This window comes from Musca autumnalis, unplaced genomic scaffold, assembly GCF_047663935.1.
Source record: "Musca autumnalis isolate F117 unplaced genomic scaffold, ASM4766393v1 scaffold_5, whole genome shotgun sequence".
In the NCBI taxonomy this organism is placed as follows: Eukaryota; Metazoa; Arthropoda; class Insecta; order Diptera; family Muscidae; genus Musca; species Musca autumnalis.
Window position 1 is genome coordinate 141442796 of NW_027412088.1, and position 72089 is coordinate 141514884.

Consider the following 72089-nt stretch of genomic DNA (forward strand, 5'->3'; position numbering starts at 1 on the left):
TCGCCGCCAATTCCTAGGGTTAAGTTTAGAATTAAGGGCGTGAGACTGTAATTAATGCAGTCGCTTCACTCGGACACGAAAGGTCCCCAGTGTTCATCCTGTATGTAGAAAAGAGAAGATAACATGGAAGAGTGCACACATACACACATTTGCCTTAATCTCACCAACAGGTTCTGGATCTTACATATTAGTGTCCCGTGATAACCGCTACAACAATTTGTATCTCGGCCTTTTGGAGTAGATGTAATGAAGAAGTTCTACGACTCGAAAAATCGGGAAGATAAGCCTCGAGACCCTACAACCGGATTCATTGTGTCATTCACGAATAGTTAGATCTGTATACAAGTTGTAGAGTTTGTTATTTAGACATAGGGGTATACAGATTCCTCAATTTTAATATTTACAGAGAAGATAACATGGAAGAGTGCACACATACATACATACATATGTAGCTGATCGATGGTCTTTGCCTTAATCTCACCAACAGGTTCTGGATCATACATATCAGTGTCCCGTGATAACCGCTACAACAATTTGTATTTCGGCCTTTTGGAGTAGATGTAATGAAGAAGTTCTACGACTCGAAAAATCGGGAAGATAAGCCTCGAGGCCCTACAACCGGATTCATTGTGTCATTCACGAATAGTTAGATGTGTATACAAGTTATCGAGTTTGTTATTTACACATAGGGGTATACAGATTCCTCAATTTTAATATTTAGAGACTGTGATCCCTCACGTGCTAGCTAAACGGTAACCTCGACCCAGAACACAACAGAAAGTGATTTTATTCTGTAACCTTCCTCGCAGATATCTACACATACTAACAAAATTGAGTTTGATAAAGTAGGATTTAAGTGCCAATAGCGCCGCCTGACTGCGACAAACACCAGAACCACTTATCATCAGTTCTAGGACCATTAAAAATAGCATTTCTGCTAGGAATACGGTACAGGTCTGATTAACTTTTTGCAAAACATCGAGCTTTTTGTAAAACAAAAACCATTGCCCTCTTCCATTTTGGATCCATCTCTATAGATGATGTGGATGTGGTCTGCCATGGATCCAGTCACGCCTAGTTGTAATTTAGACCTCCGCACAGTGGTCCCACTTGTATGGAAAAGAGTGCCAAAAATAGTTTTAATCTAGCTACCGCCTCCAAATTTTAAACGTAGGTTTATAACAAGCCAAAAAGATAGAAAAACCATTTTTAGTGGATATTTGGGTATAGCTCCCATAGAAAGGTACCGCCCGATTTGTGGTATTTTGACGATTTTGGCCAAATTAACCAACCGATTTGGATGTTATTTTGCATTTTGAGTTCTGAGTGAATAAACTACCTCCTTGCAAAATATATTCAATATAGGTCCACGTTTAGGTATAGCCGCCATATAAATGTAACCTTTAGATTTTCGGTATTTTGACCATTTTAGCGAAATTTTCCAACTGATTTGGCTGTAATTTGGCATTTTGAGTTCTGAGTGAACCAAATACCTCCATGCAAAAAATGGTCAATATCGGTCTACGTTTAGGTATAGCCCCCATATAAACGTACCTCTCGATTTTCGAAATTTTGACGATTTTACCCACATTTTCCAACCGATTTGGCTGTACTTTTGCATTTTGAGTTCTGAGTGAGCAAAATACTTCCTTGCCAAAAATGTTCAGTATAGGTCCAAGTTTAGGTATAGCTCCCATATAAACGTACCTCCCGATTTTCGGAATTTTGACGATTTTACTGGCGTGGTGTAAGAGGAATAAATCAGCGGGTGGCAGATGGGGGCAGCTGGACTTTTTTTAATCGTAAACTAGAGACTTTCCCCAGTATTCTAAAAAAAATTTCGAGACTCACAAGTGCTCACAACATTAGTAAAACTCAACATAAATTAATAGTAATTATATTAAAAATAGCAGAAAAAGTCATTTATTAAGAATTTATTTTTAGTGAAGTTACAATACGAATTATGAATTTGTTTTTTCGTAAAAACATTGCCAATGCCATCACCTATAAGTTTCATTTTGAAAATTGCACATTTACCTCTCCAATTTTTTATAATTTTACTCATAACCTACGAATGCTTTGCAGATGTATTTTTCGTTTTTAAAGCCTCACATACAAATCACAACTTCTTCGACTTAACTTGGCGTATAACCGCTGTAAATTTACAAAAATAAGGCTGGATGTTAAAAATTTTATATGTTTAGAGAATATTTATTTCAATCGCAATAAAATTTGTCGCCATCAATTTTTCGATTTTTGTCCACGGGCGGAACCACTGTGCTCCGGGGGGACCAGGCAGCCTTCTTTATGGAGAATAGAAGCGTATCCAAAATGCGACACGACCCACATATTGTTCTCCCTGACCCTAAAAGTGCTTCTGGCTGAAATATTTTCAACAAGAATATTCACAGGTTTGATATATATAGAATAGCGTTTATCCAGAGTGCTTTTTACAGCTCCGATGATACAATATCCTGTTTTGCCTGGTTTGACTTGACCACTGTCTAATAATAGGGTGACCCGAAAAAAAAACAAATTTCTTTCTCTTGGATTTCCTAATCCGTTGAGTTTGTTCCATAAAACAAATTTTGGTTGATTACGTCGTCAGCATAGGCAACAATCTTCGTTCCAAAGTGTCAAAGCAGTGGCCTGGATCCGATTTCTGGCATTAATGTCCTCAAGTAGGATAGTGTGGCTGACCGTATCGAATGCCTTCAACAGATTTAGTGCCACAAGAACCGTCCTATCACATGGATTGTTCGGGTTGAGTCCTCGGCTTACATGTGTGATTATGCCGAAAAGGGCTAGCCCTGTGCTTGTGCTACGCTGCTTCCAGAAACTATTTTGGTAATTGGCAATTTGCTAAGTTTTCCTAAGGCTTTCTCCCTTACTAAAATCTCTCCCTAGTTTCAGTAGTGGAACCACCATGCACATTTTCCTGGCTTCGGTGACTAATGACAAATTGATCATCATTGTTAAATACTCTATTTCATGTTAACGTAACTGCTTAAAAATGGATCTCCATGGTATCCTGGCCGATTGATTTGGATGATTTTTTTTTTCTTTCCTAATAGCTTTTGCAACTTCAACACTAGAGAAATCTGGCGGTTCGTCTTCGGCTAGAAGAGTCTAAATCGACGCGAAACTCCTCTCATCGCACTATCACTTTCTGCTCCAGGATTGGAAAGCGATATAATAGTTGAACATAGTGTCTCAGTATTCGTGCTTAAGTTGCAGCTCTTCTGGTATTTTAGACTGTTGGCTTAGCTCCTAGGCTTTGTATTCTACCAGCAGTAATTGACCTGACAGCTGTAGAATTGATTATGTCCTTGAAACATTTCTTAACGGTATCTGATGGGATAGACAGTTCCATGAAGCGATAGCCACTAGGCACTGTGTGTGTACAAAAATGCTTTGTTTGGAGGCTATAAAGTCGGCTGCTCAACGTCAAAATTACTCTGGTAAACAGTTCCGGAGATATCAGCATACTTGGGGAACTCCCTGTTTCACTCTACGGGGCTTGGACTGCTTGTTCACGAATACCACGTATTGCCGTCTAGACACATAATTGATTATCCAACGTTTCAAAATTGGCCGGAGGGTTGTCTGCTCGATGACCTCAAACAGCTAGAAGTACTTAACAGTACCAAAGACTTTAGAAATTATTGATTTAATCAAGCTCGAGGTCAATTTCATGTTTTCATTTTTGTTTTATTTTATTCAATATTTCGCAATTTTCCTGATGAAGCAATTCATGAAAATTGCGAAACATTGAATCAAATAAAACAAAAATGAAAACATGAAATTGACCTCGAACTTGATTAAATCAATAATTTCTAAAATAAGTATAAAGGTCGAATAAAACCAAAAAATCATAATACCAAAGACTTTTAATAAGTCAAGCGACACCATCGCTGTTCTATCACACGGCTTGCTCTGGTTGAGTCCTCGGCTAATAAGTGCGGAGATGGTGTGCAGCAATCTTGTGCTGTGTTGCTTACGGAACCCATGCTGATGATCGACAACTGGATAGCTATTTCTGACGACGGGCGACAAAACCGAAATCGGCCTGTACGATTCACCATTGCTGGCATCTTTGCCTGGCTTCAAAAGCGGGACCACCCGGTCCATTTTCCAGACTTCGGGAACGTGTGGTTGCTACCGACAGGTTGAGAACGTTATTGAGATGTTTGACTCACGGCACATCCAGCTGTTTCAGCATTACCATGGATATTTCATCAGGGCCGAACGCTTTGGATGGTTTAGCGTTCCTGATGACATTCGCAGCAGCATCCATTGCAAATTGTTGTGATTCATTATCGGCAGGAAGAGATCTAATGCGACGTAGTATTTTTATCTTCGCCCTGTTACTCCCGGGGTGCTCGACAAACAGTCAATTGAAATAATTTGCGCACCTCAGTGTGCACATGTTTGTCGGCTGCTCAATGGGAGATATTGTCATGATATGTGCTTTGGTTTTGACACATTGTCTTGAGATACGGGACACGATGTCTGCCGAGCGGAAGCAGTCGCCCATAATTCATATATGGGCTTCTACGTTGCAGGTTAGCTGCGATGTTGGATTTCCCTTACATAGGAATATCTGGTTACTACATAATATTACATACAAATATTACCTTAGTCCTTATTAAAGATGTTTTCCTCCTCTGCAGTGTATTGTTTCCATAATTAAAAGAAAATGCACTTCACAAAATCAGAATAACAAATTAATGACAATGTGTAAGTTAAAGCAAAAACGACCTGAAGGCAACAGAAGAATGTTGAAATTAAATATTTCAATACCCGTACATCATTTTGCGGCACTTCAATTGTAAATTGTAGAACCAAACGTAGTAATTGATTCACGAATTGTTGTTGAACATTCCTTCTCCCTCTTTCCAAATTGAATTGAAAATGAAGACTCTGATCGTATTGAAAAAAAAAAAACATTAGGAATCGATTTCAGATCATATCACAACAACACAGCCAAGCCTTTCTTGTTTAACTTGACTTTTGATCAACAATGAAACAAACAGCACAAAAAAGAAGCTCAAAATAGAATTGTTAATGGGTTGAACCACTTCCAACTTCATCCATATTAAGTGGATTGTTTACATCTTTGAAAGGTGTAACGAAAACAAAGCAGCCTGTGTCTGTGCGTCCCACCAACTGCTATGCCGAAGGAAGGACTAGTGTTCAATGCAGCAACAGTCTTTAGATGAGCTAAGAAATTGCGCCGCAATTTGTAATCGAATAGTAAAACAAGGTTTAAACGGTTAATGGAGATGGGCGTTTTAAATGGATAATTGTCATGCGCCACTCTGGAAATTTGTTTTGTTTTCGTTCACAAGGAAAGCGGTATAGAAATTTGTTGTCTGATTTTTTTTTTTTTGTAATTTAAATTTTTTAATGTTTACATTGTTATTAATATACCGTTACTTTGTTTTTTTCGGTTGTATATAAGATTGAATGTCTATTGAATAGTGGTGGGTATTGAATGTTCTCTTCCAAATCGAATATACCTTCGGACTAAAAAACTATTATGAAAAAGCGGATTTAGAATCCTTGTATTTAAAAATCTGAGCAAGTAAATTAGCCAATTGAACTCACTTTAGAAATTACGTACCTCGGAGAGGTGTATCAAGGAGTGTCTTTAAATATTGGGAAAATTCCAGGCCCATATATCAGGAAGTATTGGCTTCCCGTAGTAAAATATTATAATGTTGGAGACGTGATCACAATGACTTTACCCTATTAAAAAACCAAAGCTATCCGAGAAGTGGTGTTAAACATAATCAAATGCAAAAAGTTGAACTGTTGCGGATGAGGTGTCTGAATGAATGGACCAACACAGTCTTTCTTGAAACTGGATATCATTTTAAGAGTTATTCCGTTCGATAGTTATCGTGCAAACCAGTTGCAGAATCGCAACTATGTTCGTTCGTATATCCTTCAGTTATCGGGTTCTAATTCCTCTGTGTCCAGATTATAACGAATGGTTTTGTGTAGGACTGAGGTAAGCTCAGTCGCTGGCAGGGTTGCCCTAAGGACCCACAAACCTTAAGTAAAAAAACACGGGTGTTTACAATTTCAATGTTTATTACAAAACCCTTGGTGTTTGATATACGAACAATATGTTTGAGGAATATGGATGACAGCCAAAATTACACTTGAACCGTGTTTGACCTTTTAGAGGTCAAACAAATTTCAAAGGTCAACATTTTTCAAAAAAAAAAAATATTTTAAATACTTGTACTCGTCGTACGATGCTGGTATTGGTGTCATATTAAAGAGGAGAGTATAGGCTTTATATAATAATTATAAATGATTGCATTCCAGGATAAAAAGGACATTAAAAATATCCATAAAAAATTAAATCAAAAGTGAGCATTTTGGCAGGCGCATATCTTCTGAACCGCGAATAATTTTAATTTGCTCATGGAGGCAAAGTTGTAGCTCTTGTCATAAACAATATAAATTCTGGACGCATGAAATCCACCGACTATGCAGTCGTAGTTGTTGTTACAAAATTCAAAAATGCTGCAAACTGGACTGGCTGCGTCCATAAGGAATCAGGAGAAATGTGGGTGGGGTTATCTGGGCAGCTATCGTACCATCAATAGGCCCCAATATCAATTGGGGCGGCTGCTTCATCTGGATCTTAACTGGGCTAAAACCACTCGCTTTTGCCTTGTCAGCTGAAGCTCTCCTGCTGCGATGGATGGGGACTGGTCTCCGAGTACGGCATTCAAACTGTATCTTTGTACTGTATTCGCTACGGCATCAGTGAATGCTATTCAGGCCTGTCTGATAGGATCGTTGATGAAGAGGTTCACACTTATACCTTTGAACCTCTCTCTCTCTCTCTCTCTTCAGATCATGAAGATCTCTCCTAACGTCTCTGGGTGGAGGAAGCCTATTTACTATATCGTGGCAGTAATACTGCATCGACAACATCTTGTGTTGATGTACCGGTAAAATCTTCGTCGTCTCATGAAGATGGTTCACAGTTCACAAGGTTCACCTTGTTGCAGTCCTCAGGGCTGCATTCTGGTAGGTTTAAATATTCTTCCACTGCGTAGCGCTAACATTTCCAGACCACACTGGCGCCGCCTAGCTTACCAAAGGCTGGCCAATTCCATTATAATAGATCAACAAGGTTTCTTTGCCAGCACACCAAGTGCTGCCGGCCAGCGACTTAAGAATCGTATTCCTACTTCTGATCTTGTCGCAACTAGCTATGACTTGCGCGGACGACTTAAACAAGTTGGCGAACGTTACACCCAATATCCTAGGGTACTTAGTGGTCGGAATCAAGACCCCACCGACCAATATGTTCATGGGAATATATGTTTTAGCTGTCCAGGTGTGAACAATGTGGCAGTGGATTTAACGGCGGATATTTTTATATTCCTCAGATGAAAGAACTGCACTAAGTCAGCTGTAGATATTTAATCTATCACATAGAACCCAACGCCAAGATAGTGCAATCATCCGCATACAATCCGATTTCTATGCCGTATAGAAGGTGTGGGATTTCAGAAAAATAGAGGTTAAACATATCCAGAGATATCACCCCGCCTTGGGCATCTTCCTGTTTCACTCTACGGGCCTTGGAATAATTATTTCTGAACTCTTCAAACGACTGGCGTCCACACATATAGTTGATTATCCAAAAGCGGCTGTAGGGGAAGTTATCTCTATATCCTCGAACAACTTCGCATCGTTGACGGTATCAAAGGCCTTCGAAGGGTCCAGGTCACCATAACTATTCGGCCGCACTAGCTGTTCTGGTTCAGTCCTCGACTGATTGGCTTGGCTTGTTATGGCATGTTAGGCTACTGGGAGCCACCGTGGTTCGGTGGTAAGCACGTCCGCTTTGCAACGTCTTAGCCGATAGCAAATCCTCTCAGCGTAATATTGGCTTACTTTCCCTGAACATTTCAGACATGAAGAACTTCTCTACAAGTGTTGTCGTAATACACACCGTTCGGACTCGACGAAAAAATAGCCAATATTAAGTCGTGGGGTCTGTTTGTGGAGACGATGATAGGAAGATGGTCTGAGCCAAGAGAAATGACGCGTTGCCAGGACACGTCATTTATCAGACCGGGTGCCACAATGGTGATGTCTGACAAGCTGTGGCAATGTCCTCTTATCCACGTAAGAGCGTCTTTATTCACCGTGCAAAACATGGTGCTATCAATTTGCTGGAGCTATCAATGCCAACGCTGAACTATGTCGCGAGTTCATATAAACGGGGGCCAAAAATAGCAGGCCCCCGGGTGAATGAATTTTGGTACAAGTACTTATTGTTGGCTGACAATGTCGAGGGCAAAAATTGGGTCGGTCTACGTTTTAGCATAGCCCCATGTAACGGTACTTCCCTATTTTTGATATTTTTAATATTTTACCTAAATGTATCAACCAAACCGGCTGAGATGCAGGGTTCCCGGTTACCAAACAAAACTTTCCCGATAAAAACTATGGACAAAGGTCCACGTTCTGATATAAACCCCATATAACGGTACCTCCCGATTTTCGGTATTTTGAAGATTTTGCCTAAGTTTCTCGTTCAAATTGGCTGAATTTTTGTATTGAGTGCTCCCATTAGACAAAAGACTTTTCTCATAAAAATATGGACATAAGACTTTTCTCATAAAAATATGGACATAAGTCCACGTTTTGATATAGCTCCCATAGAACGGTATCGCCCGATTTTTGGTAGTTTGAAGAGTTTAGCCACATTATTCAACCAAAGTAGCTGATATATGGTATTTAGTTTTCGGATGGGCTATAGTTTTATGACATATTAATGGTCAAAAATGGTACATTTTTGTTAAACCCCGAAATTTCGACTTTGACTGTTCATCATTTTTTAAAAAATTTACATTTTTAAAATTTTCTCGCTTAAAAACAGGATTATCAAGTACTTAATTAGCCTTAGTCAACTGCGCAAAACGCTTTGTTAAAAAGGGGTAACACCTTAATGAGGTGGTCATTGAAAAAGACGCATGCGGATCTGGCAAACTGAATAGATCCATACTGGCCAAAAGAGTTCGGAGCAGGCATTCCGGAATAAACTGCCGCTTCCTTGTTAAAAAAAATACACGAACACAAACATATAATTGTTGAGGTGACGACCCGTGATCGAAGATTCCTCCGAGCCAATCCGGTGCATAGCATTGCCAATAAATGACAAACTGATTGAGTTGCTAATCTGAATGGATTATTACAACAAAAGTTCAATGAATTACAGACTATGGACCTCTGCTTAATAAAAAAGAAGCTATTTCAATTAACCACCGAATCAAACAACCACAACCAAACTCTCAGAAACTTTTTAGCAAGGAATGTAACCTATGACCTATCTACCTCCCAGTAAGACATGATAAACAGTTAGAGCCGCTTCAGCAGTTGTCGTTGTCAAAAGTAAAAAATAAAAACGTAATAAAAACATGTTGTCTATCTACGTAATCTCTTAAGCCACGACGTAATCTTTATTACGCACAAGCATAATTTCATTTTTTTAATTTGCCGTTATGTCTCGGCTATAACATTAAAAACAAGAAAATCAAAAAAAAAACATTCTTGTTTAAAAATTAAGTATTCTCCTGAACGGATCATCGCCGGTCAACGTTGTCCATCATTGAATTCATCATTGCGATCGTTCATTGTTCTACATTTCAGGTCAAACGATTGACTTTTTCCAAAAACATTTTTGCTGTGTCTTGGAGTTCGTTGTTTGCCGCTGCTGCCGTTCATTGCTACCTCAGTTGTTTAGCCGCATACGGAACCGGACACCACCACAAAACATTTCCATTTCCCTGTAATTGAGAATGGTATTTTTGTTGTTATTGTCTTCGAGGCAATCTTGGTCGGTTATTGGTCTTTAACTGTGTTCCAAAGAACGAGTTTTCAATTTTATTTTTGCCGGTCTTAATACCTGTCCGTCCGTCGCTGTCGGCAACTGTTTTAGCCATTATTATATGGTGGTCTTTATGATTCTTGTTCTTAGGTTTACATGATTTTCAGTGGAAGTTTTCTCAGTGCAATTACTTACCTACATTCATTCATACAACACATACATACATGTGTACTTCTGATGTATTCTTTTTCGGCAAGCCTCTCCGTGTGAGTTCTTTTGTTTATCGTGATATCTGTTATGATTTGTGGAATTTCTCACAACACCTTCAACGGGAATATATTGTTCTATGCTTCTATTCTAAGAAGTTCGAAGTTGGTTGTGGGGCTGACTGGTATGTTGTTGTCCATGTCGATCGTTGTCGCCAAAAGTGTGAGAACAATTATGAGAAAATAAAACGTAAAATGCTTCTTGGTAATAGAAGTTTAATGACTGCATAATTTGTTGATTGTTGTTTTTTATTAGAAAAACAACAGGGTAAACAGGAATTAAATTACATTTACAGGTATTTGTAATACAAATTTTTAATATAAAAATTATATCAGGCATTATGTCATTAGATTATGGAGTTCTCAGCATGAAATGTATTTTTATAGAACTGGAAAAGCTTCGTTTTCATATGCATTGTAGTAAGTGCATCTTTATTCATTCTCATTACATGACCAAGCCAAACTTATTACGTTTAGCTACTCGATGTTCTTATCTATACTTATAAAAGAGTTGAGTAATGATGACTCACTGACTGATAATGAACGCCCAGACTAAACGGCTAAAGCTAGAATCTTGAAATTTTGGGTGAGAGTCACTCTTGGTCCGAAGGTGTCAGATAAGGCTGGATTTTCGGAAATTCGAACTAGAACGGTACGAAAAGTACTAAATATGGTACCCTTTGTATTAGGCAAACGCGAAGAACTAGAATTCTGAAATTTACAATGAGGGTCACTGGTGGAGAGCTAGAAAGGTGTACCAAAGGGTTTTTGGAAATTCGAACTTAAAGTTTACGAAAAGTACTGAAAGTTACTAAATTTAGTACCATTTGGTATTATGTGAACGGATAGAGCTAAAATCTTGAAATTTGGAATGAAAATCAAGGTTTAGAAGATGGGTTGATATAAGGAGGTGGTTTGAAAATGTGTACTCATGTGTACGAATAGTACTAAATGGTACTAAATATAAAGTTGGAATTCTGAAATTTGGAATTACTATTACTGTTGGAGTGTAGGTTTGAGATATGGAGGTAGTTTTCGAAATTCGTACATATGGGTACGAAACGTACTAAATAGTACCAAATAAAGTACAATTTGGATATTTTGTAAATTCGTACTTTTGGGTACGAAAAGTACTAAATGGTACCAAATTTGGTACAATATGAATTTAAGTGATCGGATAGAGCTAGAATAGTGAAATTTGGAATTAAGATTACTATTGGAGTGTGGGATTGGGATACTTTTGGAAATTCGTACTTATGGCAACGAAAAGTACTAAATTCGTACTTGTGGGTACGAAAAGTACTGAGTGGTACTAAATTTTGTACAATTTGGATTTGGGCGAACGGACATAGCAGGAATTCTGAAATTTGGAATTAAGATTACTGTTGGAGTGTAGGATTGAGGTAGTTTTGGAAATTTTTGGTTATGGGTACGAAAAGTACTAAATGGTGCAATCCCGCGACGGCCGGTTCTATGCACCGGATTGACTCGGAGGAATCTTCGACCAGGGGCCGTCACCTCAACAATTATGTGTTTGTATTCGTGTATTTTTTTCACCATGGGAGCGGCAATTTATCCCGGAATGCCTGCTCCGAGCTCTTCTGGTCCGTGCCGGGATAGAAATGAACCCCGGGCCAGTATGGATCTGTTCCGTTTGCCAGATCCGCATCCACCACATGTCAACAATGGTGAGATGTAATGGATGTATGTAATGGGTGCATTTTCGTGGGTGCTCTGGCCTTAGTAGCACCCGGGATTACAGCGACAGGTATGTTGCTGCTTGCTGCGTCAGCGCATCACCCAGTGCGTCTTCTACGTCGTCGTCTGACTCTTCGTCGTCGTCGGAATACGAGACGCCCCGCAGTCTCCCCAACAACAACAACAAATGCAGCATCTAACACCACATGTTGTTGTTCAACGGCCCGAAAATGCATCATTCCTGCAATTCAATTGCAACGGTCTCCGCAATAAGTTGTGGACTTGATGAGTCGGAAAAACATCATGGTCGCCGCGATCCAGGAAACAAAGCTCACCGCCACCTGTAGCTTACGTTGTGATGGTTACAACGTTTTGCGGAAGGATCGCACAAGAAGCGGAGGAGGAGGACTTGCCTTACTAATACACCAGTCTGTCCAGTACAGACCTATCTCGATTGAGCTTGGCTCTAGTGACCCATACATGGAGTGTATGGGGGTAGCAGTAAAGTGTGGTACTGCCGAGGTAGAGCTGCTTAATGTGTAAATACTGCCGATGAATAGCTGTGCCCGACGTTATATGCCCAACATTAGTTCGCTGTTAGAGGGCGATAACCGTCTAGTGCTAGGGGACTTCAATGCTCATCATGAGCTTTGGCACTCCGTCCTAGGTAATGACCAGCGGGGTACAGCGCTGGCAGAGCAAATCGATAGCTCCACGTTTTGCACGGTGAATGAAGACGCTCCTACGAGGATTAGATATCACCATTGTGGCACCAGGTCTGATAAATGACGTAACCTGGCAATCCGTCATTTCCCTTAGTTCGGACCACCTCCCTATCATCGTCTCCGTAAACAGACCACCCGACTTCATAACCTCTGAACGCCGTACTTTCCTGAACCATGGGAAAGCTGATTGGAAAGGTTTCAGAGAATTTACCAATCACCGCTTCAGTCAATTGCCCACCCCCTCAGATCCTCGGGTAGCTGAGAGAACTTTCCGAGACATCATCACTAAAGCAGCCGCTCGCTACATACCTGCTGGTCGAATACCCGAAATAAGACCAAATTTCCCAGCAGAGGCGACGGGACTAGCAAATGAACGTGATGAGCTTCGTCGCACGAACCCCGAAGACCCAAGAGTTAGAGAACTTACTCTTGAAGTCAACAGGCTAGTGGGCGAACATAAGCGGAAAAAGTGGCTAGACCATCTGAAGCAGTGCAACATTGGTGCTGGAATAAGTAAATTGTGGGCAACGGTTAAATCACTCTCGAGTCCGGAAAAGAAGGATGACAGAACGGCTGTTACTTTCAACGGCGTGACAGTAACTGACCCAAAGAGGTGCGCGTGTTATTTTAACCGGCAGTTCATAGAGCACCCCGAGAGTGATAGGGCGAAGAGAAGTGTGCTACGCCGTATAAGAAGAACTCTTCCAGCCGAGGAGGTACCACCACAATTTACGATGAGCGATGTTGCAGATGCCATCCGAAACGCTAAATCATCCAAAGCGTTGGGCCCGCACCGAATATCGATGGTAATGCTTAAGTAGCTGCATGAACCTGGAGTTGAGTATTTAACAAGTGTTCTTAACCTATCGTTAGCCACCCATGTTGTACCGGATGCCTGGAAAGTTGGCAGGGTGGTCCCGCTACTGAAGCCTGGCAAGGATGCCAGCAGAGGTGAATCGTACAGGCCGATTTCACTCCTGTCGCCAGTAGCAAAGATCCTAGAGGCGCTACTCCTCCCCACGATAAGAAGGTGTTTTCCAGTTGCCCAACATCAACATGGATTTCGGAAAATGCATAGTACTACAACAGCATTAGACGCCATATCCACACATATCAGTAGAGGACTGAACCAGAAAAGGCCGTGCGACCGAACAGTCATGGTGGCTCTTGACCTATCGAAGGCCTTCGATACCGTCAACCATGCCAAGCTGTTCGAGGATATAGAGAAAACTAATCTCCAGCCATGTTTGAAACGTTGGTTAATCAACTATATGTGTGGACGCCAGTCGTTTGTAGAATTCAGAAACAAGAAGTCCAAAACCCGTAGAGTGAAACAGGGAGTTCCCCAAGGAGGGGTGATATCTCCGGAACTGTTTAACCTCTACCTTTCTGAAATTCCACACCCTCCAGACGGCATAGAAATCGTGATGTATGCGGATGATTGTACGATCTTGGCGTCGGGTCCTATCGTCGATGACATATGTGATAGGTTAAATGTCTACATAGCTGAACTAGTGCAGTTCTTCCATCTGAGGAATATGAAAATATCCGCCGCTAAATCCACAGCCACGCTGTTCACCACATGGACGGCTGAGATGAGGCTCCCACTGAACATATTGGTCGATGGTGCACTGATTCCGACCACCAACTACCCTAAAATACTGGGTGTAACGTTCGATAGCATGTTCAAGTCGTCCGCGCATGCCACAGCTATTTGCAATAAGATCAGAAGTAGGAACAAGGTTCTCAAGTCGCTGGCCGGCAGCACTTGGGGTGCTGATAAAGAAACCTTGTTGACCACCTACAATGCAATAGGCCGGTCTGTGGTAAGCTATGCGGCGCCAGCGTGGTCCGCAAAGGTTAGCGCATCGCAGTGGAAGAAGATTCAAACCTGCCAGAATGCCGCCCTGAGGACTGCAACAGGGTGCCTCCTCATGACACCAGTGGACCATCTTCATGAGGAGGCGAAGGTTTTACCGGTGCGTCAGCACAATAAGATGTTGTCGATGCAGTACCTGCTTGGGTGTTACCGCAGTGAGCATCCCTGTCACGATTTAATGGACAGGCGGCCCCCACCCAGGCACGTCAGGAGAGACCTTCATGATCTAGAGAGAGAGGTCCAAAGGTATAAAAGAGAACCGCTAGATCAACGAGCCTATCAGGCAGGCTTGAATCGCATTCACACCAACATGGTTGCGCAAGCACTACGAAGATACAGTGTGAATGCCGTACTTGGAAACCATCCCCCATCCATCGCAGCAGAAGAACGACAGCTGCCAAGGCAAACACGAGTGGTTTTAGCTCAGTTAAGATCCGGACGATGTAGTCGCCTCAATTCGTATTGGGCCAGAATTGACGCCACGATACCCAACATATGCCCAGCATGTGGATTGGGACCACACGATACTCTGCATTTATTCAACTGCCCAGCTAACCCCACTCACCTGTCTCCTCATTCTTTATGGACGCAACCAGTCCAGGTTGCAGAATTCTTGAGTCTGGATACAGAGGAACTTGATAACTGAAATAATACACGAACGAACATATGTATATACGTTGCTACAACAACAACAACAACTAAATGGTACCAAATCTTGTACAATTTGGATTTGAGTGATCGGATAGAGCAGGAATAGTGAAATTTGAAATTATGATTACTATTGCAGTGTGGGATTGGGATACTTTTGAAAATTCGTACTTATGGCTACGAAAAGTACTAAATGGTACCAAATTTGGTACAATTTGGATTTGGGTGATCGGATGCAGCTGTAATCCTGAACATTTGGAATTAAGATTACTGTTGGCGTGAAGGATTGAGGTAGTGGTGGAAATTCGTACTCATGGGTACGAATAGTACTAAATGGTACCAAATTTGGTACAATTTGGATTTAGGTGAAAGGATATAGCTGGAATCCCGAGATTTGGAATAAGGAGTACTGTTGAAGTGTAGAATTGATAAAGTTTTGGAAATTTTTTGTTATCAGTAGGAAAAGTACTAAATGGTACTAAATTTAGTACAATTTGTATTTCAGTGATAGGATACATTTGGAATCGTGAAATTCGGAATTAAAATTGATGTTGGAGTGTTGATAGAGGTAGGTTTATAAATTCGTACTTTGGGTACGAATAGTACTAAATAGTACCAAATTTGGATTTGAGTGATCGGATATATCTGGATTCCTGAAATTCGGAATTAAGCTTATTGTTTGAACATAGCACTGGAGTAGTTTTGAAATGGTACTAGATTTGGTACAATGGTGATTTGGGTGAACGGATAGAACTGGAATCCTGAAATGTGGAATTGATATTTCTGTTGGATTTTAAGATTGAGGTAGTTTTGGAAATTTGTACTTATGGGAGCGAAAAGTTCTAAATGGTACTAAATTTGGTACAATGGGGATTTGGATGAACGGATACAATTGGAATCCCTAAATTTGGAATTGAGATTGCTGTTGGAGTGTAGGATTGTGGTAGAGTTGATAAATCGTACTTATGGGTACGGAATGCACTAAATGGTACTAAATGTGGTACCACTTGGATTTGGGTGAGCTAATAAAGCTGGATTGATTTAAGATTACAGTAGGAGTGCAGGATTGAGGTAGTCTTGGAAATTCTTATGTGTACGAAAAGTATTAAATTTAGTACAATGGGGATTTGGGATCTGGAATCCTGAAATTTGGAATTGAGATTATTGTTGAAGTGTAGGATTGAGGTAGTTTTGGAAATTTGTACTTATGTGTACGAACAGTACTAAATGGTACTAACTTTAGTACAATTTGGATTCGGGTGAACGGATAGAGTGTGATTCCCTAAATGTGGATTGAGAGTCACTTATGAAGAGTAAAAAATATGTACCAAAGGGTTTTTGGAAACTATGAGTGTACCAAAAGTACTAAATTGTACTAAATGGAATCTTGAAATTTGAAATTGATATAACTGTTGGAGTGTAGGACTAAGGCAGTTTTGGAAGTTCGTACTTAGAGTACGAAAAGTACTAAATAGTACTAAATTTGGTACAATGGTGATTTGGGCTAACGGATAGAGTTGGAATCCTGAAATTTGGAAGTAGGATAAATGTAGGAACGTAGGATTGAGATACGAAGGTAGTGTTGGAAATTCGTACTTATGTGTACAATAGGGATTTGGGTGAACGGAAAGAGCTGAAATCCTAAAATTCGGATTTACAATCACTTTTGAAGTGTAGGATTGTGGTAGCGTTGGTAATTCGTACTTATAGGTACGGAAAGCACTAAATGGTACTAAATTTGGTACAACTTGGATTTGGGTGAGCGAATAAAAAACATAATTTTTATCCGATTTTGTAGCTGCTCTGTAGATCGCAATAATAGTCTTATCGCCTCAGATAATATTTAGAGGTTTAAATGAACCAAAACTTTTGTGTGAAATTTGTGAAAATTTTTAATATACAGCTTATATCTTTATTCCTGAAAGAGACATTCCGGGCAAGTAAGCTACACTTGGAAGACGATCTCTTGACGTTTCCATTGATGTCAATTATGTTGATTTACGTGCTTAGATAACAGAGTTACAGCCTAATATATCCAGTTATTTTTTTGCAATGTAATCAGAATCAAGCTAGGGGTCGCAATTATAGCTCAATAGTCACGTAATTTTGCACGATGTAAGAGTTTAGGTCTAAGAACATGCCTACAATTTTGAATCATGCTCTCATATTATCTAGTGGGTTAAATGGACCATTACTTTTTAACGAAAAATATAAAAATGTTATTTTTGGTCCATATTTTACTTTTTGGAGGGCATATACCAGCAAAGTAGCCTACATATGGAAAAATAACTTCTGACATTTCCCCTGATGCAAATTGCAATAATGTGCCTGCTACATAACGGGCCTACTACATAATATATAATGGGTTTTGTGTAGAGAACCACAATTGTTTTAGACCCCAAGTACGAAATTTGTTTCAGACAATTTGGAGTCGATTTAGCCCTGTCCGTTCGTCTGTCTCTCTTACTGACAAATATCAGAGATATGGCAAATTGCATTGTATATATATTTATTTATATTAGGTGCATTTCAAAGAGGAACCTGATATTTAAAGACAATTTAAAGATGTAGCAGGAGATGCTAATCAATGTGAAAATTCACAATTTTGGCATATTGTTTAGAAATGTATAATTTATATAATTGTTCCACAAATATCCCGGTAGTCACAAGTGATACTTATTTTATGTCAACGGATTCATGATATGTCATTGATATGTGACGTAGTTTTTATCGCCGAATCCGAAAGACGTGTCCTACGATGCCACTTGTAGAGAAGTTTTTCAGGCTGAAATACTCAGAAAATATCGCCAACATTACTAAGGGGTATTATGCCACCGTTAAAAATTTGATGTGGACATTCAGCGTGCAAAGTGGTTGCACATAGCTAATTCCTAGAGGTGGTGGTGTAGGATCACATGGTCGGCCCCGTCCGACTATAGCCTTTGCTTACTTGTTTGTTTTTATATCCTTTCCGCATACGAAGTAGCGGGCACTTTGCTAGTATTGTATATACAGATTGTGGTTCTCACCATAGAAAGTTCGTATGATTTTTTTTTAGGATTGACGGTCATTATCCTAAAGTTGTAAACGTCGATTACGATATATAAAAAATAGCAAACGTCGCACAGTGGTTCAGAATCGTTTTTTTTTCCTGGTAAAAACTCAGCAACTTTTTAACGGATAGAGATAGATACTTTCATAATTTTTTTGTTCGACAGTTAACAAAATCAGCTTTCCGATGCATTAAAAGCATTCAAATTAGGTCCAGTAGTTGCAGAGGAATTCAAGGTTAATTTTAAAAATTTGAGTTTTTTCATATTTGTATCCACATATGAGTGTTTTCGAGTTTATCATATGTTCTTACTATTTAGAAAAGCTCAAACACCAATAAACAAATCAAAAAATTAAAAAAAAATTAAATTTTTTTTAATTATTTTTTCCCTACATTAAAAAATACTTCCTGGGTTTTCATAAAACTCATATGTCCCTTTGTGTAAAAAAGCTGTAATTTATATGGGAAACGGTATTAAAAACAAGTTAAAAATTATCAGCCGGCTTTGCCGACAGAGATATACCCTCAGCCTATGTGAATTGAAATTTTCATCTACGGACAGATCGAATGTATTGAGGGTCTAACCAGAATTTTGTGACCCTTTTAGAAGATTTGAACTCACAGACAAAAATGTGGATTAGGATTAAAGTTGTACTTGAAGGAATGGACCGACATAGTTAACTAAGTTTGGACAAAATATTAGAATATCCAAAGCTTGGACCAAATTGGTTACGCCGTTCAAGAAAGTGTATCGTGCATACCGTGCATAATGACATTTTTTTAAATTTTGGGGGGAAGTACTGGAAGTTGTGGGCCGGTATTGCCCATCTTCGAACTGAAACTAAGTTTGGACAAAATATGACGAAGGCCAAATTTCGGAATAAATCCGTTGACCAGTTCGATTGCTACAACAACTACACACGGTGTCATAGGTTTTTTTGCACCTTTCAGGCTTTTTTGTCAGGAAGTATGGGCTTGCACCTTCGTATGAGGGGCAGTGAATACAAGTTGTTACAATTTTTGTTTGTAACATGGTTCAAAGCGATTCGTGAGCTGGTCCTAAACTGAACTTTTCCGACATTTTGTGTGGGAGGTACCCGAAAGAGTGGACCGATTGAGTTCATAATGGAACCTCATCTAAGTCTGGTAGAAATTTCACGATGGGCAAAGTATGGACTAAATCGGTTACTACCTTCAAGAGTTATCGTGTGCACAATTTTTCCGAACATTTATGAACATGTGTAGGGGAGGTACCTGAAGGAGTGGACCGATATGACCCATCTTCGAACTTAACCTAAGTTTACGCAAAATATTACGATACAAATAATTTGGTTCGAATCGGTTGATCCGTTCGAGAGTTATCGTGCGCACCAGCCAGCCAGATAGACGGACGGACATTGCTAAATCGACTCCAAATTGTCTGAAATGGATTTCGTCCAAACATACTTGGGATGCAAAACCATTATTTCGATTAGGCACATTTTACCCGTATGAAAGTGTATATGGCAATATTAAAAAAAGTTTTGCAATCGTTGAAGTTGAGGTTTACCATTTAATAAATCGCGAACTGTAAATATATTTTATACAATATGAATATATTTCTGTTGATTGAAGTGTTTTAGCCACGATCTGGTAATATTAACCATAACAAATAATTTACGTGGAAACTGTGTTGGTGGCAATACAAAAAAATGGGTAAAAATGTGTTGAAGTAAACTATGTTTTGTGTTCTTTCTTGATTTCTGAATACCCCTTGGGTAACATGGTTCTAATGTATGGTTTTTCGACACTTCATGGTTCTAATGTATGTATAGTTTTTCGACACTTCATCACACAAAAATTGATGCTGAAATTTTGAAGTTTTGATTTCGCCGATTTTTGAATTTTTGTTATAATTACAGAATATCATTATTTCCCCGTCATATAGAAAATAATGCCACAGGCCGCAATTATGAACCGATCATCACGAAATTTGGTATGGAGGTCGGTTTCACATCAGAATAGATCGCTATTTTAATTGGTGATGATCGTGAAATATTTAGCGGGTGAAATGGACAAAAAACATAATTTTTATCCGATTTTGTAGCGGCTGTGTAGATCGCAATAATAGTCCGATCAACGCGAAATTTTAAATAAGACAAGAGTATATGACAATGAAGAAGCTTGCAATTTGAGATGGCGATCAGATAATATTTAGAGGGTTAAATGGACCAAAACTTTTTAATATACAGCTTATATCTTTATTCCTGGAAGAGACATTCCTGGCAAGTAAGCTACACTTGGAAGACGATCTCTTGACCTTTCCATTGATGTCAATTATGTTGATTTACGTGCTCATACAACAGAGTTACAGCCTAATATATGCAGTTATTTGTTTGTAATGTAATCAGAATCACGCTAGAGGTCGCAATTATAGCTCAATAGTCACGTAATTTTGCACGATGTAAGAGTTTAGGTCTAAGAACATGCCTACAATTTTGAATGATGCTGGTATATTATCTAGTGGGTTAAATGGACCATTATTTTTGGTCCATATTTTACTTCCTGGATGGCATATACCGGCAAAGTAGCTTACATATGGAAAATAACTACTGATATTTCCCATGATGCAAATTGCAATAATGAGTCTGCTAGATAACGGGCATACTGCCCGCATACTGGACATACTGGGTTTTGTGAAGAGAACCACAATTTCCTCCCATACTACAAATTGTCTCTATCATGATAGAGAAATTTTTAGTTCAGATGTCCAATTGGATGGGGACGCTTCGCCACCACTTTTACACCCTCAGCCTTTAGGATAAAGGGAATATATACAAAATACAACCAAAGATGTACCTCATCGAAATAATGGTTTTAGACCCCAAGTATGGTTGGACGAAATTCCATTCAGACAATTTGGAGTCGATTTACACTGTCCGTTCATCTGTCTCTCTTACTGACAAATATCAGAGATATGACAAATTGCATTTTATATATATTTATTTATATTAGGTGCATTTCAAAAAGGAACCTGATAATAAAGACAATTTAAAGATGTAGCAGGAGATGCTAATCAATGTGAAAATTCACAATTTTGACATATTGTTTAGAAATGTATAATTTATATAATTGTTCCACAAATATCCCTGTAGTGACAAGTTAGGCTTATCTTATATCAATGGATTCATGTTATGCCTTTTAAATGTGACGTAGTTTTTATCGCCGAATCCGAAAGGTGTGCCCTAAGTTGCCACTTGTAGAGAAGTTTTTCATGGCTGAAGTACTCAGGAAATATCGCCAACATTACTAAGGGGTATTATGCCACCGTTGATGTGTCCACGCTTGGGAATCGAACCCGGTCATTCAGCGTGCAAAGTGGTTGCACATAGCTAATTCCTAGAGGTTGTGGTGTGGGGTATCACATGGTCGGCCCCGTCCGAATATAGCCTTTGCTTACTTGTTTTAGATTGCAATAATTTTGTCCTGTGTAGACTGTGTTGATTAGGTCTGTCAGTGGAAAAGCCCACTGCTTATGATTACTACCCCACAAAGTCGTAAAAGTTTAAAATGAAAATAAGTATGTAATTAAAAAAATTAAGTAACAGTGTTTTATTTATAAATTCACTTAAATGTAGAAAATAATTTTGATGATGGAATCTCTCAAATAAAACGCTTGCATTTAAATTAAAACTTGTGATAATATTGAACGGCAAGCGTTTTATTTGAGAGATTCCATCATCAAAATTATTTTCTACTTTTAAGTGAATTTATAAATAAAACACTGTTACTTAATTTTTTTAATTACATACTTATTTTCTAGTTTTTAGTGCATTTAAAAATAGAACACTGAAACTTATTAATTTTATAATTATTTTTAATTTTTTTTAAATAATTTTTTTAAGATTTTCAATTTTATTTGTATATACTTGAGATTATAAATGATATTTAATGACGGTGCCCATATAGCGGTACCACCCGATTTAAGTTGTTTTGAGGATTTTGTCTTCGAGTTCCCAGTTGTACAGAAACGTCTCCACCAAAATCTGACCCATGTAAGATTTTGAAATAAGTATTTATTTTTTGACCGTTTGTGTGCTTGTGTGTGTGTGGATGTGTGTAGTGAACAAGTTAGACTGAATGTGGAAAAGGCAAGTTGAGAAGGGGAAGTTCGGAGAAGGTTGTTTGGAAGTTCGGAGGGTGGTGGAAGTTCCTAACTTCCACCTTCATAACACCACCCCTTCGAACAACCTCCACCGATCTTCGAACAACCTCATCCAAACTTCCGAAAAATCTCCTCCGGACAACCTCATCCGAACTTTCAAACAAACTCCTCGGAACTTCCGAACAACATTTACTTTAACTCCTAACAACTTACACCGAACCACCGAAAAACCACCGCCGAACTACCTCCTCCGAACTTTACCCTCTCAACTTGCTCTTTCAATTTTCAACGCAACCCCATAACCAATTTAGGCCGAAAATGTAGATACAAACTTTAAAATACCTGAAATTGGGTGGTACCATTTATAGGGGCTATATCAAAACCTGGATCTATGTCCCCAATTTTGGAAATCGGGTGGATCCGTAATATGGGGGCTATACCAACACCTGAACCTATGTCACAATTTTTGGTGGAGAAATTTCTGTACCACTGGGATCTCCAAATGGCAATTCGGTATAAAAATGAAAATAAAATCCATAAAACACTTGAAATTGGGCGGTACCGCTTATGGGGGCTATACCAAAATCTGGACCTATGTCCATAATTTTTAATGGGTACGTTTCTGTACCTAGTTGTCAAAAAGCAGCCAATACGGGCTTAAAATTACGATAAAATACCTTAAATCGAGTGGTACCGCTGGATGGGAGCTACAGGAAAAAATGGACCCATATTGATTTTGGTTTCATATTCATGTATTGTCATCCAAATCTGAAAAGTGTACAAAGTTTTAGTTCGATTGGTAAACTACAACTGTGTGAAAAATGAGTTACCAGATTTGAAAAGCAAATTAGATAAAAAACTGTAAAACAGTGTAAAAATAGACCAATATTGGTTTTGATTTCATATTCATGTATTGTCATTCATATCTGAAAAGTGTGCAAAGTTTTAGTTCGCTTGGTCAATTACAACTGTCTTAAAAATGAGTTACCCGATTTGAAAAGCATGTAAAATTGAACACTGTACAACACTGTCAAAATGGACCAATATTGGTTTTGATTTCATATTCATGTATTGTCATCCGAATCTAAAAAGTTTGCAAAGTTTTAGCTCGATTGGTCAACTGCAACTGTGTGGGAAATGAGTTACCAGATTTGAAAAGCAAAATACCGGAAATCGGGTGGTACCGTTATATGGGAGCTATAGGAAAAAATGGACCCATATTGATTTTGGTTTCATATTCACGTATTGTCATCTATATCTGAAAAGTGTGCAAAGTTTTACTTCGATTGGTCAACTGCAACCGCTTTAAAAATCAGTTACCAGATTTGAAAAGGGGGTTAAGTTAGACACCGTAAAAACACTGTAAGAACGGTCCAATATTGGTTTTGATTTCATATTCATGTATTGTCATCCAATTCTAAAATGTGTGCAAATGTTAAGTTCGATTGGTCAACTGCAACTGTGTGAAAAATTAGTTACCAGATTTGAAAAGCAAATTAGATAAAACGCTGTTAAACCGTGTAAAAATGGACCAATATTGGTTTTGATTTCATATTCGTGTATTGTCTTCCAAATCTGAGAAGTGTGCAAAGTTTTAGTTCGATTGGTCAACTGCAACCGTGTTAAATATGAGTTACCAGATTTGAACTAAACACACACCAAGGCAAGTTAAATAAAACACTGTAATAATAATAATAATAATAATAATAATAATAATAACAAAATAAAAATTGTCGACTACGAAAATACTATAACTTTTTAAAACTAGGCATTTTTTAGCACATTTAGATTCAACGCTCCTTTTTGTACAGTCACAAGCTGAGGGTATAACTCCGTCGGCAAAACTAACTTATACTTGGATGTTAATTGTAATGAAGAATATCATAGATTTGGATGGGCACATTTCAACAAAAGTGACCAATATTAAATTGGTTCCAATTATCATATATTTGAGATATAGAGAACAACGCTCAGCTATCCCAATTTTCAATTTGTGGAATTTTATTTCCATGGTGGATATCTTTGTTTCCATTAAACATATTACAAGGGATGAAGAACATGATAATGAAAGTAGACCACCTGAGCCTTCAATCCATACCAAATGAGTTCGTTTTCATATAAGAGTTATTGCAAAAGGCGCTAACTATTCAAATTTTAATATTTTGAATTTTTTATTTTAATGACAAATATGTATATCTGTTTCTTTTGGTGTAATAAAAACATGTAACCTGCATATCAAAGAAGACCACCAGAGCTTTTAATTAGTACAAAGTAGGTTGTCGATTGTATCTTCAGTATCTCCCTAAAAAATTTTGATCCATGAAAAGCTTATTTACAGTCACCCCCGACTATACTTACTTGTTATACCCACTATTGTAAGATGATCGAAACATTCGTCAGAGACCCCATATAGTATAAATATATATTATTGATCAGCATAAAGTTCTATGTCGATAAAACTATGCGCGACTACCCTTTCGTCCGGCTGTTTAAATTGAGATACAACTCGCATTATTTAAAATAGAACTATATAATTTGGTACAGAAGTTTATTTTACACTTGGGATTTCAATCTGTCCCGCAGAAACTTGCAGGTCGACGTTTAAAACATTACCTTCCGATTTTCTGTATTTTAAAGGCCTTGGTCTCATTATCCCTAAGTGGTTGAATTTTAATAAAGCCCTTATAGAACGCAATCGCCGATTTTCGGCATTTTCAAGGAATTGTTTAACCGAAATATCTGAAATTTTGTATTTTGTCTTCCTTGTGAATAAAAAACATAGCCCCCATAGATCGGTACCTCCCGATTTTGGAAATTTTTAAGGTATCCAATTGAAATTGCTGAAATTTGGTATTTAGTCTTGGTAGGGGATTTAAACATTGCCGCAGAGATTGGTCGGTATCTCTGGATTTTCAGGATATTATCCAACCAACTTAACTAAAATTTGTTATTTAGTCTTCGTTGTGTTTAAAAAACATTTCTGCAGAGGATTGTATGTGTAAACCCACGTATTGATAACGATTCTTCCCGATTTTTGTTAATTTGAAACACTTTAGCCACATTATACAATTGAAATAGCTGAAATTTGGCATTTAGGCTTCGTTAGGGGTTAAAATATTGCCGCAAAAAATTATCGGTATAGGTAGACGTTTCGATTACCTCATGGCATAATAAAAGCATGTAATTTCGTTAAAAAAATCTACGATGAGGGGTATAAAAAGTTTGGCCCGGTCAAACTTAACGCCATTTTCACTTGTTTTGTATTTGTTATACAGACCTATTTAGCTCAATTTCATAGTTTCCTAGGGCCCTCAGTACTATTTAACTAACCCATCACCCTGTATATAATTCTAGCCAATCTGAAAAAATTTACTGCACAAAAAGCATTCCAAAGCTTAAAACATGTTCTAAGTATTTTCCGTAGTACTCGGCTGCATTCAAAAACAAAAAGCAAAAGTTCTCTTCATAGAATTCCAACAAAAAATACCCAAACTGAAATTCACACCACTTGTGACGCCGCCAACAGGTAATAAACACTGAACATTGCTGCCGCTGCATAATCGACAACAATTTTAAATTCAATTTTTTTCTCATAAAAACAAATCATGACAGACAAGAAAACTTAAGAACAAAAAATCACACAGAATAAAACAAGAAAAACAAAATTCGTATTCAAGAACTGTGAACACTGCAAAAGACAATCTGTTAGAACGCGTGCCGCTAAAGTTCTTGCGAATAGATATGGACAAGCAAACAACAGACAGCACAGACATACAAACTTTGAAATGCTGTTTGAAAAAGTTCTCGAGATATTAAATTGTTGTTTATGTTTGTTGGTTGGTTAGGTTGGTAGATAGGTCCACATGTTGTGGGGGCATAACGGAGGTAAGGTCATACCCAAAGTCGTTGAGGTTCATACATAACTGCTGGGTAATATTAGATGAAATCTGATTTCAATAGCAGCGCAGCTACAGTAGTCATTGATTCCAACTTTGTTTGTATGAAAATTGTTTTACGAGATTCTTGAGGCACATGTTCTTGTTCTTTTTCGCTGCAAACAATTATGGTGGTCACGTGAATATTTTGATTCTAATTGTGTACCCTACAGTAAGGGGTTTAAGTTGTGGGAGTTTCGGACAGTTTCTATGGTTAACATGTTATTAATTTAAATGAAGGAGTCCTGTGGGTGACGTAGGGGATGGAAGATACCAAGGAACGGTCCTGACCGGTTTTAACATGACAAAGCCCAGGATTTATCTTGGTCCCTCTTTCATCTCATGTGGACACTGACCTCCCCGTGGTGTCACCTGAGGAACTGCCTTTAACACCCGTTAAAGGTAGTGAGCTAACATGTGCCGCGCGTTCATCCATAAGAACGTTAAAAACTTGGGTTTGGGCGTCGGGTTAGTAACCCTCCCCTAGAAAAAAACAGTCTAGTATGAAAAAAAACGAAAGAAAAGAAAAACAAACCCCTCTAAAGTTGACGAACCCCGCAAACGTTTTAAGGACCATGATCTGCGAATCTGCACCTGGAATGTTCGCACTCTTTATAGAGAAGGTGCAGTCTTCGCATTGGCAGACGTACTTGAAAAGTACAAGGCCGATATTACTGCCATACAGGAAATACGATGGATTGGGAAAGGCGTCACAACAACGCCTAAAGGTGACGCACTGTATTATAGCTGCCATGACGTAAAGCATGAGTTTGGTTGCGGATTTGTAGTTGGTCGGAGGTTAAAACACCTGGTCTCCAGCTTCACACGCGTGAATGAAAGACTTGCTACAATTCGAATAAAAGCAAAATTCATTAACATCAGATTTATTTGCGCTCATGCTCCCACTGAAGACAAGGACGAACAGACCAAAGATATATTTTATGGGCGCTTAGAAGAAACGTTGTCCTGTCCATGACATTAAGATTATTCTAGGCGATTTTAATGCCAAAATTGGAAAGGAAAATATCTTTGGCCCGACAGTCGGAAAATTCAGTCTCCACAGTGAAACCTCTGACAATGGTATGAGGCTGATAGACTTCGCAGCGGCAAAAAACATGGTAGTTAGCAGCACTAGATTTAAACATCTCGACATCCATAAGGGCACCTGACTGTCTCCAGATCAGAAAACAAGAAATCAAATTGATCACGTTGTGATAGATGGAAGACACTCATCGAGTGTGTTGGATATGCGCTCGTTCCGAGGAGCAAACATAGACTCGGACCATTACCTAGTTGCAGCAAAGGTACGCACCCGGTTAAACGTAGCAAACAAAGTACGTACAGACACAACACGAAATACATCGGTAAACTGCAATCACAACAGCATTGCCCACTCCATGCAAACAGCCGCAAAATCCATACTTGGATACCAAAGACCTCAACCAAGGAATCCATGGTATGATCAGGAGAGTCGTGCTGCTACCGAAGAGAAAAATGCGGCATATAGGGCTACTTTACAATTCGTAGCAACGCGTAGCACACGAGAAAGGTATCGGGAGAAAAGGAGAGAGGAGAAACGTCTTTCCCGCAGGAAAAAGAGAGAGAGATGGAAAAGCGGGAGTGTGAAAAAATCGAGATGTACAGTAGCCAGAATGAAGTCCGAAAATTCTACCAAAGAGTGAAGCATCAAACTGATGGCTTTGGTACAGGCACCTCCCCCTGTAGAGACCAGCAAGGTAATTTGGTAACTGATACAGATAGTGTGCTCAGGATATGGAAAGAAAATTTTTCAAACCTGTTGGCATCCAGCGAAGACGACGAAGATACCACAGATCCAATCCCAGAAGATGGTATTGAATGTATACCGCCCAGCCAAGATGAGGTAAATACAGCAATAAACCGGCTGGAGAATAATAAGGCAGCAGGAGCCGATGGCTTACCAGCCGAGCTGTTCAAAACCGAAGGCGACACGCTGATAAGGTGTATTCATTAGCTAGTTAGCACCATCTGACAGGAAGAACGAATAACCGACGGCTGTAACCTGAGTATCCTGTGCCCCGTCCATAAGAAAGGAGATAAGACTGTGTGCTCTAACTATAGGGGCATAAGTCTACTCCCGATTACCTACAAGATTGTGTCAGGGATATTGTGCGAACGACTAAAGCCTTTGGTCAACGAGATAATTGGGCCATACCAATGCGGCTTTAGACCTGGCAAGTCCACCATTGACCAGATATTTACCCTGCGGCTAATCCTGGAGAAGACCCAAGATATGCAGATCGACACCCACCTCTTTGTCGATTATAAAGCAGCCTTCGACAGCCCACTACGTTCAAAGGTATTCCAGGCCATGTCTGAATTTGGTTTCCCCGCAAAGCTCATTCGGCTTTGAAAAATGACTTTAACTGACACGAGATCCTCAGTTAAAATAGGAATGAACCTCTCCGAAGAATTTTGTACCAAAAGAGGTTTCAGGCAAGGAGACAGCCTCTCGTGTGATCTCTTCAACATCCTGCTGGAAAAGGTTTTTCGAGAGGCAAACGTCAAAAGAAGTGGCACAATCTGCTGATGATATAGACATCATGGGACGATCAGTAAAAGAAGTAACAGATACCTTTATGAAGGTCGAAGGAGAATCTGCTAAAGTGGGTTTGGCGGTAAACGGCGGGAAGACTAAGTTGATGGTATCGACGCGCAATACGTCCATAGAGATCGGGCCAACTGTTGACGTTGGTTCCTATAATTTTGAGGTAGTATAAGACTTCGTCTACCTCGGCACCCCCGTAAACACAACTAACGACATCAGTTGTGAAATAAAAAGAAGAATTGTCTTGGCCAACAGATGCTACTTTGGCTTAAGTAAGCAGTTTAAAAACAAAGCCACATCTCGTCAAACAAAAATAACACTTTACAAAACAATGATACTACCCGTGCTGATGTATGGTTCCGAAGCCCAGGTACTTGCGCAAGCCGATAAGGCAGTGCTTGGTGTGTTTGAGAGAAAAATTCTTCGAAAGAAAAATTACTCGGACAAATCTGTGTTGACGGTGAATATCGACGTCGCATGAACCACGAGCTGTATCTGCTATACAACGACATCAATATAGTTCAACGTATTGAGATGCAACGATTGTGTTGGCTAGGCCATATCATAAGAATGAGCGACGATGAACCCGCTAAAAAGGCGTATAAATATGAGCCGCTTGGCGGTGCACGCAGAATTGGCAGGTCAAAGAATAGATGGCGCAAACAAGTGGATGAAGAGATGACAAGGCGCGGTATTCCAGAAAGAGAAGCAATAGACAGAGAGAAATGGAGATATTTTCTTAGTTCGGCATATCTTACCCGCACAATTGTGCGTATACGGTCGGAAAGGGATAACACATGTTCTGTAATGGGCCAGCTAAGTAAGTAAGTACTTGTTTATGCTGACGATATTGTCATCATGGGTCGATCAGTAAAAGAAATAACTCATACCTTTACGAAGCTTGAAGGAGTATCTTCTAACCCAGCGTTAACACATGCCAGTGACAAATCGGATAATTCAATACATACACAATTTTTTACTACCCCAATTACATTTTGGCTGCCAGTGATATGTCGAAAATGGGAAAAGAGTTGCCGAGACTATTTTTTAATCCATGTACATTTTTGTTTCTTATATGAATGCAAAGATTTAATGTATATTTTCAAAAGGATTATGAAATACAATAATACATCTCGGCAACTGGCATAAATTAGTGGTAAATAAAGAAATAATTTTGATGTTTTTCATGAAAATATATGTTGACAAATAATTTCGCCACTTTTATTGTTACTCTTTGAAACAAACAACTTATTTAAATAATATGCCAAAACATATACTCTATCCTATGTAAAGCTATTCGTAATCGACCATCATCAATAAGAATACTTTTTAATGCTCTCCTAATGTGAAACGTCAACGAAGGTTAGAACATGTCGGCGTCATAATGGCTAAATTATTGGTATGTCATTCATAAGATTCCGCTAGAATACGTAACATGTTCTAAAGCATTTCAGTCAGTTTTTTTTTCAACTGTTGTGGGCTGAGAGACACATTATACCCGGTCAGTTGCAGAAATAATGTTCACTTGTTTTTTGTACTTCTTTTATTACGGTTATAATGTGATAAAACAAGAAATTTTAACTCTGTTGGTGGTCATTGACTTGGCTTGAAGATGTAAATAAATGAAAACAACAAAAACAAAACAACAATAAACAATTATGTGGAATTATACAATAGATACATATGTATGTATGAGCTGCTATATGATTTAATGTTGCAAATGATGGTATCATATTCAGCATTGTTTTATACAATGGCAATTGCTGAAGAATGCTCAAGAGACATCATCATCATCATAATCGTCGGCATCCTAACTAGAGGAATGGTGTCGTTAAATTGTTAACAATTATTAAATAGCCAGTAAATGAATTGTCAAATAAAAGAATGGATCTTCTCTTTTTTTCATTTCTAATATTTTTTCCTATTTTTGTAAAATGTATTAATTCAAAGCCGAAGCCAAACAATTCACATCACAAATCTTCATGGGGCATAGAGCAAATCATCGATTCAAACCTGGAGGTTGTAAGGCACAGTGTCGTGAAAATTCACAAGGGAGGTGGAACATGTTATTTTCATATATGAAAATCTGCTTCAAGTTGTAATCCTCCCGTAATACAATGCTTAGTATGGCCGGCTAAGAAACAGGAGGCTATGAGTTCAAGTCTCTGACACTTTTTCAATTTTTTTCACGTATACTGATTTTTTTTTCCTAGGGCCTCGTTCGTCAAAAGGAGAAGGAGAAATATACATCCCTTCCTCCTGCATCCATGTTGACATATGACAACCACATTAATTGATCAAACTATAAAGACCCCTCGTTACTTCACAAAATAAATATAAAAAGACTTGAAACATATTTGAAACACTGTTACTCAGAAAGTCGTTGGTCGCGACTGATTGAAGGAAACGCTGCTTGATACGGTGTGCTGGTACTACGGTATGTTCATTTGTACGTTCATTTGTTGGCTACCACAAATGTGGGTCAGTGCGATGAAGTGCAGATTTTTTGGCTTGCTGTTTTGTGTTTTTGCGCTTTTTTATTTGCTTGGATTTTCGTAGCTTTTTTCCACAGCAACCACAATACCAAAACAACAACAGACAGACAAAGTAGTTAAAACTAAACAAAACAAAGCAAATATCCAAACAACAACAGCAACAAAAACAAAACAAGTGTGATACGAAAATGTGCATATATGCACAGCAACAACAACAAAATCAACGTAAAGGCAAAAAACTAAAAACAAAAGACTTAGACAACGAACTTTTTTTCAAACGTTTACCTCTAATGATGTATGTCTGTAGTAGCGTCACAGTAAAACAATAACACAAAAGCCCATGCAGAAGCTGAAGAACTAAAAGTTGAATGACCCCTCAACAATTGGCAGTATCCATTGATACCAGAAGGACAGTTCTATAGATATGATATATGATGATTGATGATGACAACTTTCTAAAGAAAATTATTCTGAATAATCTGCATTTCGATATCTTCATTTTTTCCACCAATAAAGAAGCTACAAGTTTGCTATTTTTACTTTCTAATTCGATACTCTGTCACACATTCTTGGAAAAAGGCACTTCCGTCCAAACTATCAAGTGTGCTAAGGGCTGCGTCAATCCTGATCACCAGATCAATAAAAATCATCCCTCATGCTGTTCCTGGTTCAGTTTCATGCTGCGAGGACGGATTTTAGACTTCCAAAGGCAGGCCGTGGTGAGTTTCTCACTTTGGCCATGCGAAGGTCTTGAACTCAGCTTGAGCTAGGTGATAGTAACCATACGAGTCATTATATGTCCCTCCTTCACGTTTAACTCACGTTCTTTAATTTTTCCAAGCATTGGTGTTTGAGTGATTCCTCTTTGTGTGTTCTGGCTATATATACAGATGGATCCAAAATCACAAACATTTTATGTATGCTTAACAATAGGGTTGGCGTCTTTCAATTAGAGAATCGAGCTATCAGGAAAGCAGCAAAGTTCGTTAGTGGACTTTCACAAGACCGGATAGTCATGTTGCCCTGAAAGCTTTCAAGTTATGGAGCATAAACACGCGAACGATCCATGTTTGACAGAAGGGCTCTGCATGATACCTCAACGTTAAACTTTCATGTTTTCCAGAGTATCCAAGGCAAACTAGCCTACGATCTGAGGAGTAAATGGCAAAATGACGATAATTCCTGTTTTAATGATGTTAGTCCTTGGCGATCCTTGTACATATATTGGCACGTTTACGTATGAGAACGTTAACATTTCATGGACATTATGTTGTATCCCCCAACCCCCTAAGTGATCGTCAATATACTTTGCATCATTGTAAAGGTGACATTTTCTTCTTCCATTGATAGGTTTTCATTTTGGAATACTTCTATTAGCAGATATTGGCATAAGTTGTGTAAATGTAAGTTTTTTTGCCAATTGGGACTCTTGAATATTACCCGACCATCACCAAAATCAAAAAATAGCCTTCTTCCTCTTAAACCCCATAAATTTCGTTACGATCTCATCAAAATGTACACGGAGGAAAAATAGGCCTCTCTAACCTATGTCCCAAACATATTTTGCAGCAAACATATACTTGTTTGCTATCAGTCCCAAACAAAACACATGTTTGGGTGCAAACAAATTTATGTTTGGGTGCAAACATATATTTGTTTAGATATAATATAAATACAAACCCAAAAGCCACAAAAAAGCAAACACATGTACCAGTGGGCGCTTACTGAGAGCAAGGGAGCGTAAATTTCAATGTAAAACACATTGCTCTCAGTAAGCGCTCACTGCCTATCTCTAATATATACACACATTTATAAATGGTGGTGGTTTATTGAAAGGCATGGAAATACCAAACACAAAAGCAACAACACACACACACAGGTACGAGGGTCACAATAAAAGCTTCTGGCCTAAGCAACACGCAGTGTCGCTAGGCGTCATTTGACATTTTTTGGAATAATTGGCTGTTTTTAGCCTAAGAGTACTCAGGACAGTTTGACATCCGACCATGTGTTGGATTGTTTACAGTGGCTTGATTGAGACAACTCCAAAACATTGTTTTTGAACGCTTTTACAGCATCTTCTGGCGATTGCTGATATTTTTCGAGTTCATACTTATAATTCCATGATTCGTCACCTGGATCCATCTTATAAACGTCTTTTAAAGCGCCGCGATCGTATTTTTCATGCACCGATCGACAGGGGATCCAACGAGAAAAACCCAATTTTTGCCGCCAAGTGTTCATGCAATATCAAATTTTAGTTGGTGGAATAAATGCCTAAGGATGCCTCTATCTCACAGTATATAGCACTGCGTTCTTGCATTATCCGTTCACACACGGCTTAATTTTTTCTGATACAACGACCGTTTTTGGACGACGCTCACGAACTTCGTTTTTTTGGCAAGTGTCGGCCCCGATTGAATTCATTAAACCAGTTTTTTATAGGATGGTCCTTTATCGACAAACAAAGATTTAATTTGATCGATGCACTCTTGCCGTGATTATCCACATCGAAATTTGTAAAAAATTATCGGACGAAAATGTTCACAAGTAAATTCCATTTTTTGCAAAGTGATTTTTTCAAGTCACTGTAAACAACTCAACCCATAGCCGTATGTGAAACTCTCCTGAGTACGCTTAGGCTAAAAACTTTCAAACTTTACAAAAAAAGTGTCAAATGACGCCTGGCGACACTGCGTGTTGCCTAGGCCAAAAGGTTTTTTTTGTGACCCTCGTACATAAAAATTCCAAATAAATACATAACAGACTTTAATAAAAGAAAAACTGAATCAAATAATCTATAAAAAGTCGCACTTTTTAAAAGAAAAAATTATATAGAAACATCTCATTTTACTCCCAGTTGAAATTATCAGCGGGAAATCGGCATCTGGAATCAAATGATTATATAATGTAATAAATAGGTACATCCATTTTATTTTTATTTATTTATTTAAATATTTAAATTATAATAAGCTTATAGCTAAATAATAAGCTTATAGCTAAAAGCACTAGCGACTACGGCTATCGGCTTATGTAGATTTAAATTAAGTAAATTAAATTAAGCGTTTAATATACACAATCATGATATATGAAAAAAACTAGATTTTATAATGGAGATTTAAAAGACTGAGAAATTGTAGATGTCGGTGATGTTCTGGTGTGATGGATTTTTCAGTGTTTCCAATGCATTGACAGGTGAAAAGCACCTTGATCGAAGGTTATGAAGGGCTGAACATTCGACGATTAGACGATGGGTCGATAAGGGGGAGGTACATCCATATTTCAAATATACATATGTATGTATATGAAAAATGTACTGATGTAATAACAATTATTAAATTCGATTTCTTCCTTGTCCAATAAAATATTTCCATTTTTGATTCAATTATAAAATTTACAATTATAAAATGTATTGGGCATTAATTTACTAAAAAGCACAATTTCTTAAAGAAAACACAAAACACTGATTTATTCACTCAATTTACCGTCTTTACTCAACGATTGTATTTAGAAAACTGAAGAAAAAAGAACAACATTTTTTCTTTTCGTCTTCGCTTGCTGCGTTGGTTAACAACAAAGCTCGAAACACAAGTGTTTGGCCGCACACCACCATTTATTATAAAACAGCATTCCACAGCCGCGGAAGCCCTGCTGTTACTCTCTTTGAAAAAAATCCTCTCTCCACCTATAAAAAATATGTTCTGACATAAAAAATATGTTGGTACCCAAACAAATAAAATTGAGATATGTTACAAAATGTTGGGCCTGGGGGCCCGGGCCCCCCCGAAATGGTTTGGCCGAACAAAATTTGTTAAGCTACTGTAACTAGTTATTATATTTATACCCTCAGCCTTTAGGCTAAAGAGGGTATTTACACTTTGATACGACCAAAAATGTGCCTCTTCGAAATAATGGTTTTAGACCCCAAGTATGTTTGTACGATATCCGTTTCAGACAATTTTGAGTCGATCTAGCAATGTCCGTCTGTCTGTCTGTCTGCCTGTCTGGCTGGCTGGTGCGCACGATAACTCTCGAACGAATCAATCGATTCGGTTCAAATTTTGGGTATCGAAATATTTTGTCCAGATTTGATTTAAATTCGAAGATGGGCCATATCGGTCCACTCCTTCAGGTACCTCCCCCACAAAAGTTCAAAAATGTTCGGAAAAATTGTCCGCACGATAACTCTTGAAGGGAGTAACCGAATTAGTCCATACTTTGCACATCGTGACATTTCTACCAGACATAGATGAGGTTCCAATATGGAACCTATTGGTCCACTCTTTCGGGTACCTCTCACACAAAATTTCGCTTAAGTGCAGTTTAAGGCCTACTCTCGAATCTCCCAAACTTTTTCAAACTACAGTGGGTACCGCAAACTGCTTTAGTAAAAACAGTGCTTTATAGGAGGGCATATGACTGAAAGATTAAAAAAAAAAGGTAACTCAAGGTTTAATAGATTTCTTATAAAAATTCATGAAAATGGCTTTTCTGATGCTTATAAGTGGCCATAACCCCTTAAAACAGCTTTACGTAACGCTACACAACATTTGAATTTTTCATGATTTTTGGTCATGTTGGGCCCCCTCCGAAATGAAATCCTGCGTACTTCCCTGGTTTGGACACATTCCTAGACAAGACACTAGGGTGACCTGATATAGAAAAAGACTTCAAAAATTTGTAAAAATGGTTGTATAAATAGAAGTTATTAAAATCAGCCTTTGTCTTCTAGCCATTTACATTCAAAATATGCCTGATGAGCTGGCTTAAACCACCAGCGAAACGATCGTAGCATAGTGGTTAGGTGTAGTAATAATACAATAATACAAAACTAGTTAGGCCATGTTAGCTCGATTAATTCAATTAAATAATCACAAACAAATTAGGATTGGATACAAACAATATTTGTTTGCAACCAGTCCCAAACAAATATTTGTTTGGATCCAAACATATTTCTAACATATATATTTCTGTGTATGTATTGTGATATTTCCATTCTTTAACCTATTTTGCATTATTATGAAGGTGATTTTTGGAATCACCCTACCTAAATATAAATATATTATATCATGTTTTAAATACAGCAACCTTATACTAAATGAATATACATAAGTTCTAATGCAATTATTGAAGTATTGTTTAAAAAAAGTAACTTATATATAATACTAGCTGAACCCGGTGCGCTTTGCTGCCCCGACTGCGATAAAATATAATGGAATGCCATAATTATTTTAACGTTTTTTATATTTTAACGAATAAATATAGGAGACATGAAGGCGTTATATACCTATTCAGGGTTGTTATGGAGCTACTATGGTATTTTTGTATGTTTCAGGAAGTAACACTCCTCCGAAAGCCTTTCGGCCTCTAAGTATTCCTAATATATATCATAATAAAACATAAATCTTAAGAAGTCTCTCAAAGACATGATACTTAATAGCTGTAGCCTTGGCCAATTCCTTCCCGACTATAAGTACTTCTGTAAATAATGATGACTTTTACTGACTGCTAAGTCTTCAAACTTTCATTGAAATTGAACATACGTAACAAACACATATGGGTAGCTATATTCCTATATGAACCGCTCTCGATATAATTCGTCAAATTTATTTTTAGACCAAATCCCGTCTCACATTTATATTTTGTGCATAAAATACAGAAAATCAGCCGAAAATATATATGGGACCTATATTCAAATCTGAACCGATTTCGATATAATTTGTCCCATTTATTTGTAGAACGAATTGCGTCACGCTTTCCAAATTTCACTGAAATTGGACATATGTAGTGTGTCCAAATCTGAACCGGTATCGATGTAATTTGGCACATTTATTTTTGGAACAAATTCCGTCAGACATCCCAAATTTCAGCGACATTGGACACATATAGCGTGTTTAGAGCATCAAATACAGAAAATCGGCCTAAAATATAGATAGGAGCAATATCCAAATCTGAACCGATTTCGATATGATTTGGCACATTTATGTCTAGACCAAATCCCGTTACGTATTCCAAATTTCACAGAAATTGGACATAAACAGCGAGTTTGGTGCATAAAATACAGGAAATCGGCCGAAAATATATACAGGAGCTATATCCAAATCTGAACCGATATCTATATAATTTAGCACATTTATTTCTAGAACGAATTCGGTCAGACCCTCCAAATTTCAGCGATATTGAACATATATAGCGTGTTTGGTGCATCAAATGTGAAAAATCGGCCGAAAATATATATTGGAGATATATCCAAATCTGAACCGTTTTCGATATATTTAGGCACATTTATGCCTAGACCAAATTCCGTAACACATTCCAAATTTCAGCGAAATTGGACATATATAGCGTGTTTGGTGCATCAAATGCGGAAAATCAGCCGAAAATATATATGGGAGCTATATCCAAATATTAACCGATTTCGATATAATTCGGCACATTTATGTCTAGACCAAGTTCTGTAACACATTCCAAATTTCAGCGACATTGGACATATAGAGCATGCTTGGTGCATAAAATACAGGAAATCGGCCGAAAATATATATGGGAGCTATATTCAAATCTGAACCGATCTCTATATAATTTAGCACATTTATTTTTAGAACGAATTCGGTCAGACCCTCCAAATTTCAGCGATATTGAACATATATAGCGTGTTTGGTGCATCAAATGTGAAAAATCGGCCGAAAATATATATTGGAGATATATCCAAATCTGAACCGTTTTCGATATAATTCGGCACATTTATGCCTAGACCAAATTCCGTTACACATTCCAAATTTCAGCGAAATTGGACATATATAGCGTGTTTGGTGCATCAAATGCGGAAAATCAGCCGAAAATATATATGGGAGCTATATCCAAATCTTAACCGATTTCGATATAATTCGGCACATTTATGTCTAGACCAAATTCCGTTACACATTCCAAATTTCAGCGAAAGTGGACATATATACAGAGTTTGGTGCATCAAATGCGGAAAATCGGCCGAAAATATATATGGGAGCTATATCCAAATCTGAACCGATTTCGATATAATTTGGCACATTTATTTCTAGACCAAGTTTTGTAACACATCCCAAATTTCAGCGAAATTGGACATATATATCGTGCTTGGTGCATAAAATACAGGAAATCGGCAGAAAATATATATGGGAGCTATATTCAAATCTGAACCGATCTCTATATAATTTAGCACATCTATTTCTAGAACAAATTCCGTCAGACCCTCCAAATTTCAGAGAAATTGGACATATATAGCGTGTTTGGTGCATAAAATTACGAAATCGGCCGAAAATATATATAACTTGGCACATTTATTTCTAGAACAAATTCCATGAGAAATTCAAAATTTCAGCGAAATTGGACATATATAGCGTGTTTGGTGCATAAAATCGGAAATCGGCCGAAAATATATGTATATGGGAGCTGTATCCAAATCTGAACCAATCTCGATATAACTTGGCACATTTATTTCTAGAACAAATTCCGTCAGACATTAAAAATTTCAGCGAAATGAGATATATATGGAGTGTTTGGTACATAAAATAAGGAAGTCGGCCGAAAATATATGTGTATGGGAGCTATATCCAAATCTGAACCGATTTGAATATAATTTGGTAGATTTATTTCAACATCAAATTCCGTCACACATACAAAATTTGGAGATTGTATCTGTACTAGTTCTAAAGATATTTGCATACAAAATCTAAATTTTTTGGAGGTACCTCCGATTTTGATGCTATATCTCCAGATCAACGCGAAATTTCAAAAAATGATATAGCCTATTTTCATTCCAGGCCATGTAGCAATGTACCCTAAACATTTCAGTAAGATCTGTTCAGCGGTTTTCGAGTCTATAAGGCACAAACAAACAAACAAACAGACAAACAAATTTCAATTTTATATATATAGATGGCAAATGTAACTTAATTGAATATGTAATATTTCATCTATTAATAAAATAAAATATATGTAAGTATAAAAATAAAGATCTGAATTTTTTTCACATAAGGTTTTTGCCCATCCTGGTCCCTGAATATTATCCGGCCACCACTTCTGCTTCTTCCTTACTGCGAACTCTATTAGCTACCAACCTTTTTTGACGATCCGATCAAAATTGCAACCTGTAGCATGATTACAAAAAATCGAAAATGGAATCCTTAACCCATAACTTTTGCAAAATATCTGTTGTTGGACCACCTACGCCAACCTACTTTGCATCAGTGTAAAGGAAATATTTTCTTCCTTGCTTTTGGAATACGCTTCTAGAAGCGGAGATATTTGCATAAAAATAACTCGTTGAATTGTCTCCACATAAGTATTTTTGCCAATTGCGACCTATATTAACCGACTATCACCAAGATCAATAGGCATCTTCTCCTCCGGGACCCCCATCAAAACCCAAAATTTGGTGACGATCCGATCAAAATTGCGACCTGTAGCGTGATTACAAAGTAGAACTTTTTGGAATTTGATGTGCGTTTGGAAGATATTTTGCAGATGTGCAAAGTTTCGACTAAATCGGATGCTCAATTTGTAAGTCATCAGACATTTCAGTGATGCCGCAGGGTTTTATAGCCATATATTACTTACTTACTTAGCTGGCCCATTACAGAACATTTGTTCTATAGGCCGAACTAAGAAAAGATCTCCAATTCTCTCTATTTGTTGCTTCGCTTTCTGGAATACCGCGCCTTTTCATCTCATCATCCACTTGTTTGCGCCATCTATTCCTTGGTCTGCCAATTCTGCGTGCACCGCCAAGCGGTCCGTGTTTATACACCTTTTTAGCGGGGTCATCATCGCTCATTCTTATGATATGGCCTAGCCAACGCAATCGCTGCATCTCGATACGTTTAACAATATTGATGTCGTTGTACAGCAGGTACAGCTCGTGGTTCATGCGACGTCGATATTCACCGTCAACGCAGATTGGTCCGTAGATCTTTCGAAGAATTTTTCTCTCAAACACACCAAGCACTCCCATGTCTGCTTGCGCAAGTACCCAGGCTTCGGAGCCATACATAAGCACGGGTAGTATCAGTGTTTTGTAGAGCGTTATTTTTGTTTGACGAGATGTGGCTTTGTTTTTAAACTGCTTACTTAAACCAAAGTAGCATCTGTTGGCCAATACAATTCTTCTTTTTATTTCACAACTGATGTCGTTTGTTGTGTTTACGGAGGTGCCGATGTAGACGAATAGTAAAAGACTACCTCAATATTATAGGAACCAACTTCCACAGTAGGTCCGAGCTCAAAGGACGCATTGCGCGTCGACACCATCAACTTGGTCTTTTCACCGTTTACCGCCAGACCCACTTTAGCAGATTCTCCTTCGACCTTCATAAAGGTATCAGTTACTTCTTTTACTGATCGGCCTATGATGTCTATATCATCAGCATAAGCAAGTAACATGTGACTATTGGTGTAGATTGTACCACTTCTTTTGGCGTTTGCCTCTCGTATAACCTTTTCCAGCAGGATGTTAAAGAGATCACACGAAAGGCTGTCTCCTTGTCTGAAACCTCTTTTGGTACCAAACTCTTCGGAGAGGTTCTTTCCTATTTTAACTGAGGACCTCGTGTCAGTTAATGTCATTTTGCAAAGCCGGATGAGCTTTGCGGGGATACCAAATTCAGACATGGCTTGGAATACCTTTGAACGCAGCGGGCTGTCGAAGGCTGCTTTATAATCGACAAAAAGGTGGTAGTTGTCGATCTGCATCTCTTGGGTCTTCTCCAGGATTTGCCGCAGGGTAAATATCTGGTCAATGGTGGACTTGCCAGGTCTAAAGCCGCATTGGTATGGTCCAATTATCTCGTTGACCATTGGCTTTAGTCGTTCGCACAATATCCCTGACACGATCTTGTAGGCAATAGGGAGTAGCCTTATGGCCCTATAGTTAGAGCATACAGTCTTATCTCCCTTCTTGTGGACGGGGCACAGGATACTCAGGTTCCAATCGTCGGGTACTCGTTCTTCCTGCCAGATGGTGCTAACTAGCTAATGAATACACCTTATCAGCGTGTCGCCTCCGGTTTTGAACAGCTCGGCTGGTAAGCCATCGGCTCCTGCTGCCTTATTATTCTTCAGCCGATTTATTGCTGTCTTTACCTCATCTTGGCTGGGCGGTATACATTCAATACCATCTTCTGGGATTGGGACTGTGGTATCTTCGTCGTCTTCGCTGCTATTGGGTACCAACAGTTTTGAAAAATGTTCTTTCCATATCCTGAGTACACTATCTGTATCAGTTACCAAATTACCTTGCTGGTCTCTACAGGAGGATGTGCCTGTACCAAAGTCATCAGTTTGATGCTTGACTCTTTGGTAGAATTTTCGGACTTCATTCTGGCTCCTGTACATCTCGAGTTTTTCACACTCCCGCTTTTCCATCTCTCCTTTTTCCTGCGGAAAAGACGTTTCTCCTCTCCCCTTTTCTCCCTGTATCTCTCGTGCGCTACGCGTTGCTACGGATTGTAAAGTAGCCCTATATGCCGCATTTTTCTCTTCGGTGGCAGCACGACACTCCTGACAAACCATGGATTCCTTGGTGGAGGCCTCTGGTATCCAAGTATGGATTTTGCGGCTGTTTTCATGGAGTGGGCAATGCTTTGCCATTGCGCTGATATGTTATCGGGATGAGGAGTGCTTTGATTAAGCAATTGGGCTAGTTGAGTGGAATATACTGTGGCTATCTGTTGTGATTGCAGCTTACCGATGTCTAACTTTCGTGTTGTGTCTGTTCGTACTTTGTTTGCTATGTTTAAGCGGGTGCGTACCTTTGCTGCAACAAGGTAGTGGTCCGAATCAATGTTTGCGCCTCGGAACGATCGTACATCCAACACGCTCGATGAATGTCTTCCATCTATCACAACATGATCAATTTGGTTTCTTGTTTTCTGATCTGGAGACAGCCAGGTGCCCTTATGAATATCGAGATGATTAAATCTGGTACTGCTAGCTACCATGTTTTTTGCAGCTGCAAAGTCTATCAGCCTCATACCATTGTCAGATGTTTCACTGTGGAGGCTGAATTTCCCGACTGTTGGGCCAAAGATATTCTCCTTTCCAATTTTGGCATTAAAATCGCCTAGAATGATTTTAATGTCATGGGCAGGGCAACGGTCATATGTTTCTTCTAAGCGCTCGTAAAATATATCTTTGGTCTGTTCGTCCTTTTCTTCAGTGGGAGCATGAGCGCAAATAAAGCTGATGTTGAAGAATTTAGCTTTTATTCGAATTGCATCAAGTCTTTCATTCACTGGAGTGAAGCTGGATACCAGATGTTTTAGTCTCCTACTAACTACAAATCCGCAACCAAACTCATGCTTTACGTCATGGCAGCTATAATACAGTGCGTCACCTTTAGGTGTTGTTGTGACGCCTTTCCCAGTCCATCGTATTTCCTGTATGGCAGTAATATCGGCCTTGTACTTTTCAAGTACGTCTGCCAATGCGAAGACTGCACCTTCTCTATAGAGAGTGCGAACATTCCAGGTGCAGATTCGCAGATCATGGTCCTTAAAACGTTTGCGGGGTTCGTCAACTTTAGAGGGGGTTGTTTTTCTTTTCTTTCGTTTTTTCATAGTATGCTGTTTTTTCTAGGGGAGGGTTACTATCCCGACGCCCAAACCCAAGTTTTTAACGTTCTTATGGGAGAACGCGCGGCACATGTTAGCTCACTACCTTTAACGGGTGTTAAAGGCAGTTCCCCAGGTGACACCACGGGGAGGTCAGTGTCCACTTGAGATGAAAGAGGGACCAAGATAAATCCTGGGCTTTGCCATGTTAAAACCGGTCAGGACCGTTGCTTGGTATCATCCATCCCCTACGTCACCCGTAGGTGACGTAGAAAGTAAGAAATTCCACGCCGAAAAACGGCACCGTCGTAATAGGGCAGTTTTGCGAAAAATTTTGCAATTTTGTGTGGGAGGTGCCTGAAAGAGTGGCCCATATTCGAACTGGAAGATATATCGGGAGTACAACTTAATACTGTCCATTTTACACATGGTGTGTTGCCTATCATTTAAACTCAGTATGTGTTTGGACCCTAATTGCAAGAACCAAATTTTGACGCTTTCAATGTGTCGAACTTTGTACCGTATTTACTGTACTTGGCTAGTTCATCATCGCTCATTCCTTTGACGCCGCCTAGTCAATGCAATTGTTGTATCTTAATACGTTTAACTATGCCGATGTCGTTGTATAGCCGATACGACGTCGATCTTCACCGTTAACGCATATTGGTCCGTAGATCTTTCGAAAAATTATTCTATTAAGCAAACCAAGCACTGCCATATCTGCTTGCTTCAATGTTTTGAAAAGTGTGGCTCTGTTTTTAAACTGCTTACTTAAGCCAAAGTAGAATTTGTTGAATAGTACTATTCTTCTTTTTATTTCACAGCTGATGTAGTTTGTTGATGCGATGGCGAGGTAGACGGAGTCTTTAACTATACTACTCGTATACTGTCAGACGCACTTAACAGATTATCTTCTTAAATGTATCAGTTGCTTCTTTTAATGACCGACCCATGATGTCAATGTCGTAACATGTGGCTATTAGTGTAATTGTGCCATTTCTTTTAAAATCTGCATCTCATATATCCTTTTCCAACAGAATGTTGAATAAGACACACGAGAGGATGTCTCCTTGTCTGAAACCTCTTTTGGTACTAAACTACAACCTCTCTTTCCTATTTTAACTGACTACCGTGTTTTTGCCGATGCGAAGTCTATCAGGATCATTCCATTGTCAGATGTTTCCTTTCTAATTTTGGCATTAAATCACCTAGAATAATTTTAGTGTCACGTGCAGGACAACGGTCATATGTTTACAGGAAATATATGCGCTCGCAAAATATATCGTTGGTTTGTTCGTCCTAGGGAGGTGTATTACTAGCCCACCGCACCAACCTAAGTTTCTAACGTTCTCATCGGTGAACGAGCGGCTCATGTTATCTTACTATCTTACAGCTCCCCACCAACACTACTGGGAGTCAGTGTCCACTTCAGATGAAAGAGGGACCAAGATAAGTCCTGGGCTTTGCCAACCCTGGACTCTTCCAACCTCTACGTTACCCGGTATTTTGTTTATAGCGATGTTATTACTTCACTTACTAGGCGTTTACACCAGACAGTTTGTCTTCAAATACAACTCTGATTTACTAACACATACATACATTTGTCGGCTGTCTTCCAGCTGTCCATCATTTCTCGTAGACAGTCGGGTTAACAATTTTTTTTACATTTTTGTGAAAATAATTGAGATAATAATTGAAATGTGTCGAAAACAAAAGAACATGAACAAAAGCAGAATAAACGTGAAAAACAAAAATAAATCGATGTTTTTCATTCATAATTTTGCAACTGTTTTGCAGTTGTCGGGACGCCAACGTCACACAGGCAAGTTTTGCGATTTTGGCAATCAATACATGAAGTCAACAGTCCTGTCATGTACAAACGCAGGGTTAGGGTAGTTAGCTCTATTTATAAAATTTGACAGCTGCAACTCAATTTTATTAATTAAATCAAATTCTACTACTTTTTTGTTTAGTTTTCTTAAATTAGGTTGCAAGTTTTGAAAATATGTAGTAATATCTTGTACTATCTTATTCTTGTTGACATTTTGATATAGACTATTCGGGTATGTTCTGAGATTCACTTCACCTCTCACTTCACCCCTCAAGCATTTTGTTCATCCCGTTAACTCCTATTGCTTGCGAATTTTTTTGGCCTAACATTCATTTGGGTATTTAAAAAGAAGAGTACACCCTAGTCCGTCCATAAAATACTCGTAAAATTAGCGTAAATCGGGTGAACAAAATGCTTGTGGAGTGAAGTGAGAGGTGAAGTGTGTCTCAGAACATACCCGATTAAAGACCATTATTTTTGCCAACAAATATTTGGAGACCTCATAAGGGTTAAATCTTTTTTATAATCATGAATCAGTTATCCCTTAACGTATGCAATACTTAATGAATAACTAACCTGATGACTTGACTACAATCATTTATCTGCGACACCATCCTATGTTTATAAGCAGAATACCCTCGACAGATGTCGCTGAGGAACAATTAAAAATGAAATGTTTTCTATTTTAAAAGATTAACTTTCAGTGACATCTGTTCCTTATTCTGAGCAAAGTACAACTTCGTGCTATCACATGTAGATAGCACTACCAGTTGAAAACTTTATTTAACCAACATATAACGAAAAAAGCGTTATTTACTAGATTCTAAGGAAAATTGCGACTTTTATAAAAATGATCTCGAATTTTTGCCAGATTTGCTCTATCTCTTCTAGTTTCGGAGATATCGCGACTTTTATAAAAATTAAGTTGAACTTGAATCTATATATATAAAATTGAAATTTGTTTGTCTGTTTGTTTGTTTGTGCCTTATAGACTCGAAACCGCTGAACAGATCTTACTGAAATTTATTGGGTACATTGCTGCATGGCCTGGAATGAAAATAGGCTATATCATTTTTTGAAATTTAGCGTTGATCTGGAGATATAGCATCAAAATCGGAGGTACCTCCAAAAAATTTAGATTTTGTATGCAAATATCTTTAGAACTAGTACAGATACAATCTCCAAATTTTGTATGTGTGACGGAATTTTATGTAGAAACAAATTTACATTTTGTGTATTATCGACCTTTTTATGTTATTAAATTGAGTAATTATTCAAGCTCGAGGTCATGTTTAATTTTTAATTTTTAAAGTTTTCTTTATTAATCGATATTTCGCAATTTCGTGAATTGCATCTTCAGGATGATCTACAATAGATATGTATAAACACACAATAAATTAGTATCCCAGAGGGTTTCTTTAGGCACTAAGAATTAACTTACAAAAATCGCAAAAAGCACGTCGGAACAAAACTTAAATATTTACTTATAAACTAAGGTAGCATCACTACCATCGTCAGCTGATGTAAATATTGCAATTCACGAAATTGAGAAATATCGATTAATAAAGAAAACTTTAAAAATTAAACATGACCTCGAGCTTGAATAATTACAGAATTTAGAAACAAATTTACAAAATTATATTCAAATCGGTTGAGATTTGGATATAGCTCCCATATACATATATTTTCGGCCAATTTCCTTATTTTATGTACCAAACATGCTATTTATGTCCAATTTCAATGAAATTTGGAACGTGTGACGGAATTTGGTCTGGAAATAAACGTGCCAAATTATATCAAAATCGGTTCAGATTTGGATATAGCTCTCGTACACATATATTTTCGGCCGACTTCCTTATTTTATGCACCAAACACGCTATTTATGTCCAATTTCGCTGAAATTTTGAACGTCCGACGGAATTTGTTCTAGAAATAAATGTGCCAAATTATTTCGAGATTGATTCAGATTTGGATATAGCTCCCATATACATATATTTTCGGCGGATTTCCTTATTTTATGCACCAAACACGCTATATACGTCCAATTTCGCTAAAATTTGGAGGGTCTGACGGAATTTGTTCTAGAAATAAATGTGCTAAATTATATAGAGATCGGTTCAGATTTGAATATAGCTCCCATATATATTTTCGGCCGATTTCCTGTATTTTATGCACCAAGCACGCTATACATATACATATGTCCGATTTCGCTGAAATTTGGAATGTGTTACAAAACTTGGTTTAGAAATAAATGTGCCAAATTATATCGAAATCGGTTCAGATTTGGATATAGCTTCCATATATGTTTTCGGCCGATTTTCCGCATTTGATGCACCAAACACTGTATATATGTCCACTTTCACCGAAATTTGGAATATGTAACGAAATTTGGTCTAGACATAAATGTGCCGAATTATACCGAAATCGGTTCAGATTTGGATATAGCTCCCATATATATTTTCGCCGATTTCCGCATTTGACGCACCAAACACGCTATATATGTCCAATTTCGCTGAAATTTGGAATGTGTAACGGAATTTGGTCTAGGCATAAATGTGCCGAATTATATGGAAAACGGTTCAGATTTGGATATATGTAGCTGCAATATATATTCTCGGCCAATTTCCTGTATTTTATGCACCAAACACGCTATATATGTTCAATTTCGCTGAAATTTGGAGGGTCTGACGGAATTTGTTCTAGAAATAAATGTGCTAAATTATATAGAGATCAGTTCAGATTTGAATATAGCTCAAATATATATTTTCGGCCGATTTCCTGTATTTTATGCACCAAGCACGCTATATATGTCCAATTTCGCTGAAAATTGGAATGTGTTAAAGAACTTGGTCTAGAAATAAATGTGCCAAATTATATCGAAATCGGTTCATATTTGGATATAGCTCCTGTATATATTTTCGGCCGATTTCCTGTATTTTATGCACCAAACTCGCTATTTATGTCCAATTTCGGTGAAATTTGGAATGCGTAACGGGATTTGGTCTAGACATAAATCTGCCACATCATATCGAAATCGGTTCAGATTTGGATATTGCTCCTATCTATATTTTAGGCCGATTTTCTGTATTTGATGCTCTAAACACGCTATATGTGTCCAATGTCGCTGAAGTTTGGGATGTCTGACGGAATTTGTTCCAAACATAAATGTGCCAAATTATATCCCGACCGGTTCAGATTTGGACACACTACATATGTCCAATTTCATTGAAATTTGGAAAGCGTGACGCAATTCGTTCTAGAAATAAATGGGACAAATTATATCGAAATCGGTTCAGATTTGAATATAGCTCCCATATATATTTTCGGCTGATTTTCTGTATTTTATGCACAAAATGTGAATGTGAGACGGGATTTGGTGTAAAAATAAATTTGACGAATTATATCGAGAGCGGTTCATATAGGAATATAGCTATCCATATATATTTTCGGTCGATTTCATGTTTTTAATACGTATGTTCAATTTCAATGAAATTTTGAAGACTTAGCAGTCAGTAAATGTCATCATTTTTTTCAGAAGTACTTATAGTCGGGAAGGAATTGACCAAGGCTACAGCTATTAAGTATCATGTCTTTGAGAGACTTCTTAAGATTTATGTTTTATTATGATATATCTAAATCATTAGGAATACTTATAGGCGGAAAGGCTTTCGGAGGAGTGTTACAGCCTGAAACATACAAAAGTAGCTTCATAACAACCCTGAATAGGTATATAACGCCTTCATATCTCCTATATTTATTTATTAAAATATTAAAAACGTTAACATAATTATGGCATTCCATTATATTTTATCGAAGTCGGGGCAGCAAAGCGCACCGGGTTCAGCTAGTTTTTATAAAAATGAACTCGAATTTTTGCCAGATTTTCTCTATTTCTTCCAGTTTCGGAGATATCGCGACTTTTATAAAAATTAAGTTGAACTTGAATTTTTTATAAAAATGAACTCGAATTTTTGCCAGATTTGCTCTATCTCTTCTAGTTTCGGAGATATCGCGACTTTTATAAAATTGAACTCGAATTTTTGCCAGATTTGCTCTATCTCTTCCAGTTTCGGAGATATCGCGACTTTTATAAAAATGATTTCGAATTTTTGCCAGATTTGCTCTATCTCTTCTAGTTTCGGAGATATCGCGACTTTTATAAAAGTGATCTCGAATTTTTGCTAGATTTGCTCTATCTCTTCTAGTTTCGGAGATATCGCGACTTTTATAAAAGTGATCTCGAATTTTTGCTAGATTTGCTCTATCTCTTCTAGTTTCGGAGATATCGCCACTTTTATAAAAATGAACTCGAATTTTTGCCAGATTTGCTCTATTTCTTCTAGTTTCGGAGATATCGCGACTTTTATAAAAATAAACTCGAATTTTTGCCAGATTTGCTCTATTTCTTCTAGTTTCGGAGATATCGCGACTTTTATAAAAATTAAGTTGAACTTGAATTTTTTATAAAAATGAACTCGAATTTTTGCCAGATTTGCTCTATCTCTTCCAGTTTCGGAGATATCGCGACTTTTATAAAAATGATTTCGAATTTTTGCCAGATTCGCTCTATCTCTTCTAGTTTCGGAGATATCGCGACTTTTATAAAAATGATCTCGAATTTTTGCCAGATTTGCTCTATCTCTTCTAGTTTCGGAGATATCGCGACTTTTATAAAAGTGATCTCGAATTTTTGCTAGATTTGCTCTATCTCTTCTAGTTTCGGAGATATCGCCACTTTTATAAAAATGAACTCGAATTTTTGCCAGATTTGCTCTATCTCTTCTAGTTTCGGAGATATCGCGACTTTTATAAAAATGATCTCGAATTTTTGCCAGATTTGCTCTATCTCTTCTAGTTTCGGAGATATCGCGACTTTTATAAAAATGAACTCGAATTTTTGCCAGATTTGCTCTATCTCTTCTAGTTTCGGAGATATCGCGACTTTTATAAAAATGATCTCGAATTTTTGCCAGATTTGCTCTATCTCTTCTAGTTTCGGAGATATCGCGTCTTTTATAAAAATGATTTCGAATTTTTGCCAGATTCGCTCTATCTCTTCTAGTTTCGGAGATATCGCGACTTTTATAAAAATGATCTCGAATTTTTCGCAGATTTGCTCTATCTCTTCTAGTTTCGGAGATATCGCGACTTTTATAAAAATGATCTCGAATTTTTGCCAGATTTGCTCTATCTCTTCTAGTTTCGGAGATATCGCGACTTTTATAAAAATGAACTCGAATTTTTGCCAGATTTGCTCTATCTCTTCTAGTTTCGGAGATATCGCGACTTTTATAAAAATGATCTCGAATTTTTGCCAGATTTGCTCTATCTCTTCTAGTTTCGGAGATATCGCGTCTTTTATAAAAATGATTTCGAATTTTTGCCAGATTCGCTCTATCTCTTCTAGTTTCGGAGATATCGCGACTTTTATAAAAATGATCTCGAATTTTTCGCAGATTTGCTCTATCTCTTCTAGTTTCGGAGATATCGCGACTTTTATAAAAATGATCTCGAATTTTTGCCAGATTTGCTCTATCTCTTCTAGTTTCGGAGATATCGCGACTTTTATAAAAATGAACTCGAATTTTTGCCAGATTTGCTCTATCTCTTCTAGTTTCGGAGATATCGCGATTTTTATAAAAATGAACTCGAATTTTTGCCAGATTTGCTCTATCTCTTCTAGTTTCGGAGATATCGCGAATTTTATAAAAATGAGCTCGAATTTTTGCCAGATTTGCTCTATCTCTTCTAGTTTCGGAGATATCGCGACTTTTATAAAAATGAACTCGAATTTTTGCCAGATTTGCTCTATCTCTTCTAGTTTCGGAGATATCGCGACTTTTATAAAAATGAACTGGAATTTTTGCCAGATTTGCTCTATCTCTTCTAGTTTCGGAGATATCGCGACTTTTATAAAAATGATCTCGAATTTTTGCCAGATTTGCTCTATCTCTTCTAGTTTCGGAGATATCGCGACTTTTATAAAAATGAACTCGAATTTTTGCCAGATTTGCTCTATCTCTTCTAGTTTCGGAGATATCGCGACTTTTATAAAAATGAACTCGAATTTTTGCCATATTTGCTCTATCTCTTCTAGTTTCGGAGATATCGCGACTTTTATAAAAATGATCTCGAATTTTTGCCAGATTTGCTCTATCTCTTCTAGTTTCGGAGATATCGCGACTTTTATAAAAATGAACTCGAATTTTTGCCAGATTTGCTCTATCTCTTCTAGTTTCGGAGATATCGCGACTTTTATAAAAATGAACTCGCATTTTTGCCAGATTTGCTCTATCTCTTCTAGTTTCGGAGATATCACGACTTTTATAAAATTGAACTCGAATTTTTGCCAGATTTGCTCTATCTCTTTTAGTTTCGGAGATATCGCGACTTTTATAAAAATGAACTCGCATTTTTACCAGATTTGCTCTATCTCTTTTAGTTTCGGAGATATCATGACTTTTATAAAAATGATCTCGAATTTTTGCCAGATTTGCTCTATCTCTTCTAGTTTCGGATATATCGCGACTTTTATAAAAATGAACTCGCATTTTTGCCAGATTTGCTCTATCTCTTTTAGTTTCGGAGATATCGCGACTTTTATAAAATTGAACTCGAATTTTTGCCAGATTTGCTCTATCTCTTCTAGTTTCGGAGATATCGCGACTTTTATAAAAATGAACTAGAATTTTTGCCAGATTTGCTCTATCTCTTCTAATTTTGGAGATATCGCGACTTTTATAAAATCGAACTCGAATTTTTGCCAGATTTGCTCTATCTCTCTAGTTTCGGAGATATCGGGACTTTTATAAAAATGATCTAGAATTTTTGCCAGATTTGATCTATCTCTTCTAGTTTCGGAGATATCGCGACTTTTATAAAATTGAACTCGAATTTTTGCCAGATTTGCTCTATCTCTTCTAGTTTCGGAGATATCGCGACTTTTATAAAATTGAACTCGAATTTTTGCCAGATTTGCTCTATCTCTTCTAGTTTCAGAGATATCGCGACTTTTATAAAAATGAACTCGAATTTTTGCCAGATTTGCTCTATTTCTTCTAGTTTCGGAGATATCGCGACTTTTATAAAAATGATTTCGAATTTTTGCCAGATTTGTTCTATCTCTTCTAGTTTCGGAGATATCGCGACTTTTATAAAAATGATCTCGAATTTTTGCCAGATTTGCTCTATCTCTTCTAGTTTCGGAGATATCGCGACTTTTATAAAATCGAACTCGAATTGTTGCCAGATTTGCTCTATCTCTTTTAGTTTCGGAGATATCGCGACTTTTATAAAAATGAACTCGAATTTTTGCCAGATTTGCTCTATCTCTTTTAGTTTCGGAGATATCGTGACTTTTATAAAAATGAACTCGAATTTTTGCCAGATTTGCTCTATTTCTTCTAGTTTCGGAGATATCGCGACTTTTATAAAAATGAACTCGAATTTTTGCCAAATTCGCTCTATCTCTTCTAGTTTCGGAGATATCGCGACTTTTATAAAAATGAACTCGAATTTTTGTCAGATTTGCTCTATTTCTTCTAGTTTCGGAGATATCGCGACTTTTATAAAAATGAACTCGAATTTTTGTCAGATTTGCTCTATTTCTTCTAGTTTGGGAGATATCGCGAGTTTTATAAAAATTAAGTTGAACTTGAATTTTTTATAAAAATGAACTCGAATTTTTTCCAGATTTGCTCTATCTCTTTTAGTTTCGGAGATATCGCGACTTTTATAAAAATGAACTCGAATTTTTGCCAGATTCTCTCTATCTCTTCTAGTTTCGGAGATATCGCGACTTTTATAAAAATGATCTCGAATTTTTGCCAGATTTGCTCTATTTCTTATAGTTTCGGAGATATCGCGACTTTTATAAAAATGAACTCGAATTTTTTCCAGATTTGCTCTATCTCTTTTAGTTTCGGAGATATCGCGACTTTTATAAAAATGAACTCGAATTTTTGCCAGATTCTCTCTATCTCTTCTAGTTTCGGAGATATCGCGACTTTTATAAAAATGATCTCGAATTTTTGCCAGATTTGCTCTATTTCTTATAGTTTCGGAGATATCGCGACTTTTATAAAATTGAACTCGAATTTTTGCCAGATTTGCTCTATCTCTTCTAGTTTCGGAGATATCGCGACTTTTAAAAAATTAACTCGAATTTTTGCCAGATTCGCTCTATCTCTTCTAGTTTCGGAGATATCGCGAGTTTTATAAAATCGAACTCGAATTGTTGCCAGATTTGCTCTATCTCTTCTAGTTTCAGAGATATCGCGACTTTTATAAAAATGAACTCGAATTGTTGCCAGATTTGCTCTATTTCTTCTAGTTTCGGAGATATCGCGACTTTTATAAAAATGAACTCGAATTTTCCAGATTTGCTCTATTTCTTCTAGTTTCGGAGATATCGCGACTTTTATAAAAATGATTTCGAATTTTTGCCAGATTCGCTCTACCTCTTCTAGTTTCGGAGATATCGCGACTTTTATAAAAATGATCTCGAATTTTTGCCAGATTTGCTCTATCTCTTCTAGTTTCGGAGATATCGCGACTTTTATAAAATCGAACTCGAATTGTTGCCAGATTTGCTCTATCTCTTTTAGTTTCGGAGATATCGCGACTTTTATAAAAATGAACTCGAATTTTTGCCAGATTTGCTCTATCTCTTTTAGTTTCGGAGATATCGCGACTTTTATAAAAATGAACTCGAATTTTTTCCAGATTTGCTCTATCTCTTTTAGTTTCGGAGATATCGCGACTTTTATAAAAATGAACTCGAATTTTTGCCAGATTCTCTCTATCTCTTCTAGTTTCGGAGATATCGCGACTTTTATAAAATTGAACTCGAATTGTTGCCAGATTTGCTCTATTTCTTATAGTTTCGGAGATATCGCGACTTTTATAAAAATGAACTCGAATTTTTGCCAGATTCGCTCTATTTCTTCTAGTTTGGGAGATATCACGAGTTTTATAAAAATTAAGTTGAACTTGAATTTTTTATAAAAATGAACTCGAATTTTTTCCAGATTTGCTCTATCTCTTTTAGTTTCGGAGATATCGCGACTTTTATAAAAATGAACTCGAATTTTTGCCAGATTCTCTCTATCTCTTCTAGTTTCGGAGATATCGCGACTTTTATAAAAATGATCTCGAATTTTTGCCAGATTTGCACTATTTCTTATAGTTTCGGAGATATCGCGACTTTTATAAAAATGATCTCGAATTTTTGCCAGATTTGCACTATTTCTTATAGTTTCGGAGATATCGCGACTTTTATAAAAATGAACTCGAATTTTTGCCAGATTTGCTCTATTTCTTCTAGTTTCGGAGATATCGCGACTTTTATAAAAATGAACTCGAATTTTTGCCAGATTTGCTCTATCTCTTCTAGTTTCGGAGATATCGCGACTTTTATAAAAATGAACTCGAATTTTTGCCAGATTTGCTCTATTTATTCTAGTTTGGGAGATATCGCGACTTTTAAAAAATTAACTCGAATTTTTGCCAGATTCGCTCTATCTCTTCTAGTTTCGGAGATATCGCGACTTTTATAAAAATGATCTCGAATTTTTGCCAGATTTGCTCTATCTCTTCTAGTTTCAGAGATATCGCGACTTTTATAAAATCGAACTCGAATTGTTGCCAGATTTGCTCTATCTCTTCTAGTTTCAGAGATATCGCGAGTTTTATAAAAATGAACTCGAATTGTTGCCAGATTTGCTCTATTTCTTCTAGTTTCGGAGATATCGCGACTTTTAAAAAAATGAACTCGAATTTTTGCCAGATTTGCTCTATCTCTTATAGTTTCGGAGATATCGCGACTTTTATAAAAATGATCTCGAATTTTTGCCAGATTTGCTCTATCTCTTATAGTTTCGGAGATATCGCGACTTTTATAAAAATGAACTCGAATTTTTGCCAGATTTGCTCTATTTCTTCTAGTTTCGGAGATATCGCGACTTTTATAAAAATGAACTCGAATTTTTGCCAGATTCTCTCTATCTCTTCTAGTTTCGGAGATATCGCGACTTTTATAAAAATGATCTCGAATTTTTGCCAGATTTGCTCTATCTCTTATAGTTTCGGAGATATCGCGACTTTTATAAAAATGATCTCGAATTTTTGCCAGATTCTTTCTATCTCTTCTAGTTTCGGAGATATCGCGACTTTTATAAAAATTATCTCGAATTTTTGCCAGATTTGCTCTATCTCTTATAGTTTCGGAGATATCGCGACTTTTATAAAAATGAACTCGAATTTTTGCCAGATTTGCTCTATCTCTTCTAGTTTCAGAGATATCGCGACTTTTATAAAAATGAACTCGAATTTTTGCCAGATTTGCTCTATCTCTTATAGTTTCGGAGATATCGCGACTTTTATAAAAATGAACTCGAATTTTTGCCAGATTTGCTCTATCTCTTATAGTTTCGGAGATATCGCGACTTTTATAAAAATGATCTCGAATTTTTGCCAGATTTGCTCTATCTCTTCTAGTTTCGGAGATATCGCGACTTTTATAAAAATGAACTCGAATTTATGCCAGATTTACTCTATCTCTTCAAGTTTCAGAGATATCGCGACTTTTATAAAAATGATCTCGAATTTTTGCCAGAGTTGCTCTATCTCTTCTAGTTTCAGAGATATCGCGACTTTTATAAAAATGAACTCGAATTTATGCCAGATTTACTCTATCTCTTCTAGATTCGGAGATATCGCGACTTTTATAAAATTGAACTCGAATTTTTGCCAGATTTACTCTATCTCTTCAAGTTTCAGAGATATCGCGACTTTTATAAAAATGAACTCGAATTTATGCCAGATTTACTCTATCTCTTCAAGTTTCAGAGATATCGCGACTTTTATAAAAATGATCTCGAATTTTTGCCAGATTTGCTCTATCTCTTCTAGTTTCGGAGATATCGCGACTTTTTTAAAAATGACCTCGAATTTTTGCCAGATTTGCTCTATCTCTTCTAGTTTCGGAGATATCGCGACTTTTTTAAAAATGACCTCGAATTTTTGCCAGATTTGCTCTATCTCTTCTAGTTTCGAAGATATCGCGACTTTGATAAAAATGAACTCGAATTTTTGCCAGATTTGCTCTATCTCTTCTAGTTTCGGAGATATCGCGACTTTTATAAAAATGAACTCGAATTTTTGCCAGATTTGCTCTATCTCTTCTAGTTTCGGAGATATCGTGACTTTGATAAAAATGAACTCGAATTTTTGCCAGATTTGCTATATCTCTTCTAGTTTCGGAGATATCGCGACTTTCATAAAAATGAACTCGAATTTTTGCCAGATTTGCTCTATCTCTTCTAGTTTCGGAGATATCGCGACTTTTATAAAAATGAACTCGAATTTTTGCCAGATTTGCTCTATCTCTTCTAGTTTCGGAGATATCGCGACTTTTATAAAAATGACCTCGAATTTTTGCCAGATTTGCTCAATCTCATTTAGTTTCGGAGATATCGCGACTTTTATGAAAATGAACTCGAATTTTTGCCAGATTTGCTCTATCTCTTCTAGTTTCGGAGATATCGCGACTTTTATAAAAATGAACTCGAATTTTTGCCAGATTTGCTCTATCTCTTCTAGTTTCGGAGATATCGCGACTTTTATAAAAATGAACTCGAATTTTTGCCAGATTTGCTCTATCTCTTCTAGTTTCGGAGATATCGCGACTTTTATAAAATTGAACTCGAATTTTTGCCAGATTTGCTCAATCTCATTTAGTTTCGGAGATATCGCGACTTTTCTACAAATGACCTCGAATTTTTGCCAGATTTGCTCTATCTCTTCTAGTTTCGGAGATATCGCGACTTTTTTAAAAATGACCTCGAATTTTTGCCAGATTTGCTCTGTCTCTTCTAGTTTCGGAGATATCGCGACTTTTTTAAAAATGACCTCGAATTTTTGCCAGATTTGCTCTATCTCTTTTAGTTTCGGAGATATCGCGACTTTTATACAAATGAACTCGAATTTTTGCCAGATTTGCTCTATCTCTTCTAGTTTCGGAGATATCGCGACTTTTATACAAATGAACTCGAATTTTTGCCAGATTTGCTCTATCTCTTCTAGTTTCGGAGATATCGCGACTTTTATAAAATTGAACTCGAATTTTTGCCAGATTTGCTCTATCTCTTCTAGTTTCGGAGATATCGCGACTTTTTTAAAAATGACCTCGAATTTTTGCCAGATTTGCTCTATCTCTTCTAGTTTCGGAGATATCGCGACTTTTTTAAAAATGACCTCGAATTTTTGCCAGATTTGCTCTATCTCTTTTAGTTTCGGAGACATCGCGACTTTTATAAAATTGAACTCGAATTTTTGCCAGATTTGCTCTATCTCTTCTAGTTTCGGAGATATCGCGACTTTTATACAAATGAACTCGAATTTTTGCCAGATTTGCTCTATCTCTTCTAGTTTCGGAGATATCGCGACTTTTATAAAATTGAACTCGAATTTTTGCCAGATTTGCTCTATCTCTTTTAGTTTCGGAGATATCGCGACTTTTATACAAGTGAACTCGAATTTTTGCCAGATTTGCTCTATCTCTTCTAGTTTCGGAGATATCGCGACTTTTATAAAATTGAACTCGAATTTTTGCCAGATTTGCTCTATCTCTTCTAGTTTCGGAGATATCGCGACTTTTATAAAAATGAACTCGAATTTTTGCCAGATTTGCTCTATCTCTTCTAGTTTCGGAGATATCGCGACTTTTATAAAAATGAACTCGAATTTTTGCCAGATTCGCTCTATCTCTTCTAGTTTCGGAGATATCGCGACTTTTATAAAAATGATCTCGAATTTTTGCCAGATTTGCTCTATCTCTTCTAGTTTCGGAGATATCGCGACTTTCATAAAAATGAACTCGAATTTTTGCCAGATTTGCTCTATCTCTTCTAGTTTCGGAGATATCGCGACTTTTATAAAAATGAACTCGAATTTTTGCCAGATTTGCTCTATCTCTTCTAGTTTCGGAGATATCGCGACTTTTATAAAAATGACCTCGAATTTTTGCCAGATTTGCTCAATCTCATTTAGTTTCGGAGATATCGCGACTTTTATGAAAATGAACTCGAATTTTTGCCAGATTTGCTCTATCTCTTTTAGTTTCGGAGATATCGCGACTTTTATAAAAATGAACTCGAATTTTTGCCAGATTTGCTCTATCTCTTCTAGTTTCGGAGATATCGCGACTTTTATACAAATGACCTAGAATTTTTGCCAGATTTGCTCTATCTCTTCTAGTTTCGGAGATATCGCGACTTTTTTAAAAATGACCTCGAATTTTTGCCAGATTTGCTCTATCTCTTCTAGTTTCGGAGATATCGCGACTTTTATAAAAATGAACTCGAATTTTTGCCAGATTTGCTCTATCTCTTCTAGTTTCGGAGATATCGCGACTTTTATAAAAATGAACTCGAATTTTTGCCAGATTCGCTCTATCTCTTCTAGTTTCGGAGATATCGCGACTTTTATAAAAATGATCTCGAATTTTTGCCAGATTTGCTCTATCTCTTCTAGTTTCGGAGATATCGCGACTTTCATAAAAATGAACTCGAATTTTTGCCAGATTTGCTCTATCTCTTCTAGTTTCGGAGATATCGCGACTTTTATAAAAATGAACTCGAATTTTTGCCAGATTTGCTCTATCTCTTCTAGTTTCGGAGATATCGCGACTTTTATAAAAATGAACTCGAATTTTTGCCAGATTTGCTCTATCTCTTCTAGTTTCGGAGATATCGCGACTTTTATAAAATTGAACTCGAATTTTTGCCAGATTTGCTCAATCTCATTTAGTTTCGGAGATATCGCGACTTTTATGAAAATGAACTCGAATTTTTGCCAGATTTGCTCTATCTCTTCTAGTTTCGGAGATATCGCGACTTTTATAAAAATGAACTCGAATTTTTGCCAGATTTGCTCTATCTCTTTTAGTTTCGGAGATATCGCGACTTTTATAAAAATGAACTCGAATTTTTGCTAGATTTGCTCTATCTCTTCTAGTTTCGGAGATATCGCGACTTTTATACAAATGAACTCGAATTTTTGCCAGATTTGCTCTATCTCTTCTAGTTTCGGAGATATAGCGACTTTTATAAAAATGACCTCGAATTTTTGCCAGATTTGCTCTATCTCTTCTAGTTTCGGAGATATCGCGACTTTTATAAAAATGAACTCGAATTTTTGCCAGATTTGCTCTATCTCTTCTAGTTTCGGAGATATCGCGACTTTTATAAAAATGAACTCGAATTTTTGCCAGATTCGCTCTATCTCTTCTAGTTTCGGAGATATCGCGACTTTTATAAAAATGATCTCGAATTTTTGCCAGATTTGCTCTATCTCTTCTAGTTTCGGAGATATCGCGACTTTCATAAAAATGAACTCGAATTTTTGCCAGATTTGCTCTATCTCTTCTAGTTTCGGAGATATCGCGACTTTTATAAAAATGAACTCGAATTTTTGCCAGATTTGCTCTATCTCTTCTAGTTTCGGAGATATCGCGACTTTTATAAAAATGACCTCGAATTTTTGCCAGATTTGCTCAATCTCATTTAGTTTCGGAGATATCGCGACTTTTATAAAATTGAACTCGAATTTTTGCCAGATTTGCTCTATCTCTTTTAGTTTCGGAGATATCGCGACTTTTATAAAAATGAACTCGAATTTTTGCCAGATTTGCTCTATCTCTTCTAGTTTCGGAGATATCGCGACTTTTATAAAAATGAACTCGAATTTTTGCCAGATTCGCTCTATCTCTTCTAGTTTCGGAGATATCGCGACTTTTATAAAAATTAAGTTGAACTTGAATTTTTTATAAAAATGACCTCGAATTTTTGCCAGATTTGCTTTATCTCTGCTAGTTTCGGAGATATCGCGACTTTTATAAAATTGAACTCGAATTTTTGCCAGATTTGCTCTATCTCTTTTAGTTTCGGAGATATCGCGAGTTTTATAAAATTGAACTCGAATTTTTGCCAGATTTGCTCTATCTCTTCTAGTTTCGGAGATATCGCGACTTTTATAAAAATGAACTCGAATTTTTGCCAGATTCGCTCTATCTCTTCTAGTTTCGGAGATATTGCGAGTTTTTTTAAATTGAACTCGAATTTTTGCCAGATTTGCTCTATCTCTTCTAGTTTCGGAGATATCGCGACTTTTATAAAAATGAACTCGAATTTTTGCCATATTCGCTCTATCTCTTCTAGTTTCGGAGATATTGCGAGTTTTTTTAAATTGAACTCGAATTTTTGCCAGATTCGCTCTATCTCTTCTAGTTTCGGAGATATCGCGACTTTTATAAAAATGAACTCGAATTTTTGCCAGATTCGCTCTATCTCTTCTAGTTTCGGAGATATCGTGACTTTTATAAAAATGAACTCGAATTTTTGCCAGATTTGCTCTATCTCTTCTAGTTTCGGAGATATCGCGACTTTTATAAAATTGAACTCGAATTTTTGCCAGATTTGCTCTATCTCTTCTAGTTTCGGAGATATCGCGACTTTTATAAAAATGAACTCGAATTTTTGCTAGATTTGCTCTATCTCTTATAGTTTCGGAGATATCGCGACTTTTATAAAAATGATTTCGAATTTTTGCCAGATTCGCTCTATCTCTTCTAGTTTCGGAGATATCGCGACTTTTATAAAAATTAAGTTGAACCTGAATTTTTTATAAAAATGACCTCGAATTTTTGCCAGATTTGCTCTATCTCTTTTAGTTTCGGAGATATCGCGACTTTTATAAAAATGAACTCGAATTTTTGCCAGATTTGCTCTATATCTTCTAGTTTCGGAGATATCGCGACGTTTATAAAATTGAACTCGAATTTTTGCCAGATTTGCTCTATCTCTTCTAGTTTCGGAGATATCGCGACTTTTATACAAATGAACTCGAATTTTTGCCAGATTTGCTCTATCTCTTCTAGTTTCGGAGATATCGCGACTTTTATAAAATTGAACTCGAATTTTTGCCAGATTTGCTCTATCTCTTCTAGTTTCGGAGATATCGCGACTTTTATAAAAATGAACTCGAATTTTTGCTAGATTTGCTCTATCTCTTCTAGTTTCGGAGATATCGCGACTTTTATAAAAATGATTTCGAATTTTTGCCAGATTCGCTCTATCTCTTCTAGTTTCGGAGATATCGCGACTTTTATAAAAATTAAGTTGAACTTGAATTTTTTATAAAAATGACCTCGAATTTTTGCCAGATTTGCTCTATCTCTTCTAGTTTCGGAGATATCGCGACTTTTATAAAATTGAACTCGAATTTTTGCCAGATTTGCTCTATCTCTTCTAGTTTCGGAGATATCGCGACTTTTATAAAAATGAACTCGAATTTTTGCCAGATTTGCTCTATCTCTTCTAATTTCGGAGATATCGCGACTTTTATAAAAATGAACTCGAATTTTTGCCAGATTTGCTCTAGCTCTTCTAGTTTCGGAGATATCGCGACTTTTATAAAAATGAACTCGAATTTTTGCCAGATTTGCTCTATCTCTTCTAATTTCGGAGATATCGCGACTTTTATAAAAATGAACTCGAATTTTTGCCAGATTTGCTCTAGCTCTTCTAGTTTCGGAGATATCGCGACTTTTATAAAAATGAACTCGAATTTTTGCCAGATTTGCTCTATCTCTTCTAATTTCGGAGATATCGCGACTTTTATAAAAATGAACTCGAATTTTTGCCAGATTTGCTCTAGCTCTTCTAGTTTCGGAGATATCGCGACTTTTATAAAAATGAACTCGAATTTTTGCCAGATTTGCTCTATCTCTTCTAATTTCGGAGATATCGCGACTTTTATAAAAATGAACTCGAATTTTTGCCAGATTTGCTCTATCTCTTCTAATTTCGGAGATATCGCGAATTTTATAAAATTGAACTCGAATTTTTGCCAGATTTGCTCTAGCTCTTCTAGTTTCGGAGATATCGCGACTTTTATAAAATTGAACTCGAATTTTTGCCAGATTTGCTCTATCTCTTTTAGTTTCGGAGATATCGCGACTTTTATAAAAATGATTTCGAATTTTTGCCAGATTCGCTCTATCCCTTCTAGTTTCGGAGATATCGCGACTTTTATAAAAATTAAGTTGAACTTGAATTTTTTATAAAAATGACCTCGAATTTTTGCCAGATTTGCTCTATCTCTTCTAGTTTCGGAGATATCGCGACTTTTATAAAAATGACCTCGAATTTTTGCCAGATTTGCTCTATCTCTTCTAATTTCGGAGATATCGCGACTTTTATAAAATTGAACTCGAATTTTTGCCAGATTTGCTCTATCTCTTTTAGTTTCGGAGATATCGCGACTTTTATAAAAATGAACTCGAATTTTTGCCAGATTTGCTCTATCTCTTCTAGTTTCGGAGATATCGCGACTTTTATAAAAATGAACTCGAATTTTTGCCAGATTTGCTCTATCTCTTCTAGTTTCGGAGATATCGCGACTTTTATAAAATTGAACTCGAATTTTTGCCAGATTTGCTCTATCTCTTTTAGTTTCGGAGATATCGCGACTTTTATAAAAATGAACTCGAATTTTTGCCAGATTTGCTCTATCTCTTCTAGTTTCGGAGATATCGCGACTTTTATAAAAATGATTTCGAATTTTTGCCAGATTCGCTCTATCTCTTCTAGTTTCGGAGATATCGCGACTTTTATAAAAATTAAGTTGAACTTGCATTTTTTATAAAAATGACCTAGTATTTTCCAGATTTGCTCTATCTCTTCTAGTTTCGGAGATATCGCGACTTTTATAAAAATGAACTCGAATTTTTGCCAGATTTGCTCTATCTCTTCTAATTTCGGAGATATCGCGACTTTTATAAAAATGAACTCGAATTTTTGCCAGATTTGCTCTATCTCTTCTAATTTCGGAGATATCGCGACTTTTATAAAAATGAACTCGAATTTTTGCCAGATTTGCTCTATCTCTTCTAATTTCGGAGATATCGCGAATTTTATAAAATTGAACTCGAATTTTTGCCAGATTTGCTCTATCTCTTTTAGTTTCGGAGATATCGCGACTTTTATAAAAATGATTTCGAATTTTTGCCAGATTCGCTCTATCTCTTCTAGTTTCGGAGATATCGCAACTTTTATAAAAATTAAGTTGAACTTGAATTTTTTATAAAAATGACCTCGAATTTTTGCCAGATTTGCTCTATCTCTTCTAGTTTCGGAGATATCGCGACTTTTATAAAAATGAACTCGAATTTTTTAGAGTTGTGTAGTACCGGAACGAACTAGTTCATTGGAACTATTCCGAGACTGGAACGATCGGAACGATATCCGACTCGTTCGTTCATATAGTTCCTTTCGTTCATCTCGTTCCTTTTGACCATCTCGTTCTATTCGCTCATCTCGTTCTATTTGTTCAACGCTTCACATACACACAAACACACGCATTGTCAATAACAAACCAAATAGAAAAGAACGTATGTTTGTTTGTTAACAATAATTATTGACGATGCGTGTGTTTGTGTGTATGTGAAGGGTTTTGCGTTTAACTACGACATGTGTAGGAAAATATAATAGATTTTCAACATAAAAAGTGTGCGTTCCCGTAAAAAATGCAAAGATTGTAAAATGGCAAAGGAGTAAGAAAACTTAAAGAGCTGGGAGCAGATCATAAATTGCCTCACATATCATTAATATTATTCCTTTAATAATGAGGTGAAAACTTCTCTCTATCAATTACAAAAATTTACAAATATTTGTTACTAGTCTTTAATGAAGCGCGCATAAATTCTATAAAATAAAAAATATAAAAATGTGTTTTTATTTGTTTAACATTAAAAGAACGGCGGAGTTTTACACAAAATGATATTTGAACGAACGATTCATCCAAAGGAGCGATTTAAAAATAAAGAAAACGAACGAAGGAACTATATGGAACGAAGGAACGATATTAAGGAACTAGTTCCTTTTGATAAAAGGAACGAGAAAGATCGAACCGTTCAGTGAACTAGATTGCCCAACTCTAGAATTTTTGCCAGATTTGCTCTATCTCTTCTAATTTCGGAGATATCGCGACTTTTATAAAAATGAACTCGAATTTTTGCCAGATTTGCTCTATCTCTTCTAATTTCGGAGATATCGCGACTTTTATAAAAATGAACTCGAATTTTTGCCAGATTTGCTCTATCTCTTCTAATTTCGGAGATATCGCGAATTTTATAAAATTGAACTCGAATTTTTGCCAGATTTGCTCTAGCTCTTCTAGTTTCGGAGATATCGCGACTTTTATAAAAATGATTTCGAATTTTTGCCAGATTTGCTCTATCTCTTCTAGTTTCGGAGATATCGCGACTTTTATAAAAATGAACTCGAATTTTTGCCAGATTTGCTCTATCTCTTCTAATTTCGGAGATATCGCGAATTTTATAAAATTGAACTCGAATTTTTGCCAGATTTGCTCCATCTCTTTTAGTTTCGGAGATATCGCGACTTTTATAAAAATGAACTCGAATTTTTGCCAGATTTGCTCTATCTCTTCTAGTTTCGGAGATATCGCGACTTTTATAAAATTGAACTCGAATTTTTGCCAGATTTGCTCTATCTCTTCTAGTTTCGGAGATATCGCGACTTTTATAAAAATGAACTCGAATTTTTGCCAGATTTGCTCTATCTCTTCTAATTTCGGAGATATCGCGAATTTTATAAAATTGAACTCGAATTTTTGCCAGATTTGCTCTAGCTCTTTTAGTTTCGGAGATATCGCGACTTTTATAAAAATGAACTCGAATTTTTGCCAGATTTGCTCTATCTCTTCTAGTTTCGGAGATATCGCGACTTTTATAAAAATGATTTCGAATTTTTGCCAGATTTGCTCTAGCTCTTTTAGTTTCGGAGATATCGCGAATTTTATAAAATTGAACTCGAATTTTTGCCAGATTTGCACTATCTCTTTTAGTTTCGGAGATATCGCGACTTTTATAAAAATGAACTCGAATTTTTGCCAGATTTGCTCTAGCTCTTTTAGTTTCGGAGATATCGCGACTTTTATAAAAATGAACTCGAATTTTTGCCAGATTTGCTCTATCTCTTCTAGTTTCAGAGATATCGCGACTTTTATAAAAATTAAGTTGAACTTGAATTTTTTATAAAAATGATCTCGAATTTTTGCCAGATTTGCTCTAGCTCTTTTAGTTTCGGAGATATCGCGACTTTTATAAAAATGAACTCGAATTTTTGCCAGATTTGCTCTATCTCTTCTAGTTTCGGAGATATCGCGACTTTTATAAAAATGATTTCGCATTTTTGCCAGATTTGCTCTATCTCTTCTAGTTTCAGAGATATCGCGACTTTTATAAAAATTAAGTTGAACTTGAATTTTTTATAAAAATGATCTCGAATTTTTGCCAGATTTGCTCTATTGCTTCTAGTTTCGGAAATATCGCGACTTTTATAAAAATGAACTCGAATTTTTGCCAGATTTGCTCTATTTCTTCTAGTTTCGGAGATATTGCGACTTTTATAAAAATGAACTCGAATTTTTGCCAGATTTGCTCTATTGCTTCTAGTTTCGGAGATATTGCGACTTTTATAAAAATGATCTCGAATTTTTGCCAGATTTGCTCTATTTCTTCTAGTTTCGGAGATATCGCGAATTTTTTTAAAAATGAACTCGAGGTTTTGCCAGATTCGCTCTATTTCTTCTAGTTTCGGATATATCGGGATTTTTACAAAAAATAAGTTGAACTTGAATTTTTTATAAAAATGAACTCGAATTTTTGCCAGATTTGCTCTATCCCTTCTAGTTTCGGAGATATCGCGACTTTTATAAAAATGATTTCGAATTTTTGCCAGATTCGCTCTATCTCTTCTAGTTTCGGAGATATCGCGACTTTTATAAAAATTAAGTTGAACGTGAATTTTTTATAAAAATGATCTCGAATTTTTGCCAGATTTGCTCTATCTCTTCTAGTTTCGGAGATATCGCGACTTTTATAAAATTGAACTCGAATTTTTGCCAGATTTAGTTTCTGTGCATAGTTACATATCGAAAATTATTTATTTATTTGATTTGTTTACCCTGCACAACAAGACTGTCTCTTATAATAATTATCCATCTTATAATACTACATGAGAAATACATATTGTTTGAGGTATCGAAAAATAAGATAATTTGTAAATGAATTATCAATATAAAAAGTTTACAAAGATAAAAGTTATTGTACTCAAGAGTTGCCCTGTAAGTTATATGGAAGAGTGTTCCAAAGACGTATACTACCGATATGGAACTGCCACTCAGAGACCAGACTACGTCGCCTCATTGGTATTACAGTAGTAACTTAGTCCATAAAGGGAACTACTATTAAACTGTTAATTTGCGTAGACTCAATGCGACTCAATGCATCATAATGCGTAATCCAGGAACCAGAAAGGTTTGGGTTATAAGACATCAGTGGTGTATGTGGGTGTGTTAAGTGTAGAGATGCACAAAACAGTACTCTAGCGTAAATTTCATTTCGTTTCATATATTGTCACATATATTGTTTTGTGCATCCCTAGTCGATGCTGACATTTTGAATTTTTGATTTCGGTGTTTTTCGAATTTTTCTTATAATTAGAGGGCGTAACCAGATTATGGTCCAAGCAATATGTAGGATTATAGAACTATATCTCATGAGTGTGCTTTGTGCAGCTTCCTAGTAATAGATGTTTAAAGTCGAAAATTTGGTGCGTAAATTTTCTTAAAAAACTATTTTGGCTTTAAAAATTGCAACTGTAACACAGGTACCTTAGAACCCCGCGTGATTTTAGTTTTTTTTTTTTCTACACGCCGGATCTAACGAGCCCTTCCGCTTTCAAATCCATCCACTAAAACGGCGAATATAGATACCTTGAATATGGGAAAATCTTTAAAAAATTATTTTGAATCCTTTATAAGCGATAATAATGTTTGCAAAAAGGTGTGTCATAAACTACTGAGATTCGGGAGTACTATTCGTATTTAACCCAAAATAGAATGTGGTGGCACATCCGCGTTTCTTAACGAATCTTTTTAAAATTTGTTATATTGACTGCACATCGCGAAATTTGTACCCATTTGAAGGTTTTTTGAATGGTAAGATGCAACTGACGGCACATTTTGGCCGCTGATAAAGATGCACTGCTGTATCCGAAAATCGCATGCGCCTCAACTGATTTTAAAGCATTAGCGAATTACACGCGTTTTAACTTTTGTGTTTTTTCTTTGGTTGTAATTTCATTATTACTCTCTACTTATTATTTCTATTGCTAATCACACTAAGCAAATATACTTTCACGATGACAAACTATTTTTATACCCTCAGCATTTATGCTAACAAGGGTATATACACTTTCATACGGGCAAAATGTGCGTCATCGAAATAATGGTTTTAGACCCCAAGTATGTTTGGACGAAATGTGTTTCAGACAATTTGGAGTCGATTGAGCAATGTCCGTCCGTCTGTCTGTATGTCTGGCTGGCTGGCTGGCTGGAGCGCACGATAACTCTCGAACGGATCTGCCGATTCGGTCCAAAATTTGGCCCTAGTAATATTTTGGCCAAACATAGTTTAAGTTCGAAGATAAGCCATATCGGTCCACTCCTTCAGGTACCTCCCCCAAAAAAGTTCAACAATGTTCGGAAAAATTGTTCGTACGGTAACTCTTGAAGGGAGTGGCCGAATTGGTCCATACTTTACACATCCTAATATACCTACCAGATATAGATCAGGTTCAAATATGGACTATATTTGTCCACTCCATCCGGTACCTCCCACACAAAATTTCGGATAAGTTCCCTTTAACAGGGTGTTTTTGTAAAAATGCTTGTCTGTCACACGAACCGTTCGTACTAAAACGTATACGATCAAAATTTGGTTCTTGTAAAATTTTACGAACCATTCGTTTTTATCTGAAAGCTTTCGTCTATTTCATAAAAGCTTTTATATTTCAGGGTTTCCATGATACTTATTTTGTGAATTTTGCATAGGCATCTGCACGTAAAATGTGTTACTTGATGGCAACCCCGATAAACAGATGAAAAACAAAAAATAAGAAAAAATGTAATCAAATTTGTCCAAAAATAATTGTGATAATATGAATAAACGGATCTACATATACGATTGTGCTTCTATGTAAATAAATAAAATTGCATTCCCTTCCCGTTTTCGTGTGTTTTGTGCCATTTATTACTCAAATTATTTAATTTTCATTCAAAACGATGGGCCTTTTCATTCGTTTACTTTTGACGTATTCGTTCGTCTGATTTTGTTACGAAAACCAAAAAAATTACGAAAATAAAAAGCTTTCATTTGTTTGTCACACGAATACAAACTTCAACCGCTATGAAAACCAAACTGTGTCTTCGTTCATGAAATCGACGAACGAATGGGCAAAAACTTTTTACAAAAACACGCTGTAAGACCTGATATCGAATCACATTTTTGTTGAAGCAACTTACATTCGCTGCTTCAATTACGATGGTAAAAGTGTTTTAGGGGCAAGTCCATACTTCTTGAGCAAACAGCCCGATTAGTGTAAAAACCCCTATGGCACCATATGTTGTGGCTGGAGATCCACTTCCATAACGGTCAATGTCGATCCATTCCTTTTAGTATCTCCTCCGCAAAACTTTTGATCTTTAATCCTAATCAACATTTTTGTCGGTTCAAACGCCCAAAATTTTTAAAACGTCCTAAATACATACGTATTTTGGAATAAAATTATTTCAATATACACAGGCTGAGGGTACATCTCTGTCGGCAAAGCCGACTGATACTTTTTTACTTGTTCTTCTCAAATTTTTCGCATCAAAACAAAACATATATTTTTGAAATAATTTCCAACAATAAGTTTTCATCCTTTGCTGTTGCTGTAATATGCAAGTTATAAACCCAATCTTTATAATTTTGGTCTCACATTTTTCTATGCGTTGTCTAGATACTGTACGTATTTTTAATTTATTTTTAGAGATTTGTATAAATTCTGAGTTAGAATAAATAAAATTTTCTCCAAGATTTCTTCATTATTTTTTGATGATCCGCGAAAATAAAAATAAATTTAGCAAATATTTTAGCATCTACGCATAGATATCAAATGCTGTGAACGATTTATGTATGCATTTTCTTATTACAACACAAAGGGAATTTTTATATATTTTTTCTTTATAAGGAATAAAACCCCCCATAACTGTTGAGCGCAGCATCGAACTTTGCGAACGCGAACAGATTTGAAACTACGATTTTTTTCGTAATCTATGTACCAAAAATCGCGGATGTGCTGGCCAAAAAAAAAGTTTAAAAATTTTTTCATGGTATTCACGATGCGCCTTAACTAAATTTAAATGAAAGGTGCTTACACCTGGGAAGTTTTTGCAGATTCTGAAACTAAATGTTCATAGATGAGAAAAATCAAAAAAAAAAAAACAAAAAAAATCGCCGAAGGTATTTTCTAATAAATCGCGGTTCACAAAGTTCACATTTTTAGCGTTTTTTATGTTTTCACGGTTCTACTTGGAAACCGCAGCTCCTATCGTAATGGGCTTAAGGAAATGTTATAGAAGTGAAAATTCTCTGCAAGATTGACCTTAATGGTATTTACATTGATTTTACCATTTTTGAGATACAAAAGTTCATATTAGGACAATGCACAGACTGTATCGCCTCCTTATAAAACAATGTCATATACGGTGCCCTTAACTAACTTTTAATGAAAACCGCTTACACCTGGGAAGTTTTTTGCGGATTCTGAAACAGCAATGTTCATAGATGAACATCATCAAAATCAATAGATTTCTTTCTCTGTGAGACCGTCATTAACCCTCGAAATTTCATGACGATCCGGCTTTGTTTTTGGAAAGGCTTTGCTTTTGGAAAGTATCCAACCAAAGCTGTGATATTCGTCATTATAACTAAAATCAGAAAAATGAAAATTTGGGTTTAATTTGCGACTATTGTAATATCTTCGTTGTTTGATCACCCACGGGAACCTACTTTACATCGTCAGAAAGGTGATATTTTCTACTTTCATTGTCAGGTTTTGCTTTTAGTATACCCCTTATAGAAGCTGATATATTAGCTTTGGAAAAAAACGTTGTATTTTTATCCAAATAAGTTTTTTGCCCATTCCGACCCCTAAATATTATTCGACCCTCACCAAAATCAATAGGCTTCTTCCTCTTTGAGATCCCCATTAACTTTCAAAATTTCGTGACGATCAAAATTACGACCTGTAGCGTGATTTCCAAAAAATAGAAAAATGGGATGTATTACCGACTATTGCGATATCTCCGTTATTTGGTTACATAAGCATCATTGTAAAGGTGGAATCTTCTACTTTCATAGTCAGGTTTTGCTTTTGGAAACTCCCCAGCCAAAGCTGTGATATTCGTCATTATAACTAAAATCGCAAACATGAAAATTTGGGATTTATTTGCGACTATTGTGATATCTTCGTTGTTTGATCACGTACAATAACCTACTTTACATCATTAGAAAGGTGATATTTTCTACTTTCATTGACAGGTTTTGCTTTTGGTATACCCCATATAGAAGTTAGAAAAAAACGTTGTCTTTTTATCCACATAAGGTTTTTGCCCATTCCGACCCCTAAATATTATCCGACCATCACCAAAATCAATAGGCTTCTTCCCCTCCTGGACCCCCATCAACACCCAAAATTTCGTGACGATCCGATCAAAATTGCGACCTGTAGCGTGATTACAAGGTTTAGATGGACAGACGGACGGACGGACTGACGGACGGACACACATAGCCAGATCGACTCAGCTCGTCGAGACATTCATTTTGATATATATAAGTATGGGTCTACAACCATTATTTCGATGCGTTACAAACTTTTTGGCCAAAACCAACTTATAATACCCTCCTCACATAGTGGTGTAGGGCATAAAGAGTAAAGTGATTGACTCACTGACTGACTTTATGATTCATCAACGCCCAGACGAAACGGCTGAAGCTAGAATCTTGAAATTTTGAGTGAGGGTCAGTGTTGGTCCGAAGGTGTCAGATAAGGCTGGGTTTTTAGAAATTCGTACGGGAATGGTACGAAAAGTAATTTGGAATGAGGGCCACTGATAGAGTGTATGATAGATGTACCAACGGGTTTTTAGAAATTCGAATTAAAAGTGTGCGAAAAGTACTAAAATGCACTAAATTTGGTTCCATTTGTGAATGGATAGAGCTTAAAACTTGAAATATGGAATGACAATAAAGATTGAGATGTAGGTTCGACGTAAAATGGTGGTTTTGGAAATGTATACACATGTGTATGAAAAGTACTACTTACTTACTTAGCTGGTCCATTACAAAACATTTGTTCCATAGGACGAACAAAGAAAATATCTCAATTTCTCTCTATTTGTTGCTTCGCACTCTGGAATACCGCGCCTTTTCATCTCATCACCCACTTGTTTGCGCCATCTATTCCTTGGCCTGCCAATTCTGCGTGCACCGCCAAGCGGTCCGTATTTATACGCCTTTTTAGCGGGTTCATCATCGCTCATTCTAGCCTAGCCAACGCAATCGCTACATCTCGATACGTTTAACTATATTGATGTCGTTGTATAGCAGATACAGCTCGTGGTTCATGCGACGTCGATATTCACCGTCAACGCAGATTGGTCCGTAGATCTTTCGAAGAATTTTTCTCTCAAACACACCAAGCACTGACATGTCTGCTTGCGCAAGTACCCAGGCTTCGGAGCCATACATCAGCACGGGTAGTATCAGTGTTTTGTAGAGCTTTATTTTTGTTTGACGAGATGTGGCTTTGTGATGTGTGATGTGAAAAGTACTAGATGGTACTAAATTTGGTACGACTTGAATTAAGATGAACGGATAGAGCTGGAATCCTGAGATTTGGAATTAAGATTACTGTTGGAGGGTAGTTTGAGTTCATTTTGGAAATTCGTACTTATGGGTACGAAATGTACAAAATGGTACTAAATTTCGTACAATTTGGATTTGGGTGAACGGATAGGGGTTGAATCCTGAAATTTGAAATTAAGACTACTGTTGGGTAGTAGGATTGAGGTAGTTTTGGTGAGTGAACGGATAGAGCTGGAATCCTGATATTTGGAATTAAGATTACTTTTGGAGTGTATGTTGAGATATGGAGGTAGTTTCGAAAATTCGTTCGTATGGATACAAAAAGTACTACTAGGTGATCTGAAAATTGGAATTAATAGTACTGTCGGATTTTAGGTTTGAGGTAGTTATGGAATTTCGTACTTATGGATACGAAAACTACAAAATGGTACTAAATTTGGTGCAATTGGGCTTGGGTGAATGGATAGAGCTGGAATCCAGAGATTTGGAATTAAGATTACTGTTGGAGTGCAAGTTTGAGATATGAAGGTAATTTTGGAA